Raw genomic sequence first — 57,143 nt, 5'->3', positions numbered from 1 at the left:
ACAGTTTAGGCCTTAAACTAGATTGACCCTAACAGGGGGGCGGGGGGGATAAATGTGTTCCCGGCAAAATTCCCAGCTCATTATAGACCGGAAGGAGGTGGAGGGAGATTTCTAAGAATAAGCACTAGACCAGAACAATGTGTCCATGGAGCTGTCTGTCAGGACTATGACGTACTGTACTCGGGGCATTGTTTATTTTAGTTAATTTTCTTATTTTACTGCAGATGACAAACATGATGTTAAAAAAATAATCACACTCGTGTGAAGTGTGGGGCGCTCTTATCATACATCATCACATCCATGCTCAGCCAATCAAATCATCACATTCTATGTGATGATTTTATGGATACACACAAAGCTGTGCATAGGAGGGCTAGTGCCCATCAAAAATGCCACTTAGAGTAGATCAGAGCTGCTAATTTGTTGCAGCAGTGTACATAGCCCCGATACGTTCCCTCAGTCCCTATATACGCTCATTCTGTAGCTCAGAGATGAGGTCACAAATTCACGCCCTCCCATTACATTTCAGAAACGGCGCATGGTTTCCACAACTGACGCTGCTTACCCTTTTCTGCAGTTTGTATCCAAAAAGTGAAGGTCCGATAACGAGCGAAACTAAATTTCGCTTTGGAGCGGCCAAGAAAATTGCGGCATGAAACAAGCGTTTAAATCGGTTGTTTAGTCAGCCGCTTCCATGTTTTTTAAGGAAGTTGGGCGTGTGCGTGTCGACTGAACTGAAGACAGTTGGAAAATCGAATTCCACATTCGACCAGGGGAGGCGCCGGGGAGACACTAAAGCTTTTCAACTTCTTTGAAAAACATGGAAGCGGCTGACTAAACAACCGATTTAAACGCTTGTTTCATGCAATGCATGCAACTTGGAATTTATTGGCCACTCCTAAATGAAATTTAGTTTAGCTCGTTATCGGACCTTCACTTTTTGGATACAAACTGCAGAAAAGGGTAAGCAGCATAAGTTGTGGAAACCATGCGCCGTTTCTGAAACGCAATGGGAGGGCTTGAATTCGTGACCTCATCTCCGAGCTACAGAATGAGCGTAGGGACTGAGCGAACGTATCGGGGCTACAGTGTACAATAACAGACACAGTATATTTAACATGATCTTTCATTCTATGAGCAAGGAAACTGTTTATCCATCGATAATATGAATGAATACACACGGAACAGGTATCTGGGAAGGTATGGTAAAGCATTAACTAACAAACAAGCAAACCAGGCTCCTCAAGGCTACCATCAGCCGCTGCGAGAGGCTACCACCAGGCCCCCACAAGGCTACCAGCACCCTGGGAGAGGCTACCATCAGACCCGCACAAGGATACCAGCACCCCCTGGGAGAGGCTACCATCAGGCCACCACAAGGCTACCAGCAGCACCTGGGAGAGGCTACCATCAGGCCCGCACAAGGCTATCAGCAGCACCTGGTAGAGGCTACCATCAGGCCCGCACAAGGCTACCAGCACCCCCTGGGAGAGGCTACCATCAGGCCACCACAAGGCTACCAGCACCCCCTGGGAGAGGCTACCATCAGGCCCGCACAAGGCTACCAGCACCCCCTGGGAGAGGCCACCATCAGGCCACCACAAGGCTACCAGCAGCACCTGGGAGAGGCTACCATCAGGCCCGCACAAGGCTACCAGCACCCCCTGGGAGAGGATACCATCAGGCCACCACAAGTCTACCAGCAGCACCTGGTAGAGGCTACCATCAGGCCCCCACCAGGCTACCAGCAGCCCTGAGACGACCAGGCTAACACCAGGCTCCCCCACCAAGCTACGTAGCAGCAGCCTCCGGGAGAGGCTATCAACAGGTTCTAGCAGCCTAACAGCAGCCCATGAGAGATGACCAGGTTACCTCCATGCTCCACAAGGCCAGCAGTATCCAGCCACAAACCACACTCCAGCAGGCGAGGCCAGGTACCAACAAGTATCTAGTACAGGCCCAGGCTTAACTGATATCAAAGTAACAGGGGTGCAGACGTTTATCCGACATACCAATAGTCTGACATGCGCAAATCACCCTTTGCTCTTGACATGCGTTCCGTCCGTGTGCGGTTAGGGTTAGGTTAGTGTTTGGGTAGGGTGTCGGACTAATGACTGTCGGACTCTTGGTATGTCAGAACAAATGCATGCACAGACAGTGGTTCGCTTTTAACCTAGATCTGCATAGGCTTGTTGAAGTCTTTGTTATGTTGAAAGGTCAAAAGGGTCACAAAGGAAATGAATATGGATAAAATAATGTGATGATATTATGTATTGTTTTCATACAGTAGTGAGTAGTACATACACCTGAAAGACAATGTACTATTTATGGAATTATGAAACCGTAAAACTGTGTAAGTAGGTCGCCCACTTCCTTTTAAGTGCTTGTCCAAACATGATGAACTCATATGAACTGTGACAGAAAACATTAGTAATTTTACCCCCTGTGTTGTGTTTGCAGAGACATTGTAGCTGTGACCCCATTGGGTGTGTGCTTTCTCTTTTCCATTGACTTCTGGTATCTCTGGGTCAGATTTTAACAGGCCTGGGCTTGTTTGGCCTGAAAGCACCAAGGTGTGATGTTGTTATGTCTGGAAAAATCATCAGGTCAGGTGGGTGTGGGAATCAAATGGCCAGAGTCAGTTAACCCCTCACCTTTTGTTTGAGTGTTTGCAGACCAGTGAGGCATTGTATCCAACCAATGGAGGACTGTTGAGTCTGTGGCCTCCAACATTCTCTGCCGCAAACTGGATCTTACCAGGCCTAAACCATCCAACACAACTGAATGGAGGGCATTATGGTTACAAAAACAACAACAGTGCTGTCCAAATCAGCTGTAAATGTGCTAATTTGAGGAAGCTTAGCATGTGGTCGACGCATAATTCATATGGCCACCCTTCTTTTAGCTATGGCAAATGTGGCATCATATCTCTTTGTATCACATGTTTATTACTGTGACCCAATATGAATAGCAGAATGTGTTGCAATCCTTTTTCTGACTCGAGAACAAAGGATGATGACTTGATGAGCCAATATGTCCAAGAGGTGACATCATAATCAGCTCCACCATCAATGTCACCCTCTCTTATTTAGGGGTATCTAGCCTGCTGGTGGAGGAGAGTGAAACTTCTGAAGACATTTCAGAGCCTGTGTTAGTGAAATGTAATGCAATCAAACATTTCAAATTAAATATAATGTTTGCAGTGGTCGCATACAATACAGGAGTTCAGCTCAGAACAGCAGGAGCCACCCCCAAAAAATGTTGGTGCACACAAGCCACCCAAAACATTTTGTCTGGTCCCAACCCTGATGGTCTGGGCTCAGCCCTGGTCTTTATCAACGACTAGGCCTTCCCTGACAATTGACATAGTCTTGTGTTAGCCCTGACAGAACTCACCTAATCTGATGACTTCATTGGTGAGCAATTTGCTATCCCGACTGCCCAGTGTATTTTAGACATTATCCAATCCATGCGCATTCTATGCAAATCTGCGAATTGCATAGAATGCTGCTGTCCTGAGTGTCCTCAGTAATTGGCTTTGGATTTAGATGCACATCCCAAGTAGGAGTGTGAAAAACAGGTATCCAGAAAGTTTGTACAGCAAATATAAGGCTTAAATTCCGGTTTCGTTTGAGATATGTATATCCACAGAACACGGGAAGCAGTAGTTTTTTGGAGTGCCACAAAATAGATCGTTATAATCGTTATAATAATCTTATATTACTACTTGTAGTTTGGAAATAGCATAAAATGACTTTGGAAACGATTTTGAAAACAGTATGGCGTCATGCCAGCGAGACTCCAGCCCATTAGTTGTGGTGATTTACACAAAAAACCTTACCTCCAACAAAAAACAACAACAAACTGATCAATTCATGGTGCATTTGAATGATGAATCTCACAAAGCTTTGATCAGTCTCTAGTACCACTTGGTGCAGTGGATGCACATTTTGTCAATCCAGCTTCAATAGCAGTAGCATGTAAGGAAGTTACATGCATCTAAGGAAGTAGTTTACTAGCTTTAAATCATTCTGTGGCTGTTACCCGTATTATAATGGAATGGACATGCAGTTGCAGTGCTATATAATAGGAGAGCTATTGGGGGCTTTATTTAGAGCCAATTCAGCACCTAATATTGCCATACCGATACCTCTTCAGCAGTGGTAGTTCACTTAGATGACCTACTGTACTGAGTCAGGAGGGTTGCGTGCTGACTTATAAATATTTGAAAAGCACACAAACTGTAGGAATTTGCTTGTCTCAGCATGTGTTCTCCCCTGTTGCGTGTTCTTAAGTGGATCTTACACTCTGAAAAAAAAGAAGGAAAAAAAAACATAATTAGGGTCTCCTCTATATGCTTTGCTATTGTTTTGTCTCTCAAGGTCTATATGTGAATTTGGGTCAGGGCTGAAGTCTTTCATCCTCCCCCATAGATGAGACGGGGATTACGACACAGTCAAAATAAGTGCTTAGCTGATATGGCCTGCACAAAGGGCCATGCCAGCCCCAGTCTGTCCTTTCCATAAAGGGGCTCAGGTGGTATAGCAGCCGTTTAGGAATTGATGATCTCTGGCTCTCCCTGGGTTAAGTGACCGTGAGCAAGAAAGACACTTATACCCTAACAACTGCTTCCGATAAGATGTGAACATGTGTGTGGAACATGGTGAATCTAATGCACATTGTAAAGCCCCCTTGGATAAGGATTTAGGAATTATAATTTATATTTGGGGGTGTGCATGCCCCAACTATGTATAGCTTAACCTCTTACATTTCTCAAAGCAAATTCTGAATCATTCCCTCATCTCAATGCCAATAACTTGTAACAAATAAGCATTCTCCACTGTCTAATAAGAACATAGCCACCATGTAACAATATCCCCACCAGTGTGCATTGATCTGCACCAAAGCATGATAAATAAAACCACAATACAATTTGCCATTTAATCTCCCCCTCCTGGTTTCAGAGATCCTGATTGGTCCAGATGTCTCCCTTACCAACAACAACAACCAATATCCCTCACCAACCTTAATCCAGTCGGACCAATTAATGCTATGTCTAACCAATGCTATGTCTAACCAAAGTATGCCTCCCAATAAAACCATGGCATTTCTGTTCATCCAGGGTAATGGACCACAACCTTTCCAGGGGGGAAATATAGGGTATGCACGTGACATCATCATCATATGCGGAAGTTATGTGGGTATGAGTGGCAAAAAGTCCAGTTTTGGCCCTACAAAAGCCAATGAGTGTCCATCAACAGTAAAGCATCGTTGAGCAGAACACTGGTTCTCAATTTCTCTGACACTCTATACCAACTCTTAGTAGTCTATTCTAATGAAGTTTGCTTCGTTTTTGCTTTACTAGAACATGGAACATGCTGCTTTCACGTGAGGAAATAAGAAGGCTTATCTGCCTAATCGGGAAGAGTAAACAGATTAGGGGAATACATTCCTGTGCATAGTTTGTGAGTTTATTATGTTCAACAGTATTCTAGTGGGATTGCTGATGTCATCATTATATACCCATATATGGAGATTGCTCCTGTCATTTTATATGCCCATTTCACTAGTAAGAGACCACACCTTCTGCTTAAAGTTTTAACGTTTTTGAGTGGTGAAAACCACTCCAACAACCAGCTTTGTCTGTATCTATGTTTGTGTCTATGTATGTGTGTACCTGTACGTGTGTGTACCTGTACGTGGGACCCAAAAAAATGAGCATGGTTACTATGGTCACTGACATTACGTCAGACCACAGCTGATCAGGCTATATAAGACCTTGCACCACTCAGTTCACACGGGTGTGATTTTTTTATTGAAGAAAAAGGGATGGATGAGTATTGAATGGAGAACCCAGGTAGGGTGAGACTCAGGGTGGGGGAGTAGTCTCGGATCGATGCTCGCTTGGGGATCGGTCATCTCCCTCCGATACTGCCCCGGGTTCCTGGAAGAGATAGAGAAAAGAGTAGGAAGGGGAGAAAGAGGAGCGAAGGAGGTGGTAAGGGTTGATGGGGGGGATTGTTCAAGACCACATAAGTAGTAAGAACAAATACTGTAAGTGACAGCTCGCCGGTGTATTTATACTGTGGTGGTTGTAACGGGGATTGGCCAAACAATGAGAGAAGGCAGGTGATGTTGATAAGGAGATAGTGAGCGGCTGTGATAAGCAGAAGGAGGTCTCTACTCCTGAGTACAATACAATACTCCTGCATACTTACAACTTCCCATACTGAAGAAGTAGGTCAGGAGTTGCTTATTGTTGGTATCAGCCGGTAACACGCGGGAGTCTGTCCCCGTAACAATGCGCTAGACACCTGGGAGATGGATTGCTGAGGTGGAGTGCCACACCTACCATCCCAGTACTTCCCGCACGACTTTCCGCACCCAAGCCGTGCTACTCATACGCTGAGTTGGCGGTGCCCAGGATCGAACTCATGAACTTGTGGTCCAAAGGCGAGAGCTCTACCGACTGAGCTACCCGGACATACTGGCCTGGGCATATATTAATTATACGGTATACTTGTTTGTCTACAGTTTGACCTAGCATGCCTGATGATGTGGTATAATCAAAAGGAGGTGAACAGTTTGTTTCCCTTACCCTAAAGCCTTAAAGGCTCAGCTGATCTCCTGCATGTGATGCCAGGTTACGAAGAAGAATATTAAAATAGATGCATTCACCCATGTGAATATGTCACCTGATCTGAATGTGTTTGTGAAGGTTTTCGCATAATTATGTGTATATTTGCTCATCTTAAACAGTGAGCTATATGCTGTAAGGCATGCTCAAACACGTGATATGTATTTTACTGAAGGGTGATCCACATGTACTGCCCTTAAATGAAGCTTTACCATCTCAAATGTCTTTCATAATTATTAACAGGAACGGAAGTCGTAAATAAACTGTATTCACTGCTTCCTTTATTCAGCACCATCTGCAAGTCCTATACACACAGGCAGTTTTGTCATCAACATACCCCGTTTTCCCCAGAAGGCACAGAAATAATTTGAGGAAAAAGACAAACAAACATCTCATGACTGCATGAGTTCAGGAAATAGATGTGTCACTGACACCCTGTTTAGCCCAAGGATACAGGAAGAGGATCATCCCTCCACTGAGTTGGCCTATTTAAACCTTTATGAACAGATCAAGCATTCAGAGCATGAAGACTCCGGAAGCAATATCCAATAGCTTTCTATGTGATAATAATGATGGGTTTTCAAAGCATAAACATTGAAATTAAATTTCCCTTTGAATATGATACAATGTGAATATGATTGCTATTGCTGATTTATTTTTTATTCCTACTTCTACAAGTCAATACAAAAACTGCTACTTTGAGGACGACACCGAAAAGCACGACTTGTTTACATCAGGGTCCTCCATTTTCAATTCATCAGAACATTTAAAGACGTACAGATATACACTTCTATGAAAAACAGGAAATTATCATCAATTCAAAAAGGGAAAAACATGTACAGTATGGGGAAAAGGGGGGGGGGACTCTGACTTTATTTTTTGCAGGGGCCAGTTTCGAAATGCAGCCGTCCGTAGGTGCTCCTTGAGAGCGGTTTTGAAGGAGTCAAGGGATTCACATTCACATGGCTGTTGGTAGGGCGTTCCACATTTTAGTGGCATAGGAGCGAAATTAATTTAATCCCTTGTTTGAGCCGAATCTGGGTTGGATGTAGTTTGTTGAACTTCCTCTGATGTTGTGAGAACCTGTCAAAGAGAACCTAAAAAAAGATCAAGATACAGTATCTATACAGACCGTTATACACTTAGCATAAAGGATAATACCAGTGTTGTTGTTTTCCACATTTGTATAGATAGGAAGAAAATCTATCTATGCCATGGTCCAGAATACACAGTATACTGCTGTTTACAACACAGTTTTCACCTGAGGTCATGTGTAGTTTCGGGGAGCAGTGTGGCCTATAGCCAGGCGGCAGGCCCATTACTAGAGGGGTCATATGTTGCACCAGGTATGTGTTCTGTGCTGTCCTAGGACCTACAGTATGCACATTTTGCAGGGGAGTTCTGGTTGGAGTCAGTCATCAATATGTTCAGAGCTCATCTTTGTCCACGTGAATGGCACTTACACTTACTTATGATATTAACATCGTGATGACATTAGCCCACCTTCTTTTGATAACAGTGCCAGCAATGTGTCAGCAGATGTGTTGTAGCCTCTGGAACACAGACTAGAGTCAATGATTTCCCTGGAGCAATCAGACCAACTGATGTGTGCAGAGTCCATGCTTCAAGGCATGTACTAATTTAACCCATGCAGTTAAAGCTACAGTCCAGGACCCATGGTCTTTAGCCATTTTATTTTAACCAATCTGTATGGTAGAGCAGTGATTCTCAAACCTCTTCATGTCAAGGACCCCCAAATTTATATGTATTTGGCCACGGACTCCCATTTGAAAAGGTTTTGTCCCCCCCGTCCCCGTCCCCCCCCAAAACAAGCTCACAGCGCGGCACAAAGTGACGTGCTCTGAGCTTGCATATGGGCTATTTCTGAATAGCCAACGTATAAGATGGATACAGTGGTTAAAACGATTGTGATGCTTTACATTGAAGGCTTATTTCCAATGTCAATAAAGCTGTGACAGGATTGTGCAGTAAATGCGCCGCTGTTGCAGAGAGAGAGACAGATAATAACGTACGGCTTGTAAGCTTTTTAAAACCATACCAGTTCATTTTGGTGTGCAACTCGTCGTGCTACAAAGTAGCCTATAGCTATAGATACATAAAATGGTTTCCTAATTAAGGGAAGAGTAAAGCCTACTTAATTAGGAAACCATTGAATTACAGCTGGAAATAACAGCACCACCAAAACCATATCAGATTCCCTTGTGGATACTGGCAGAAAACACTCACACGTGGCGATGACATAGAACGACATAGACTCTCATTAATAATAGAGATGGAATCCCTAGACCAATAGCCTCAAAGACACCCATTCAAGGTCAAGTAAGGAACACTCCCAGCGATCTGGTGGCTCAACCAGTTGTCGTGTTTACCACATAATCTTCAACATCCTGGGTGGAATGTGGTTCAAGAACTGTGTTGATCTTCCCTGTCTCTCTCCAGTCTCCACAGTAAACAATACAGGAATTCCTGTGTAGACAAATTCCAAAATCAAGGCCCCTATATGCAGCTGAAGGACTGATGATTATAACTGGTAGGCAGCTCACCTTGAATCATATGTCTCTTTTCCGGATAACACATTGCTTGTCTTTTTTTTTAATCTTTCTTGATTTTTCTTCTTTTTCATCCTGATGTACTGTACCGTATATTCATTATCTCTGCCACTAGGCTGGAATGGTGGGAGAGAGGTGGGAGATTATACGTCTCTCTCTCTCTCTCTCTCTCTGTGTGAGTGTGTGTGTGTGTGTGTGTGTGTGTGTGTGCGTGTGTGTGTGCGTGCGTGCGTGCGTGCGTGCGTGCGTGTCGGTGAGCAAACACACATGGTGTCGTTAATGCTGCCAGTTGGCCAAGGAAGACACTCCACCCCAAATGTTCAAAATTGGCCTCATGGTGGTGTTTAACAAACAAGCTCCCAAGGCTTTTTTGTTATCATTTTAGCATACCTTGTTAGTTAAATTGTAGTTAACTTACCATTAACGTGTTAAAGTATTCAATCAATCAGAAACCAAGCCACTTACATTTTGACCTATTATATAACTCTTATCTATTGTAGCCTACAATGTTGTAAAATTAAAATTAATTTCCCCTGCATTCCGTGGATCATGATGCAACTTCACATGTACTGTACACCATGCCCATTCCCACCTAACTATTAAATAATAATACACTTTATTTATATAGCACCTTTCAAAAGCAAGTTTTCAAAGTGCTTCACAACACAAATTACAACAAATCACAAAAGCAAAAAACACAACAGAGTATAAAAAAACAAACAGAGCACAACCAATTTCAATTAAAACAAAAGCAATCAAATGAGCACAAGCATTTAGCCAGAGGCTCTAACAAAAATCCATCCTATAAAAATGATTCTTTAGGAGAGTTTTAAAAATGCCCAGTGAGGTAGCCTGTCTAACTTCCAATGGAAGTTGATTCCACAGGTGAGGGGGCGGGGCACTTATAACAAAAGCTCTATCACCTTCTATTCTGAGTCTAGCCGTGGTGGTCACTTTGAGGAGCAGCTGATCTGCCGATCTGAGGTTGCGCATATGGGGGCACGAGGTCAGCAATATAAGCAGATGCAAGGCCATTCCGTGCTTTAAAAACAAATAATAATATTTTAAAATCTGATCTAAGGGCCACAGGTAGCCAATGGAGTAAGGCCACGACCGGGGTAATATGGTCATATTTTTTGGTTCTCGTAAGAACCCTAGCTGCAGTATTTTGGACCAGTTGGAGGCGATTTATTGCGTTTTGAGGAAGGCCTGAAAATAGGGAATTGCAGTAATCCAGGTGGTTAGTAACGAAGGCGTGGATAACGGTCTGGGCATCGGAAAAAGAGAGAAATTATCTGATTTTAGAGATACTTAGTTGGAAGATGGTGCATTTGGTGATGTTGGAGAAGTGTTTACTGAAGTTTAAGTCTGAGTCAAAAATTACACCAAGGTTTCTGGCCTCCTTGGAGCACTGCAGGCTTCTAACATTTCGGAAACATTGTTTCTATTATTTTTCGGTCCAAACAAAATTACCTCTGTTTTGTAAATTAAATTTGAGTGTCATCGGCATAGAAATGGAAAGAGATGTCAAAGTTCCGGATGATTTGACCTAATTGGAGCATATAAATAGAAAATAATAGAGGACCCAAAATGGAACCTTGCGGAACGCCACAGGTTATGTCTGCCTGGTTGGAGGACACATTCCCAGCGGCAACCGTGAAGGTTCTGTCACTCAGATTTAAACCACTCAAGTGCTGGGCCAGTCACACCCACCCAATTTTCTAATCTGTCAATTAGTATGTTGTGGTCGATTGTGTCAAATGCGTCCAAAATATCTAATAGTACTAATACCGTGTTCAAGCCAGCATCCAAATTCATCCTAATATCATTTAAAACTGTAAGAAGTGCCGTTTCTGTACTGTGCTCTAAAACCTGATTCATACCTCTTAAAAAGTGAGTGCTCATTTATAAAAGTTAAAAGTTGGGAGTATTGTACATTATCTTATCATACATGAATCCTGACATGTTAGTTCAAAGATGCAGCACACTGTTAAGTCTTATGCAGGGACCAAGTAACCAGACCAATAAAACTTTGATACATATATGTGTCTCCTCGTGCCGAACAACATTCGTGTTCTGACTTTTGACCTCTGACCTTTAGATTGACTTTGAACAGGTATAACTCATACCTTGTCTGTCTGTCTGTCTGTCTTACCGTCTGTCCGTCCGTCCGTCCGTCCGTATTTGTCACTGTTGTCCTGCTTTTTGCCATGAACATAATTGTGTGTAACTGTTGTTGCTGTTTTGTTGTTACTGTTGTTATGAGACCGAAGACAAATTTCCACATTGTGGACAATAAATGAAACTAACTAACTAACTATAACTGCAGCCAGCCAGCGGTGTTGTTGAGCAGCCTGCACCGCTCAATTCACACGGGTGTGATTTGTCTTGTTGCTTGGTCCCATCTTATCACTGCTTGCAGCTATATTTTATACTTTGTTTAATGACCACTCTTTTCTGTGAGCGATAGGCATACAATAAAGTACAAAATAGGCTTCAGTACAGCCTTGTTTTTCAGAGTGTGTAAAAACATGAGCGTAGAAGGAATGCAGAGAGCCCTTCACCAGCCCCTCAAATGGCTCCACAGCAAATAAAATGCCTTGAATAAGACCAGGCTTGAGTGTTGTGGTTCACAATGACAGGAAAAACACTGAAGTGAAGCAAATGTTTCAGCATGTCCTGTTTGCCTTGGGTGTCTGAAAGTAGATCTTCTCTCCCTTGAATTGGACTGTGTTTTGTCTTTCAGGTGATGTTTGTGGGTTTTCTACCAGGGAGTTGAACTCATTGCAATTTGCAACACAAGGCACAAGTTTTGAATATATTCAAAACTCCTATCAGCATTTGCTGATCAAGTTGTCTTACAGGTTCTCCATAAATGAGAAATGTTTTTCTTTTTAGAAAACATGATTATTCCACACTATCAAGCCTCCAAAACAAATCCCTTGTTCACCTGTTTGAAAACCCTCTGTGTATCTCTTACCTCTGACTTTTTTCTTCCTCCCACACACATTTTCTTTGATTAAAGGCCACGGTACTGGAGTCTGTGGACGGGGAAATACATGTCTGCATTTACAGAAATCTGTTGGCTCGTTCTCCACATTCTTTGAGCGCCCACGCACCATCTCTTAAAGAAACGGTACTTGAATTTCAAAACTTCAATGCTTCAGATAACCACTCAACTCCTACGCAGGTTTCAGCTATCCCACTGATAAGTGAGACACTGTGTGTCAAGGTCACGCTTTTGTGATTCACCCTTTAGGGCCTTTAATTCTATCAGGGTTTAGGACGATCATGATGACAGGATGTGATCTTTGTCCTTTTACTGCCCCCTACGGCACTTCCACTAGTAAAAATGCATGAATCATTTGCTGTGGTACGTGGAGCTATTCTACCATAAAATAAAGACAAACTCAACGAAACCAAACAAGTTGAATGTTTCTTTTGCATTAGCATATCAGCACACCCTGTTAAAATGCAGCATGATTCCCCTGTTGAGTCAGGGTCTTATGCATTCCATATCTCTTTTTTGCAAGGTTGGGATAAGAAATTCTCCCCATTATTGTCCCTGTATCAATGTTTACTTCCTGTTTACTAACCTCTACTCTACAATGTCACCATGTGCATTCCCGTGACTCGCCAGACCAGTGACTGCCAGTCTTGTGAATCTTATTGACCCCTGTTCACCCTTGTTTCATCGCTTCACTGCTTCATTGCTATTTGCCTTGTCATGGTTCCTTCTCATCTCTCTCAGTTATCCTGTAAATTATATCATTCTTGACTTGTTGATGTCTCTCTCTCTCTCTCTCTCTCTCTCTCTCTCTCTCTCTCTCTCTCTCTCTCAGACTCTCTCTCTCTCTCTCTCTCTCTCTCTCTCTCTCTCTCTCTCTCTCTCTCTCTCTCTCTCTGTGTTATCCTGTAGATTCTATATTTTTAATGTCTCTCTCTTTGACTCAGTCAAATGTTTCTCTTTCTCTCAACCTCTCTCTAATGGGTGTCCTCTTGTTTATTCTGTCTCCATCTCTTTCTCGGCCCTCCTATCAGCTGACTGTGTTTGCTTCCTCCTAAAGCAAATTTACTCTGCTGCATTTACCAACCCAGTTCACAAGAGCAGGCTTGTCTCCAGCAAAGCCATATACCTGTAAACGTGTGTTAGCACACAACTTCCTCTCTCCCCTCATATATCCAGTCAGTGTACAGCTTACAAGTCATGAAACAACAACATCTTTATTTTCGTTGACTGGCCAGACAGACTTAAAATACCATGTTAACTCTGACCAAAAACAAAGTAGACCTTAGGGCTGTCGGATAACTTTGTTTGCTCTGTCTGAGTAATGCTTGGAATGGCAGAAAGCTGCATTCTAATCCGGGAATTTGTCCACGGCCAGGCCACGCAGCCGGGAAAAGACTCCGGAACATTTAGTTCTGAACATGATGTTTACTTATTTGTCAATGGGCTACTGTATCTTTCTGGTTGCTTTATCATGTCATAAAGTCAAATGAGTTGGCATGCATGGCATTGGTTGCTTCAAGGTACTCGGTTAAACCAGAGTGTCAACTCAGTGTGAAAATATATACCAAATCAACCTGTATAAGGACACTGAGGATTTTAATAGACAGATGACTCCCTCAGATCTTTTCAACATGGGCCTTTCTCTTTCTTTTGAAGTGATAGCCAGCAGAGAGGATCTGTCCAGCAGCTGGCAATGCATTACCGTTGTTGGATCTGTCAAGATCCAGCATGCTCTGCTCATTGTAATTACCTGTATTTTGGTTTTTCCAGTTTCCTTTTTGTTTTGGGTACAGAGGAAAGTAGGCGGCACCTTCTGAACAGTATTCCCCACAGGCAGGTAGCAGCTTGAGTGCAATGTGAAGTAAATATGAGGTCACCACAAGCCGGTTACAGCTGCCCCTGCACCAATAATGTTCCCACGTATTTTCCGGGTAATCTAGCCTTGTAAGCATTCAGCACTGCAAAGAAAAACAGGATCAGCTGACAATGAGGGTAAACAGAGCCATGAGTAAAATATACGAGCCTGTGTGTGCACCATGCACATCACTTAACATTTTTGAGAGCTGTTGACATGAATGAAACTGAACTTAACGTTGCCAATAAACAAAGTGCTTAAAGTATGCTTGCGTACATGACATATATAGGCCTATATCTATATTAGTTTTTGTGTACATTGCATACTGTACATGTTTGTGCATGCAGGAGCATATACAAGTATTTGTTTACCAAACACATTCTATGGTGAGAACGCAGTAGAATGGAATGTTCCCATGCAGTTTGTTTCCCACAGCCATCTCATTATCCATGACAGTATCAAATAACTGATCAAGTTTCAGGAAGCGACTCCCAAGTCTTTACAAGCAGAAGATGAGAAGAGTTTTATTTGAGCTCTACCGTATTACTATATTAAGACTGTAAGACAATATAACATATGAGATTAGGCATTTACAAACAACAGGTATGTTAATATGCACATGCATATAACCCATGCATATAACCCATGCATATAACCCATGCACATGCATATAACCCATGCACATGCATACTGTATAGCCCATGTATATAACCCATGCACATGCATATAACCCATGCATATAACCCATGCACATGCATATAACCCATGTATATAACCCATGCACATGCATACTGTATAGCCCATGTATATAACCCATGCACATGCATATAACCCAAACAGAGTTTCTTATGCATGTACAAACTTATTATTATTCACAAACAAGTTAAAAGTCTCAAAATAATCTTAAATTAACGTACGTTAAAATGTTAAAATAACAATAATAGTAATCACAATTTAGACAAGATCATGGTCACAAAGGGACTGAAATCAAAATAATCCAGAAATACATAGTAGACAGACTGGTAATAAAGTAGATGAGCAATGTGAAAGACTATAGGGGCTGTTTCAAGTGCTTTTTAATGCAGTTCCACACAAACAAAACACACAACTACAACATTGGGGTGGAGTACATGAGCAAGCCAGTGACCCATATCAAATTGTGCTTTTTCTTGAAGAGGAAAGTACCTAGATGTTGCCAGCGGTTAAAAGCCTTACACCGAAGATCGACTAACACAAAACAAACTTGCTGACATACACCCTTGGCGGATCCCTAACTGACTCTATCAGAACCTGCCATTAAAGGGGGGTGTGTGTGTGTGTGTGTGTGTGTGTGTGTGTGTGTGTGTGTGTGTGTGTGTGTGTGTGTGTGTGTGTGTGTGTGTGTGTGTGTGTGTGTGTATGTATACATGTATGTATGTACGCGTCAAGGCACGGAAAGCTGCACCACGATAACTCCATAATTTCTCGACCGTTTCGGACGCGGGAAGGCTCGCCGGAACCGGGCCGCCCCCCTGGGCACGTGGGGAACACACGGTACAGTTGCACCGCTCACTTCACACAGGTGTGATTTTGTTTTTATTTTGTATTTTAAGATTTGAGGATTGTCACTCATTCTCATTCACACAGGTGCAAGCTGTGGAATGTTTGTGTGACATGTTCTGCACGCCTACAATAACAACAATGCAGTATATAACAACATGGTAATAATGGTGATACTTTGATGCATCTTTTTTGCCCATGGATAGAAGCAAATCACATTGATAAATTCTACTCTCAAGTAGAAGTCTGTTACTTACTTACTTATTACATATAGGCCTTTAAATCTTCCTTTAAAACGTCCTCAAACCTCTCTTGTCTGGGTTTATCCGAGGTGTTTTTGTTTCAAGTGAATAGCCGTTCTCTATTTACTTGTACATGTACATTTAGTTATGGACCACCTGGAACTCCCCCAGACCCCCTTGGGGTCCCCAGACCCCATGTTGAGAACCACTGAACTATTTCATATCTCACAGTCTCAGTCATATATATAGTATATACTCATATTTATACTAAAGTAACAGCTGGCACTGATCAACTCCAAGCAAAAGGGGGAGGGTTTGTATTGTGCATTGAAAGCTGCTAAGGATATTGTTATATGGTTTATTTTGGAATAGTGTTTATAGTTAAATTGTTATATTTATTTACCTGTGTAGTTGATATAGATTTACTGTTATGTGATGTGGGTTATGTTAGTTTTAGAATTGTTTCAGGTTTCAAGGTTACCTGTAACATGATAGAGTCCACACTGATTGGCTCAGCTGAGTATAAATGGCTGCCAGGAACAGTTTGTATTCAGTGATAGCCTAGGACATCGTGGTGCTGCATGCCACCATGCCACCTTTTGCTGCTGATGTCTTTAGCCATTTGTACAATTTTGGTGAATAAAGACTTTTTGGTTGCGCTTCTCAGGCCAACGCTAGCACTCTGCCAGGAGGCATGCCCTGATAATAGTGAATAATGTATGCAGTGAAATGTCTACCTACCTACAGTCATGAAGAAAGGTAATGGTATAGTGTGGCATGTGATTACCAGTTCTGCCTCCCTGTCTCTTTCAATGTTTCATACACAAAACAGTCATTATCTATACCTCTCTTCATTTTCCTCCAAAGATTTCTGCCATTCAAATTTCTCTTTCTCTGCTGTTTTTATCACTTGCGAACCTTAAAGGTCATCCATGCTTCCATTTCATCATGCCTAGATTATGGTATCTCTGGGCTCAGAGAGGTTATCTCCCATCTTCAACTGGTGCAAAATTCTGCAGCTAGACTAAAAGAACCATTTTACACCAATCTTGGCTTCCTTCCACGCAACAGTTTCAAGATTGATTGAAAGGTTTTTCCCAGTTACATTTGAAACATGCTGGTCCCATATGAGCCTGTGCTCAGCCTTAGATCCTCAGTTATAGGGCTCTGGTTGTTCCCCAAACTTGCCTCGTTACCTTGGGTGAGCCCTAGAACCCATAGGCTGGAGGGACATGAGCATTGCAATTGGCTAGTTAGTAGTATAGATCCCATAAACGGGATGAACTAATCCTTGTCCATAGCCACGTGTATCTCATAACTGGAGGGATGATTGCTCTGTGATTACTAATTCACAAATGTCATAGTTGTCCATGATTTGAAAAATATTCAAGAATTGAAGTCCTTGACTGCTGTCAGCATGCACAAGAAATATGATGGACAGACAGACACAAACAGGTGCATCTCCTATACGGCAAACATAGTGTGTGTGTGTGTGTGTGTGTGTGTGTGTGTGTGTGTGTGTGTGTGTGTGTGTGTGTGTGTGTGTGTGCGCTGTGTGTGTGTGCGCTGTGTGTGTGTGTGTGTGTGTGTGTGTGTGTGTGTGTGTGTGTGTGTGTGTGTGTGTGTGTGTGTGAGATATAAAAAGCGTTTCAGTTTTTTTCCCACGCTACAAGTCCATCCACCGTTTGTTTAAAAACCCGGAAGAGACGCCTGGACTAGGTGTTTTCTTGCCGCCTCTTGACGTGAAAGTGTGCCTGCATGCAACCTTTGCATGCCTTCTTTTGGGTGGGTCCTGAACTTAAGCTGGCACTCCACCCTGCTGTGTTCTTTCCTGGGTACACTGTGTTACCAGTGCAGTGATACTGTGATACACAAAGTCACCTCTGTGCACACCTGACACCCTATAGGTGAAGCTAAAAATGTTTGAAGTGCATTTCATCTCCACAAACAGCAACAGCCTGGCTGCAGATGGATTAAACAGAGCAGTGTACTGTACACTTTAGTCATGTGGCTACAGCTCGTCCATTGCTCCAATGACAAAAGCACATTATGATGGTTGTTGTCATTGCTTCATACCAGTATGTTTACCAGTTGTCTAAAGGCAGAGTTAAACCTGGCAATGTTTTGGGCAACAATGTTTGAGTCATATTTAATCGTCTTGAATGGATTTTCTTTATTCCTATATTTTGTTGCATGTTACTGCCATTATTACCTAAACAAAATCACATCACAGTGCCTAAATCAAACAAAGCAAAAAAAGCAACAAATAATAAGTGTTTGCACATCCAATGTAGATGAGCCAGATGTTCTGACCTTTCTTGCCACCTTCTACCATGCACCACCCTTCACCACTCTCTGACTTGTCCCCAGCTGGTTGGGTGTAGTCCTCTCTCCAGCAGTTGCACAACTGTCTGTGAATCTTCTCTGAGGGGTGATTATTAGGCAAGTAAAAGATGTGTCCAGATCCGCGTCCCCATGAATTGAATGGTGTGGACTTTGCTCCCCATTATTTGCATGAATGAAGAGCCAAGAATAAAGAACAAAATTACATTATAGCAGTAAATCAGTGATTCTGGGGTTCAAGCCTACACTGACTATAGGTCTTTAAAAGTTTCAAACACGTGTATTAAAGTTAACTAAAGGTTTTATGAGGATTGATCAGCTGATGATAGATGTTCATTGATATATATATATTCAGCAAATTTCATGTAAATCAGAAATGGCAGGGGTTATGACAAAGTTCACCTCTATTTATACTTTAGTGTCCTCATCAGGCCAACTGGGGTCATAGCCCTGTGACATGACCTGTGCTGTGCAAAAGGGGATACGACATAGCAAGCTAGTCTTCACTGTTACATGCATACACACACACACACACTTGCAGTATATTACTTTATATACTATGCCGTCTACACTTTATAATGGTTCCAATGTATGTGGAAAGAAGCTACAGAGAAAAAAATGTCTACAGGTTTCATTCTAAAACCATTTTTGGATGTTTAAAAACCCCTTCTTTTAATATGTTACTGTTTTGTAAGTAACGGCAATAAAATCGCAACAAAATAATAAACATTCATAACTCTTCGTGAATGGAGCATCGGCAACATGCAGCTTGACCCAAATTCACCAATACAAATGCAAATGAATGTGGTTCTTATTATGTTTTGATAGCCTCTCTGTTGTGCATCATACAAGACGATCACTGCTTTAAATCCCAGTGGTACATCCCACATCCAACGTCATGGAAGCAGATATGTTACCAAAATGCATAAGGTATTGCCTCAAATGGTTTCAATGGAGCCAAAAGGCTGTGGGCGGAGATCCTTTTACTGCAGAGTTGTTGAATGTCTCTGGGGCGTCTCGTGGATTATGAGGGGATTTCTGTAGGATTTTGGTGAAATAAAGAGAGCTGTTTTTTGCAATAAAGGCGAAGAGAATGTGCTGCCTTTGGGTTGCATCAACCAGTCACAAAGCCTTCGGGTCATATAGGTGTTTATTTGCTGTTTTAACACTATCGTTTACATTATGGCTTACTGTTCAGCACTTGGGCAGAGGCTGTTTATTTCATCAGTGAAATGGAACCAGAATGTCTGGATGTCTGGATGTCACTTGAAATGACAGTATATTTGACCCACTTTCTTATCTAAATTAGTAATGCTGTTAAACAAGTTACACTGATACCCTGCTCTGTGCCCTCAAATTGGCATCAATAATGTCCCATGCGTGCAAGCATGAGAAAACATAACGGAACTAGAAAATCAGACCTGTCTGAACTGAGCGGTGTGTGTGTGTGTGTGTGTGTGTGTGTGTGTGTGTGTGTGTGTGTGTGTGTGTGTGTGTGTGTGTGTGTGTGTGTGTGTGTGTGTGTGTGTGTGTGTGTGTGTGTGTGTGTGTGTGTGTGATGAGCGTAGGGACTGAGGAAACGTATCGGGGCTAAGTAGGAATGTGCGTGCAAAGTTTCACACTCGGGACGCGCTGTGTTCATGATTTGAGGCCTTTTTTTCAAACGGGCCACGCCTGCAAATTTTAGATGCAAATTTTATTTAATCAGGATGGAATATGAAAAATCGGACCGATCCGTCTTGATCACATGACTATAAAGAGCCGGTGTACTGATTGAAAACAGGCCACTCCTGCAAACTTTGGAAACCAATCTAGGCCAATCAGGATAGCATATGAAACAACCGACAGACCAGTTACGATGAATAACTCTAGAGATGCTATGTAGCCTACTGATTTGCGTGATGTTTGGTAAAAATCGGAGGAGTAATATAAAAAGATGTTTTGCTAAAATCGGCCTCCTGGTGGCACTGTAACGGGCCCATGCGAACAAATCTGGCATCCAGGGAGTGTGTGTGCACTGTTTCACCCAAGAGGAAAATTAGCAAGAGGCCAACTTTGCTTTACTTCCCATATCTGTGTGAGTTGGGCGGTAACATTATTAGGAGACGGGAAGAATGTTGGAGTCTATTCATTTCCAATGGGAGAGTGAACATGAACACAGCTTCTGAACCATTCCTTAACTCCATGGTCACTGCACTAAATACTGGACCCAATCATCACAAGGCACACAATATTTGCAAGATATTCATAGTAAAATGGCTTCTTTTAGCGAGACAAATCAGGAGAAAATCTACTTTGTTAATGACATTTCTTTATCCCAGCAACAAACTCTCGCGAGATTTGAGATGAGTCCGGAAGCCTCTCTCTGTCCATCTGCAATTTGACGGACAACACATAGGGGGCTCTGGCCCCATATTTAAGATGACAATATGTGAATATTATAACGTGAAATGAATGGACATATTAAAAGTGAAATAAAATGTGTGTTCCAATGCTTAATAATATAATTTTCCTAGACTCTTGGTTGATGGGGGCTGATTTTGACATTTGACATATATAATGCTCTCAATGCTCATCCACATGACGTTGTCAGTGTTATTGTCAGCCTGGGAGAGGGGGGGGGGGGGGGGGGGGATGGGGAGGTCGGGGAGAAGCAAACCATGCCTACTATATTTAGGAGACCATTTGTAGGCTCTGTGTACCATTTCGCCTATAGTGGCTCCAATGAAGTTGGCCCATCTTCATAAATAGACCATCTTTGGTTTCACTTCGATCGGGCCAGGAGTGGCGGAGATTGGCTGTTCACACAGACAGAGAGACACACAGACGGATGGACAGACGGGGTGCAAAATATAGTCTCTGCCGTGCCTTCAGCCTGGCGGAGACAATAATGTTTAAAAATACAAGCAAATGCAGCCGGGAAAGAACAGGTACTATCAAAGTGATTTCAAAGAATTCACAGACTACTATCAGCCATGCCATTTTAGTGTCAAAGAGCACTGGAGGCGAATGTCACACTGTAGTGTAGAGTATAAAGAGTCTTCTTCTTTTCAGGCTTCTTCTGAGCCCTACTTGGCATGGATATGTCTGTTTTTTAAGTTGTCATGATATTGTCCTACTGAAAAACTGCTGCATCATTTTGTTTAGAACATTATGTTGTGACCTGAAGTTGTTAGGAATCTTGCACTGGACTGGACGCGTTATAGAAGCATGTCTGGACCTGTTCAGGAAAACCTTACATAAGAAGAAGATGTAATCTCCTCAGACATGACTGAATGTGCCTTACAATAACATGGGTGTTTCATCTGGCTGGAAAGCGGCATGACTCCTGTCCTGTCCAAGGCGTAGACCGATGACATACCACAGAAACAGACCACTATTAATGCTTCATAACACTCACTGCTTCAGACCAATCCAATGCATCTGTTTTACAAACACAAAAAATGATGTGTTCTGTTGATATCTATAGTTTATACGGATTATTTGAAAAAACATTCTTCTTGACAATGCAGTTGTCAATGTGCAAATGCTGAAGTGGTCACTGTGTGTCCGATGAGTAGGTCATGTAAATGGAAACATCTTGTCCCAGACAAAGGATGATGTAGGGCCTACATTGTAGGCTATCCGTGTCTGATAAGATGACAGAGCAACGACACATCGAAAGAGAATTAGGTCATGAGAACTGGAGGGAGGAGACAGCACCCTTTATTTTGATGACGTTATTTGTCTCTATGGGCCATTAGCATTCACTAAACACCACCCCATCAAGGGTCTCATTTGCTCTGTTATCATGCAGTTGTACTTATTATAATATTACAATACCAGTGTTTATCTTATGTTGTTGACTTATTTTGTTGTGTGATATGATCTCTTTTTCTAAATGTAGGTTATGTGTCACCCGCTTATGTCGCCAGACAATGGAATTTCCAGTTTCATTCTCATTCTCATTCTCATTCTCATTCTCTCTCTCTCTCTCTCTCTCTCTCTCTCTCTCTCTCTCTCTCTCGATCTGACCCACCCAAAACAAATCTTTTGCTTTCACCAGTCCTCTGCAATCCCCTCCTGGATTTTTTGTTTTTGGTACTTTACTTGATAAGACTTTCCAAATCCAAACTCCCTCACTGTAGATTGCTGGGTTTTCCTGTTGGCCCGATTGTCACAATAACTATGCTTTCAATTCACTTTTATCCTCTTCCTCTTTCTCTTTCCTTTCCAATCATTCGGCGTCATTCAGTTTCTCATTTCTCATTTCATTTGTTTCCTCTCTGGCATAGTATTTCATTTACTTCTCTTAATCGTTTGGTATCAATTGAATTGCCTCTCTTTCCCCCTCAAACTACTTCAAGTTTCCAGTAAATCCCCCCCAGCTCTGTCAGACTGTGTGTGTGTGTGTGGTATGGGGGGGGGGGGGGGGGGGGGGGGGTGGCGGCATGTGGTTTGGATTCCAGCCCAAGAACTATTCACTCGGGGAGAACAAGGCCCCCAATCCTCTCTGTTTTCTGCATTCCACAGCCCTGACATCAGCCTGGATGGAGGAAGGATGCTGGTTGGGAGTAGCATAGAGGGTGGGCTCTTGTTGTGTTCCTCAATACTGGGGCTGTGCGCGGGAAGAGGCCCCGTGACCCCAGCAGTCTGGCTGGCGGACCGTCGCAGAGTAGGGGCCTCCACCAGCGCTGAAAGCAGAATCCCCCTCAACAATAGAATCAAAGGGATGCTTTACATACCACATGTTGTTTTGCGGTATAAATTAGATGAAGATGCTGTGTGATCGTTAAGATGGATTATCCTCATAGACGGGGCATATGGAAATTTAGGTCACATGTTGAACGTAAATATTATGCTTTGCAAAATTGCCAAAAAAAGGAAAAGGGAGCCACATGTAAAGAAAAAGACAAGTAATTTATTTTGGTATAACTATAAGTGTCGCAAATAATATTGGCATTAAAGAAAAACTATGTAGATATACTTACAATCTGTTTTGCCCGAAAACAATCGCAACATTTCCCCTCATCAGCTTCTGAGCTTCTTTGGTTTGAGTCTATGATGGAGCCCACACCTCTGGTTAAGACCTCCAGCAGATGCAGTCTTATATCAAGTTTCCTTCAACAGAGGGCAAAGCTGAGAGGGGGTACAAGGGGATGGAGAGAGGAGGGGTGGAGCGTGGGAGGAGGAGACATCAAACGTGGAGGGGAAATCGGATCCCCATCTCAGAGACAAAGCAGCCTGTTGGGTTCAGGGACAAAGGAAATGTGATCGGCCATGTGACCATGGACGTTGCAGCTTCACTCACACATAGCACATGCTTCCCTGTCTGGCTCCATTCAGCTTTTACCCCCATTCATCTTTATCTAGCATAGGGGGCAACACAAGGACTTAGGACATAAAGAGTTTTTTTTACTAATAGTTGATTGGTTTTAGGTTCACATTTGTACTATTGTTGATCAACACGTTAAGTATGGATGTCAAAGTTGGAATGTGGGTTTGTTTTTGATTGCTTGTCACTGGTATATAATATCCAAGACAATTCAAAATGGCTTGAGAATCCAGTTTGGCTGTCGTTGACATGTAATCGATACATAAAATGAGTCCACTCAATTGATGTTAACCATTGTAAGTATCTTGGCAACATAATGTTCCATCATCCTCCTACCAGGTGTTGCTTTCAAGTTTCCCCATGCATGCAGGTATCCAGTAGACACTCATTAAAAAGAAGGTATGAAATGATTGGACATCATTCCACATAAGAAAGATGAAATATTATCATTCTCATTCATACTTATTCAGGGAGTGGCATGTTCAAAGGTATATGATCCTGTCATTTAAAAACCTTTGACTTCTATTTGTTCAAGCCACACCTAGATTTGATACAGTATCTTATGATTTGATAAGGCTTGACATGCTTTTTTAGCCTTGTCAAGATTAATCTTTTTCACATCAACTATTCAAGTCTTGGCTATTAACTGTTTATAGGTAAATAGTGGAGTAGTTGCCCTACTTACTACATTATTTTCACAAGTAAAACTAATTGTGGTTTCCTGAGCCCCTTGATTTCTGTAGATGAGCTGGAAATAAATAGTAGGGATATTTCTTCACATTTTGTACACAAAATGTGTACAATCTTGCCATGAGTTGTTTTAGTTTTGATAAACAGAGAGCAGAACTGACGCCTTGCAAGACATCGTAATCATACCATACATACTTTAAAAGGCATGTCAGATAGTTTGGGGCTGACTTTGTGTCTGTTTGAATGGAATGTTCTGGTGGTTTGTTTTACCCACTGTTGCTAGCAGGGGAAATAAAGGGCCTGCAGAGTCTGAGACATCACAAACATGTCAGAGTAGTGAAGTAAGCTAAGGACAGAGCTTGCTTGTGTTTTTGCTGTAAACACTCCCTCATGTACAGTACTCCTACTCTGATCACACGTACAGTCTGTCTGTACACAGACAAGTAAGTTCCAGGAGAATGGACTTCATTCTTTTCTTAACAAAGGCGTTTTGTCTCTCTACTTTAAACCCTACAAGGAGCCACCAAGTGGCCAGGCAGAGAAGACACCAAGAATGCCATAAATTTACATTTCTCACAAAAAGTACCTACACCATCTGTCTCCTATATCAAAAATGAGGAAGCAGTTATACATCCTAGACACAGCTCAGTCTTTACACTTCTCTATTTTATTGAAGTTTGTAAAAAGAAGTTGAATGGTAAATAGTTTGTGTGTGTGTGTGTGTGTGTGTGTGTGTGTGTGTGTGTGTGTGTGTGTGTGTGTGTGTGTGTGTGTGTGTGTGTGTGTGTGTGTGTGTGTGTGTGTGTGTGCGCGCGCGCAATGGAGATTGACCACTTCCCCCACTCCTTATTTGGCCACAGAATCTTTATCAGCATGCACATGCAGCACAAATGTTTCCTATTGCAACATTCCAAGGGCCCACATAATGATGGTTTGTAGGCTATATCAAAGTCAAACGAATGATCAAAATACATCACATATTCATGTAGGGAAACGGAAAGAGAGCAGAACTTGACCTTGGAATAAACAAACTCATATCACTTTAGTAGACCTATCAGACTGAAACAGCCTGACTTGACTTAACTTAACTAAAGAAGTTAACTGATCTCTCACCTTTAAAGGTTAGAAGCAATGCAATATCACAACAGAGACGAGAACAGGTTGAAGGTATGCAGTCATAGGCGTATCTGGTAGCCTATAGTAGGCCTACATTCGAGAAACTGAGTGCCGAGAGCGAGAGTCGTGATAAAATGAACAGAATGCAGTCAGGCTGCTGCATGGTTTCTTCTGTGTATGAACAATATGCAAGGTATGCAACCTTGCTGAGGTGGGGTGTATTTGCAATAGGTAACTGCAAGTATGTTTGATTCCAATTACATATTGTTTGCACAAGGTGTTATATTGTTGCACACAGGGGACCAATAACTGTGATGATGTGCTGTAGCCTACATCTATCGATAATAGGCCTTTACATATATTTTAAAACACACACGCACACAATAGTTGATTTTGTATGTTGTTTATCTCTTCCAGCATGTTTAGCTCATCTCTGCCTATGGTGCCAAATTCTGGAGGGCACAATACATTAAAAAAAACACACAGAATTGCTTATTACTGAGCAATGATTTCATAAGTGCAGTAAGTTCAGGCCTCCCTATTTATGCCAGTTTGCTGCCATCGTGTGGTAGCAGTTGTCTAAACTCCACAATTTTCTCACTTCTGCTGTAGAAGAGCACATTTCAGAATCCGATATCATGTAAGAATGGTTGATGTGATGTTATTATTGTAATTATTGAAAAGTAAAAGTACACATTCATTTAATAAAAACTTAAGCATTGGGTATGGTCTGAGGTCCATAGGCTGATGGGGAAATCCCAATATAAACAGGGATATTCTTCTATATGGGATAATCCACGCATCTCGATAGGTAAACATTCATTCTGCTGGGAGCCTTGGCAAAGAAATGGCATAGGTGTAATTGATGATTTATATATGGATGCAACTTTTAAGTCATATCAGGAGTTGGGGAATCAATTTAACCTGATGGGTAGGGGTGAATTTTGGAAATATCTTCAACCAAGAAGTAGTGTTGGAAGTGTGTTCAACCTTAACAGGGGTATAGAGGAATCTAATATGTTGAAAACTATTTTTGACTGGCCACCAACAATGCATAGGGCCTCAATAATTTACAAAAATATAATGGAATTACAAAGTGCAAAGACTGAAAATCTTAGATTAATATGGCAAAGGGATTTAGGATGTGAAATAAGTGAAGAGAAATGGTCAAATATAATTTCCAAAGTTGGGTGGGCCACTAGGGATATTAAAAGCAAATTTATACATTACAAAATTATACATAGATTCTACTATACCCCTGTGAAACTGTTTAGGATGGGCTTGGTGGAAGACAAACGGTGTTGGAAATGTAAAGGGGAAAATGGTACATTTTTACATGCTTTTTGGGAATGTCCTGTGGTTATACCATTCTGGAAAGAGGTACTGGGGAAACTTGGAGACTGGATGGGGCTAATACTACCAGAATGCCTGAGGTTATGTCTCTTGGGTGATCGCACAGTGCTGCCACAGGGGGTCACCAAGGCACAACATGCATTAGTGACTGCAGGTCTTATTACTGCAGCCAGGTTGATTTTGAGAAACTGGAAGAGCTCTGTTATGCCAGAGATCACAGACTGGACCCAATTTATGACGGAAACTGCATCCTTCGAATACTCAATTGCCAGGAGGAACAATGTCAAAGGGAAGTTCCATGAAATATGGGACTACTTTTATTTGTATATTAAAGGATGGTTGCATTAACAATTTGTAATTGGTAATACATTACGGATATAATCACTATTGTCAACAACAGAATGTGGAGGGGTGTTGTCCATTGGGGGTTTTCTTTTTTGACTGCTAGTTGTTTTGTTTTGTTTTTTGTTTGTTTTTCTTGTCTCTTTCTTTCTTTCGCCCACCCCCTTTTTTTCCCTCACCGTATATGTTTCTTTTCCCTTTTTACCTCCTTTATGATGAATTCCTGTTCTGTCTATAGAAGTGTCTATTTGTACGTCTCTAAATGTTTTGATGATTTGAACATGGTGGACCCTATTGGAAACAAGTGTAATGCTTAATTGGGTCGTCCACTCACAGTTAACAGCCTTTGTATTGAGTTTGTGCTTGAAATGTACTGTAATTCTGCAAACTGTTAATAAATTCTTCAATCAATCAATCAATGTGTAAGTCATGTGTATTTTGTATGCTTTATTGTAAAATCATTAAAAAACTTTGATGACAAAAATAAAAACTTGCTCTGCAACTCCTTGAGGAAGACTAAAATTGTCTGCAGCCCACACCCTCCACCTCTCTCCCTGAGGGAGGTTATAGGTGGAAAGATGGCAAAATAGCTGATATTGGGAAAGATATACAGTACATGAGAAATGTTAAAAGTTGATCACCCAAAGGCCAAAGCCAAACCTTGGGTGATTAGAAAGTAAAACATTACAGGAGATTAAATGAGGAAATAATTCAGGATAAGACTGAGATAAAAAGGAAAACAAAACCTTTGAAAGTGAAAGTAGCAAAAACAAAAACAAATCAGTGTAACTGAGGTTAAACAACACCGGTTTACATAGTAAGTTTATAGAATGGAAGTACAATGAAAGGAAATTAAATTCAAACAAATAAGAATGGGATATTTTCTAGAGATTGGTGCCCTACCCTGGCTGGTCAGTCTCCCCCGCCGGTCATCAGATTATTGGCTCAGGAAGAAATCTCCATGAATTCAACACTGCATGGGGTGTGTAATTGATAGAAAATAAACATTTTTTTGGGGTGAACTACTCCTTTATCCTTCACCATGAATCTTATAGCCAATATTAATAATTGTCTCCACCAGGCCAGCCAGGCTGTCTTCTTCACCTTTTTGTGTGTGTCACATTGACATCAATGTGAAAACGAAAATGTTGTGCATGGTCCCTGGTAAATAAATACATCTGGATCAATCAGTGACCAACTATGGTATTTTATATTTATGCCCAAAATTCCCCAGAGTACAATATAAAACGTGCTGTCCCTTTTTATATGCAGGTGGTGCCATCATTACACTTGGTGCCCATCTGGTAGCTTGTCTATAAAAGATATGTATAGTCTCCCTCTGTTTTTTGCGATTGTATTAATCATTTCCCCAAAACTGGTCCAATTAATTTCATTAAATGTCATTAAATGAATACAGAGGATTTCTGGTCGCTATAAATACACCAAAAGTGAATACTACGCCTGTGTCTCCAGTCTCAGACACCATCAGGAGCACAAATTCCATCCAGATGGGTTGTCACTTTAACAGATTGGGTTACATTTTATGGGAACTACTGGGGTCACAGATTCCAATATAGGCCATACGGCTACAGTATGTAAGTAACACACTGGTGTTACTATACATGGCTTTCAAAACAAGGTCCTGTCACGCTGAGGCCCTTTCATTTGTGATACATTGACAGATCAGCTGGTTGATGTGCTTTGGCTTCATCATAACCTATTTCCTAGTATTTATATAAACTAGACAGCCTACCAGGCCAGTAACGATGTAAATCAGGAACAATGTAAGGTTGGAATCTATGCCCCAATCGGTTTTACTATAGGCTACCCATTGGTACTCGCTGAGTCGATGCACTCATCAGAGTACCAACGCCAGTATGGTACCTGTGTGGTTACCACAATTATAAACTGGCCCTGACCAACTCAGGAATGATGCAAGTCGGGAACAATGCAAGTTGGGAATGCATGCCTGCACCGTTTATACAATACCTATTTTACTGGTTGTACTTGCCAGATTATAGTAAACCGTTGTAACCGTTCCCACAGTACCCAGTGCGGTAACCACTACCATACGACCAATCAACTAAATATGTCTGGACTATCAATTGGACTTTAGGTTTGTCCTAGTGATGACAACATGCCACACTAGTTCTCAATGTGTTCATTGTCCAAAGATGTATCTCCATATAGCCTGCCACTGTGGCTACACCATAATCCCATCACGACAGTCCTTTTCTATCACTGTTATGACCCTTAATTTGAATTTCCCTGTGTGGGGTTGCCCTGTGCATTTCTTTCTTCCCTTATTGGTTTGGCACCCAACACCCCACAACATTGTCATCAGCTCATCACATGATCCAGATAGACGGAAGGAGGTACCACATGTCCCTTAAGGAGGAGATCTTCTCTACTGAGTGCATGCTTTAGTTTGCATGTTCAGCAAAGTACATGATTTGCATGATTTACACCAGTAGATGGCACTGCCTACTGCTCCTGACTTACTCCAGTTTTAATTGTATGACTGATAAAGACTCTCTCTGTGTGTGTGTGACTGTGTGTGTGTGTGTGTGTGTGTGTGTGTGTGTGTGTGTGTGTGTGTGTGTGTGTGTGTGTGTGTGTGTGTGTGTGTGTGTGTGCGTGCGTGCGTGCGTGCGTGCGTGCGTGCGTGCGTGCGTGCGTGCGTGCGTGCGTGCGTGCGTGTGTGTGTGTGTGTGCGTGCAAATGCGTATGCAACTATGCATACATCACACAGTCATACAAGCAAAGGCAAAATAATAAAATGCTGACATACCAGCGTGCCACCAGTATCCCTGTTTCAGCAGCATGGCTGCCCTGAAGCCTGACACTCCATAGACAGAGAGAGGGGGTAAGGGGAGGGAGAGGAGTGGGAGAGAGAAAGCAAGCAGATGGGGTGGGCATTCTCTCATTCTAACTGCAGGATCTGCCTTGCTGAGGGGCTCCAGTACTGCAACTCTGTGAAGGTAAGTGGGAGGCTGTTTCTCTCTCGCTTAGTTTAGAGTGATACAACTTATAGAGGATGACCTATTCTTTAATCTCTCCCCCAGGGTTATATGTTTGGGGAGGCAATTGCTTTGCCAAATGCACCCCTGTGAGAGTGTGAGTTTGTATGTGGGGAGGGTGAGCTTGCCCTGGACAACGTGTTTGGTTAAATGAGAAGTCTGTGAACTTTTGTCTTCAACTCTTTACTTGACCAAATTACTTTATTATTCAGCTGATGTTGATTTCATGTAGAATTGTTGCCGGGTTGTGTGTAGACATTGGTGCCTGTGGATCAAATATCATGGTTTGGGTCTGACAGCTGTCAGGTTAAATTACTACTATACTTCTATAAATGACTTTATAGTGGGGTCTTGAATTACAAGAATTTCAATGCCTTTGTTGCTGTAGCTGTATTATACAGTGTGACAATAACCACTGAACCTTCTCCCAATGGTAGATCCACATGGTCGCTTACCGTAGTCTAAACTGAAATATTGTCATTCAAATGGAGCTATTTAGTTGGTATGCATAGGGTTAAGTCATCTCACCACTGCTTTGCAGTTGATTCGTCACATGGGGCTTTAGTGATGTTGTCAGGGGTAATATTTTCACTCTAAATTAAGATACTGGACCACCTGGCATTTGTATAGTTATGCTGTGGGATCAAGTCCAATTTTGCAGGCATTTAAGGCTAATTTATACTTTGTCACACAGGCTGTATCACCAAATGATATTTTCTGCAAGATAATAGTTGGATTTACTATAGTGTGGCTATAAGGTGGAGTGAATGAAGTTTGTGAGAATAAAATTACTCTTTCCTTATTATACGCACTCTGTGAACATTTCCAGTATGGTCTGTGCTTCCATTTCTTGTCAATTATATTTCTGACAACAATTAATTGCACACCATTGTAAAAGTAGCACCATCACAAAAGCCTCAAACACTTCAAATCGATATCATGCAATCCTTGTCAATTTGCTGAAATTAATTTCTCTTTTTGAAGCTTTGTGTCGTTTTTCCATGGGGGTAACCATCTGAACTCAAGTTGTTCTTAGGCTTCAAATGGTGTTCCAATGCATGGTGGAGGGTGTGCAACCCAAGCCAAAATGATTTACACCACTGAAAGTAGCTGACTTGTGAAGCTAAAATTAAGCTGGGAGGGAATTTTTCACTCAGGCGGTAAGACCCAGAGATGGCGACCTGCAAATGGCGTGAAAACTTCTGACATGTCAAGTGGTTCAGGGGTGACTCACTGTTTGGACACTTTGGTCTCCTTCTTTTATAGAACTGATCTTCAGATGTGATTTGAAACTAAAATAATTATTCTTAGGTTCTTTCTTTTTAAGTTAATTAAGTCCAGTATAGTGTCATATCATAGAATGACTTGCATCACGAGTCACGACTGCATTGTGTGTGTCATTAAAGGCATAAAAGATAATAGGCAAGAAAGTGAAAAGGCTTAAATACCTGGGTACCCTGTGTAACACCCGAGATTCGAACTCGGGCCTCCCATGTTAAAGTCCAACATCTTAACCACTAGACCGAAGGGATATCCCTCTGGACCAGTGGAGATATTAGACTTTTGAGGCCATCAGGCAGAGGTTCTGAGCCATTCTGCTACACCTGCATGGGTCAACTTGATGATGTGCTGTGTATATAATCACTACACTCTGTCTTTGATTTGAATCTGGCTTAAGACCAGTGTATCTTTGAATAGTTTTTATATAGGCCCTCCTTCACCCGAGATATGATCCCACAATGGAATTTATAGGAACAGCACACACTTGCCAGTTAAGGTTTTGAATACTTTGGTGAGTGTGACTATGACAAAACCCCATGCCCACATATATTTTCCCAGTGTATTGCTATATGCACCTGCTCAAGGAATTCAACAAAAGGGGAGAAATAACATTTAGTTAAAAGGAGGGCGGTTAGATAAGATGACACCTAAAGGTTCTGACCTTTAGATACATTTCTCTTGATTCACATACAGTAATTATTCTAATTACTGATAACACTGCATGGCTAAATTTCACACCACACAAACAAAACTCTAATTCTACTATCACAACGGTGTTAATGAAAGTAACTATGGCAAACTCCACATTCACAAATAAGTTTGAAATTGTAGGCCCTCAGATTCCCAGAAAAGTGTTAAGCACTAAGTTGCTTCTAGTCATTATAATGTATTACTTTATTTGTGCTTCATTCTTCAAAACCTGCTTATGAGATCAATAAGAACAATACATTAAATCAATAAGAAAAAATATATCTCTGCTGTTTGGAAGAAACCACCTAACTCCAAAATGTTCATTTTTCAGGAAATGAAAAAACATCCAGCTCAAGACAAGTGGAGTTGTTTTTTGTCGAAGCGCTTTTTAATACTTTTCATTGGTTCAATATTTCTTTAACCAACACACAGACCTGAAAAAAAGCTGGAGTTAGGAGGTTTTCACCAAAGCACTTTTTAATACTTTCCATTCATTCAATATTTTTTAACCAACACACAGACGTAAAGGGTGTTCAATAGCATTGATTTATGGAAAAATGGAGTTAGGTGGTTTCTTCCGGACAGCATTATAAATGATGAAAAATACACAAAATACACTGTTAATGTCTTAACTGTATGTTAGTATTAGTATTTGTATTCTGAATGGTGAGACGTCTGTCAATCCCCAGACATTACAGTGAGATTGAAAATCCGCCTGGAAACAAATGGCATGGGCCAGCTGGCGGTGGCAGGTGGCAGTCACCCTGCTCCTGCTCTCCCATTTTGTTTGGTTTCACACAGAAACCCAGTAGGGAGTTGTATACATTAATACATTCACCAACTTCACCCACTGTAAAATCTTGAACCTTAATGTAACTCAGAGAGTGTACTCTTTGTCCAATTCATTACATTTGTACACTGTTTGTACTCTGTTTTACAAATAGGTAAAGTAACACTGCTGGTTTTACAGTGCATCCAGTTCAGATTGGGGCATGAAAATAAAATGTGACATTTTGCTTTTCAGCCACTGAAACCACTCTTTGAATTGATTGATTGACTGAATAATGTAATAGTAACAAAATGTAAACAACACAGTTACAGTAAAACACTTAGGCTAAAATGATAACACAAAAGGTATTGGGGACTTGTTTCCATTGTGGTCCTCTTTTAATAAAGATTTGTTTATAAAGTTTAGTTGATATTTATAAATTAAATAGTATTGTCTTCTAAGTTGTAGTCAGGCCACAACACTGTCAGGCCACAATGGACAGCAGAGTGGCCTAGCTCCTACATGTTAAAGAGAGATAAATGGACACATTTGACGCTGCACAATGTCAACCCACTAACCCAGTCACGTGTCCTGTTGATGTGTCATTACGAAGGACTCTGGATGACATGAAAATGTAATTCTTTTATTATTATATTTGCATTGTATGTTCACTGGTTTGTCTTTAACTGACAAGCCATTGGTACATATTGTCTCAACATGTATTCTCAGGTAGTAAGTCATAAAACCGTCTTAGTCAGTGTACTTATATAAACAACAGCCTCAGCTCAAAGGCTCATAAGGCTCAAGTCAAAGGCTTGCAAGGCGGTGCTGTCAAATTACAGGATCCGTGTTTGGATGAGGCCTCAGGGGGCAACTACATCTTAAATCAGGTCTTACTATTCTGCACTTCACATCATTTTATGATCCTTAAAGTAATTAAAAAGTCATTGTATGGTCAACATCCTACACTATCAAAACAAATATTGGAATAGGCCTAATATTATTTCAGCTTTGGGGTTTTTTTTCTTGGACATGCAATCTAGATTTATAGACACGTTTTGATGAAAGGCAGCATTGGGTCAGGAGGTAGCGTGGCCGTGTTGGAATTGGATGCTTCCCGGTTCGATCCTGGCTCCTCCCAGCTGCGTGTCGAAGTGTCCTTATAAAACCATTGTAATCCCTAACTGCTCCCAATGAGCAAGATTGTGCCTGGCATGGTTTCAGCCGCTGTTGGTGTATGCATCTAATGCCCATTGTAAAGCACTTTGGAGAAAGGTGCTTTATAAATGCATAATGCATTTACCATTTATAATATTTTGTTGCACTGTAGTGATCCATTTTCTAGTTTAGATTGGTACCTACTATTAAGATGTTTAGTACAACATACTGTATAGTAGTATATCATATCTATATATGTATGTATGTACTCCATCTTACTCAACACTCAGCTGTTAGATCCAATGTTTAGTTTGAGTCATTAACATTACACCGTTGAGAGGTCGATAATTTTAATTATAGATCATGCACACATGCAGTAACTGCAGACATTTTTTATGTCTTTTGAATGAGAATGTGAGTATGAATAAAATCACCTGATCATCCTTCATGTCTTTGCTCAGTGTAGCTATAGGCTTTGCATACATAAAATATCATGCTAAAGATAATTTGGCATAGACGTTCTGTGTTTTAGATACATTTCTCTTGATTCACAGACTTCTATTACAGTATTATCAGTTTATGTAACATGAATGGTGAAAGGTCTGTCAATCACCAGACATGTGTATTGTGTACAGTGAGACTGGAAGCTAAGTGCAGAAAATATTTGAAAAGACATGGAAAACTAGAAAAAGTGCCCCTCGGGGCACAGGTCTCCACCAGGGCAGGTCAGGTTGTGGCCTCCTGGTGGCGCTATAATAGGCCAATGTGAAAAGGGTGCCATTTCTTCATACACCTTTGATGGCAATTGGATGATTTGAGGCATTTTGTTCCAAAAAGGTGTTTTGCAAAAATCAACCTGTTGGTGGTGCTATAACAGGCCAATGTGAAAAAGGTGGGATATATTCCTCAGCCTAGTAAGAAAATGTGTGAAAGATTTCACGTAAATTGCACGCTGCGTTCATGATTTGAGGCTTTTGTTCAAAACGGGGCAATCTTGCAAACTGTGAAAGCCAATTATAGCCAATTAGGATGGAATATGAAATATCGGACAGATCCGACTTGCGCACATGACCATAGAGATACTGTGTAATGATTTGTGAGATTTTTGGACAGAATCTGGAGGAGTAATATCAAAAAATGTGTTTTACAAAAGTCGGCCTCCTGGTGGCGCTATAAAAGGCAGATGCGGAAAATGCATGTCAAAGGTTTGTCCTTGGCCTCTAGGGAGTGTGCATGCAACATTTCACGCAGATCGGTGCAGTTTTAGGTAAAACATGTGAAAAGCTGCCTCATGGTGGCGCTATAACAGGCCGTTCTGGAAAATGTGGGGCAGAGGTTCATCGTTGGCATCCAGGGAGTGTGTGTGCAAAGTTTGGCATCGACCGGTTATTTAACGGTGCCGGAGATTAGCTGGTAACAGACGGACGGACGGACACACACACACACAAGGACGGACACACACGCACGGACGGAGTGCAAAACATACTCTCTCCCCATGCCTTCGGCCTGGTGGAGACAAAAATGTCATTGGCCAGCTGGAGGTGGCAGGTGGCGGTCACCCTGCTCCTGCTCTCCCATTTTGTTTGGGTTCACACAGAAACCCAGCAGGGAGTTGTATGGACAGATATACATTCACCAACTTCACATGCCCTATTATTCCAGAGCAGGCTGTGGCAATGTGTGGCATTGTAAATTCAACATAATTATTAAATGTGATTTTCTTTTTGCTTGTCGGACAATTGAATACCACAGACGAATAACAGTCTAAGTCCACACTATTGATCCATAATATATAAATGATAGATAAGGGTTCAGGACAACGAGGCCTTTTCGTGGAGGGGTCAGTCTGAAATTTGGACTTAGACTGTTTTTCGTCTGTGGTACTCAATTATGTTTCACTCTTTAATAAGGATTTGTTTTTAGTTTATAATTAGCCTAGAGGAATTTGTACAGTATCTTAGTCTTCAGATTTGTCAGGCCTCAATGCTGCCTACTGTATATGGACAGCAGAGTAGCCTACATTTGAAAGAGACATGACCACGCATTAGTCACGCAGCGCTGATGCGTTCTTTAGTAAGAAACTGGATCCCATCCTACTCATAAAACCATGGCAAAACCTGTCAACTTAAAATATATATGAATTGGCACAATATGAAACTCACTGTCACTGGGTACAGTCTGTGTGCTGTCACATGAAAACTAACGTAGCCTAATTCCAGATTTGTGCTGTAAAACTAAATGTTTGCTCATGGTACACATAACACATTGTCTCAGCTTGTGCTCTCAGGTAGCCGGTGATAAAACAGCCTTAGTCAACGTATTAACACAAACAATAGCCTCAGCTCAAAGGCTCAAAGGCTTGCAAGGTGGTGCTGTCAAATTATAGGATAGTGTTTCGATGAGGCACCACCGCACCACACCAGGGTGTCTAACTATGTCTTAATCAGGCATTTTCTCCATTATTCTGCACTTCATTTACGATTTTTAAAGTAATTAAAAAGATTAATAAATTGTTATAAGGAGGCAATCATTGTAAGGTAACATCCACTATCAAAACACAAATGCCGGAATAGATTTTCTTTCTTGAATTTCATGTCTATTACCCATACATACACATTTTGAAGATTGATAATTCAAATGGGGGGGTCCACGACAATTGTGATTTCGTTTGACCAACCATACATGTGGTCCCTTAAGAGTCTCCATCTAAGTGGTGAGTGGTGTCTCAGTGAGTCGCGTGCATGCAGAACAAGATGGCACCAGGCAGTATCACACGACAGGTTCTGAAGTTTAATACACACATAGATAATATATGTATGGACACATGACGTGACCAGAAGATATGAGACAAGTTCCAAGGACAAGAAGTAAGAACAGAGTTGAATACCGGTAGGAATAGAATATATCTTGTATCATTGTGCACAGACGTCAGTCTATCTGATAAAGTCATTGATAGTCATTGTATCACAGGTATACATTATGCTTACATAGATGAGTGATTCACCATGATGTGTGTACTGGGGCAAGCAGATAAAGGTCTTCATAACAACGACCAAATACACATGAATAGAGGGTATGCGCGTGACATCATCATCAAACCAGGAAGTTATGCGGGAACGCCTACTGAGTGCCAAAAAACTACTTTCTGGCCTTGACAGCCCATACATCCAAACAGAAAAGTCCAATATGATTGCATTAAACTACATTAAATGATGTTAAACTCACTTTGCCACTCGATTTGCCACTCACTTTATGCATGTGCATACCCTCTATTCAGGGGTCCTTCACATGAAAATGTTTGACCGCTTTCACCTCTCTAAATTCTCTGTACTTCTTGGTTCAAATACTCTCCATCTTGCTTGACAATTGGCTGTTTGCTACTGTGTTTGTGTCATACCTTTACACATCAGAACAGCGTTCCCCAAACAGTGGGTTGGTAGTACATGTTTGGGACCCCCACATGGTAACTCAGCCATTTCTAAAAGATGTTTTCCAAAATTAATCAAAGTACAGTACAGCGCACACTCAGCACAGTACACTACAATACAGTACAAAGCACAGTACAGTAACTATACTACTTTTATTTATCTGCTGACTATGCATGTTTTATTTTGTTTTCATAATTAATGCCAAGATGACTGATGGTCAGAATAACATGGGCTGTGATTTTAATGATAGATAAATAGATACAGACAGAAAGCTCGTTTTCCATGGGAGACGACAATATTTGTACCAACATGCATTGTAATCACAATGGTAATCACAACATAAGCAACAATGTGTGTGTGTGTGTGTGTGTGTGTGTGTGTGTGTGTGTGTGTGTGTGTGTGTGTGTGTGTGTGTGTGTGTGTGTGTGTGTGTGTGTGTGTGTGTGTGTGTGTGTGTGTGTGTGTGTGTGTGTGTCTCTTCAAATAAAGTTTGACCGTGTAATATGATCAGGGGATTCAAAACACACAAGTGTTACCTTGACAGGAACAAGGTTAGGTATGTAATGCATTGCATTACAGAAGCATTCAACACACTGAAGTTGTATTGTTATAGACAATGCAATACAACTAAAATAAAACAAAATCACATTTTACTTCCATCCATCAGACACAATACAATAAAACCATTGATGTTGAGTTGATGAGGTGGGTTACCATGGCAGTCCTTGATGACATCATACCACTAGATTAGCCAAATGAAAGAATGTTCCATGACTTTAACCTAAATGGATTCTCTTCATTTGCCAAGTTTGAATGGAATTTGGACTGAACATGAAAATGCGTGAGCCTAAACCTGATAGGTCTATTATTCATACAGCCTGTCTCCCTGTCATCAGTTTTGCCCTGAGGTATACGAATGCTATTGTTGTGGTATTTCCTGTTCTGAGCAGACCAGGCTTTGCATAGAAAAGTGTCCTGAGTATTCTTGTTTCTCGTCTCGTCTCCTCTCCTCTCGTCTCCTCTCCTCTCTCTATTTGTAATTCTAAACCCCTAGCTCACCATACTTCAACTAAGAATAGCAAAGAACTTATGCTCTCTGTAGCTCTCATTTGCTTTCTTCAATTCTTCCCCTCCATCTACAGTACATCTTTCTTTGCATGTCCCCTTTAATGACATCAGTGGGTGGCTATTCATTTTCATTCTCAGATTTTAAGTTCAAAATAGTACTTATTACAACCTGGAATATATTGATATGGGCTCTGCTCTCTCTTTATCAGTGGAAAAGCAGCTATTATCATTGGATTATTCTAGTAACTCTGTATGGGGGAAGTGAACTACATGAAATAAGGTGGCCTGTGGCCACCACATCATTTGCATAATTTTGAATGACTAAGAATGTGTTACATTATTGCACTTTAGAAGACCAGTATAAAACAGAAGTCAATATAGAGCCTGCCTCCTTGCTCGAGATAAATTGTCCGTCAGGTCAAAATTCGTGTCAGATCCTGTGTCTAGGTTGAAAATGAAAAGAAAGAAAAAGCACATTTAATGTTGTTGGAGTCATACCATCCTAAGTAACAAACCCTTTCCCTTTCCTTCCCTTCCACAGTGCCCTCCCCCCAGGATTGAGTGGTGTGCGTGTGAGTGAGTGTGTGCATGTGAGACAGACCCCCAGCAGCCATGTCAGACCCCAGGGACATCGATGAGGATGCCATCCTCAAGGGCCTCAGCGCTGCAGAGTTGGATCAGCTGGAGTATGATCTCCAGGAGCTGGACCCCGAGGTATTGAGAACACGGCTTTATTTTATTTTCCATGGGATTTTGTTTTAATATTATGTGTGTGCACACAATGAGTTTGAATTCCTACAGTACATCTCTAGTGCTACAAGCTGCCAAATCAAATCAGTGTGAGGGTCAAAAACGTACCGAAGAAATATGATTCTGCAAAATTATATTATACAAATCCAACTTCATGTACAATGATGTACATTCTTACTGAATTGTGTTTACTCAACCACTTTAAAATAACGATTCACCTCTCTGCTCTCTTAAGGATGTGTACAGTACTTTTGTTATTGTGGTTTTTGGTGATGATGATAATTAAGATGATGATGATGCATAATAGAGGGTATGCGCATGACAACATCATCATCTCCGGAAGTTATGCAGAAACACATACTGAGTGGCAAAAAACTACTTTCTGGCCTTGACAGCCCATACATCCAAAACAGAAATTATTGCATTAAACGACTTTAAACAACATTATATTCACTTTGCCACTCGATTTGCCATTCACTTTATGCATGCGCATACCCTCTATTTATTTTCTGACCCCCTCTTCTCCCAGAATGATATGCTGCCAGCTGGTTATCGACAGCGTGACCAGACCAAGAAGGGTGCCACCGGACCGTATGACCGTGATGCCCTGATGGATCACCTGGAGAAAACAGCCATGGAGATTGCAGACAAAGAGGAGCTGGTGCCTTTCACTGGGGAAAAGAAAGGTAAGGCTGCAGCACATGAAACTATCTTGAAAGACCTTTTACGCAAGGCGGATGATTTGTTGCCATCCAGTGTATAAAAAGTGTGCAGAGGATGTCACTCACAAGGGGCTCCCTCTGTGGAGCTACCTGAGATTTGCATCTCTGGGGGCAAGTTGTATAGTGGATCAATGTATCTATAAAGTCAAATTATATTTTGAGAACAGCCATGTTTTAGGTAAGATTTCAATCTGGTTGGGTAATTCAAATTGAGGAGTTTCATGTCTGTTGGTAGGGCATTACACATTTGTGTGGCAGTAGGCTATAATAATGCATTTTCCCTTGTTTGTGCAGAATTTAGGGGGACAAGGTCCGGGGAGCTCCCTCTGGCTCTGCCGGTTATGGGCGTCTTTCACACTAAAGACGCACCATTTGTCCGAGACCTGTAGCGCAGGGGTTCACAAGGTTGTGGTCCCCACATGGGGGTCGCGGGACACTGACTTGTTAAAAAATTACAAACCCCTATAGGCTTAATACAATACATGTGCGGACAAATGAGCACCAAACATGCATGTTTATGTGCATAAAATGATCTCCAGGATATGGTTGGGGTCTCGAGTCAATATGGCAGCATTATTTTGGGGATGTGGGCTGAAAAGTTTGGGAACCCATGCTGTAACTCCGAGTCATACGTGAACAGGAACAAATTGCAGTTACATGCATGCTGATGTCGTCATTAACATAATATTAAGAAAAGTAACTGATAATGGCTATCCATTGTTTTGATGCATATACTTGCTTACAGCTTGAAAGAACAGAGGTTTGTGTTAGCGAGCCTTTAAGCTCGTCTTTTCCTCCTTACTATTCTGTACTATTCGAGTTACAACTCGAACAGCGCAACGTTCGGCACAGCAACTCGGTCGCTTTAGTTCGCTCTGTATCTCTCATGGCTTAAGTTCGCTTGAGACAGCGCACCTCCGTCGTGGACTCTAACTAACTATAGGGCGAACGTCCCGCCCCCCCCCCCCCCCCCCTGGGGAGTAAAAGGTAGTTTGCGTCTTTTCCAGGCTTTGGTGTACTTTGGTACTTTCAAAAAGAACAAAAAGATTAAAGACAAAACCCAATTGAAGTCTATTAGAGATATACAGTAGATTACAAATATTTTGTGGAAAACTCCAATGGAACTACAAGCAAATAAGCACATCGTATGCACACTGACTTCACAGTTTTAACAATAGTTAGACTTAGACTTTTCAACTTCTCATTCAAGCTTGTTGGGATTTGGAGCCAATACAAGCCAAGTGTAGCATAGCATATCCTCAGATGTATTTATTTATTATAATGACATTATGGATCACATTCATAATCACATCCATAATTTTACCCCTAGTATCTTATGTGCTTGATTCATGCATAGACTGATCTCCTTTACACCAGTAAAGTTTGCTCCCCAGATCTCGCTGAAGATCGGACATACTTTATGCTCTTTAAGCATGCTAGCTCAGCCTTGTTAAATGACTGGAAAGACTCTAGGCAGCTCCAAGGTACATAATAGTACTCTGTAATGCACCACTGCACAGCAGTGCTTACTTTTAGTTACAGGTCTGTGTGGGGTTTCTGCGGCTCATTACTTCTTCTGGGTTCTGCAGGTGCCATTTCCATTTCCATTGCATTTGCGTGGGTAGACATGTTCAGACACCTAAGTAGCCTATTTCAAGAGAAGCATTGGCTTAAGATGTGTTTGGTTGTTTTAAAAGTCAGTTTGTGTTTCTGGTGAGTTATGCATTAATGATGAATATTAAAATGTAAATGAATAATAAAAGAACAGTGGAAAGTGGACTTTATATGTTTATATGTTAGCTCACATCCCTCAAAAGCCCAGTTTAGTGTTTTAGGAAACATGATCTGTCTTTTTTACAAAACAAAAAAAAGGCCTGGCTTTGGAACATGTTTTTTGATCGATCAATTATTTAATTCTTATATAAACCAAACGCTGAAAACTCAAATTTGTCTTAACAGTCTTATTGAGCAATTACCTTCCACCTCTTGATTATCTCCCCCCCCCCCCCCCCCCCCCCTCTCTCTCTCTCTGTTTCCACCCTCTTCATGTTGTTAACTTTCTCTCAAACATGTATTTCTATTGGTCTCCAGGTAAGGCCTTTAAACCCAAGGCTGGAGCAGGCCAGATCCCCCAGAGTGAGCAGATCACCTTGGAGCCTGAGCTGGAGGAGGCTCTGAAGAATGCCACCGATGCTGAGATGTGTGATATTGCAGGTTAGAGCTCAATACATCCACATTTTATACACACTTGGATTCCATACATGCATACAGTGTTACCCATTAAGACCTGAGGCCGTTTCTACAAATACCTTCTAAATCAGTTGTTCTCACAAAGATTTTTCTAAAATGTTCAAAAATACTAGCTGTACAAGCTCGCAGCACTGCTTGAAGTGAGGCGCTATGAGCTTGTATATCTGTTATTTTTGAGTAAGGCTTGATAACAAAAGTCATTGTGATGTAAACCAATTTCCATTGTGATGCAACACTATATTTCCTATTATGTCAGTTGTAGTGTCCTCATTCTGTCACTGATCATGTGTCACTAGTAGCAGCTGGTCCTATTGTCACAACATGACATGCCATAGTGCAGTGAGGTCTATGTGTTTAATTATTGTGGCTCTGACCCACATGGTTCTATTATGTAGCTTTAATTTGTGTTACTGCTGCATTGTGTCATCTAACTGGCACCTCAAGACATGCTAACAGACATGGACAGATTTCAAATATAGAGCATGGCATAGTTGGGGTCTAATTCTCCATGCTCAGCAACACAAAAATAAATATGCTTGGCCACGAGCCATTGAAGCTAAGGAGTGGAATGGGCGGGGGCCTGCACAGTCTTATCTTTTTAAGCCAAACTAGAGGAAGTTACAGGAAGTCTACAGATAAACGAGTCATTCAATTTTCATTACACATTGAATCTTTGTTTAATTTTCTGTCCGCTCGTAGTGTTGACATTATAACTATAAATAAGTGCCACGAAAAGAAGAAACTGATTATTATTCATACTGTGGAAACCAGAAAGGCAAAATTTTGGCTTCATTTATATTCATAGGAACTGATAAATAATGTGATCTAAACATGATCTATTTATAGCTGACTGTCAAATATCTAATTCAGAAATGGGCTACAATAGATCACATAATAATAAATTACCATTTAATTTTGTCTGTAGTCTCACCATTTATAGTATCAACATTCTCCAATATCTCATATCTCCAATTTATATTGATTTTCATTCATCCACTACAGTCTAACTCTAAGCCAATGGTTCCCAAACTGGGGGTCAGGGCCTCCAGGGGGCCCCCAAATTATTTTGGGAGGTCCCCAGATGATTTGTTTAATTTGTTTTTTAAAGATTTGTTTATTGACAATTAATGTACACATTATCACATTTCTCTCTCTTTTTTGAAACAAGGCATAGGCCTACTGAAAATCAAAACAATCAGACAAGCCAAAAAACAAAAACAAAACATGCAACATTGTTTTCTCACTCAAAAATAAACAAACCAACATACAGTATAAGTGTACAGTATACAGGGTATCTGCACATTTTGAAAGTTACAATGTAATGACTTTTAACCAAATTCAACAAATTGTCAAATATGTATTAGGTAAGAAAGATGCAAAGATCAATCTACAAGCTCACAACGGCATTGTGAGCTAGTAGTTATTATGCTATTGTAGTAGCTAGTAGGCTGTAGTTTGGCTATATTTATCTGTGGAACCGTGTCAAACGGAATGTAATTCCTACAATTCCACATGCTTGTCAGGGTGGGGGTGTCCCCAGTTCAGATATGTGGGGGACACGGCCAGGACAGTTTGGGAACCCTTGGTCTTAGCATTGTGTCTCTTAATGGTGAGCTTCAGGGACTCCCTCAGATTCTTTTAGGATTTCCAGGTGTTTCCCAGGAAATACACATTTTTAATTAGTGGGCATATGAAAAACATAACGGCATTATTATTATTATTTCACTGTCAATCCTTTGCATGAAAGAGATGTGCTTGTAAAGTAAACCTGAATATTGACATTTTGTTCATGCAAGCAATGTACATAACGGGAAAACAAACTTCCTTTAACGTCCAAGTGGGGTAAGCAGACATCTGAAAAGGGAGAAGAGGAAAGTCGGGTAGCCAGTGCATCAAGCTAGCTAGATTATCCTGTCAGTGGACTCTCATGGAGGCCACCGTTTTAACCCTGGAGAGAGTCCAGTGGAGGATTAAACCGCAGCTAGCTTCTGTCTGTCTGTCTTTTGTTTGGGCTCTTTGGCAAAGGGACTAAGTGGGGATGGGATCACAATAGCCTGACTAGTCAGCTCCGTGGAGGCCAGAGAGACGGTCACCATGGAGACCTAATTGGCTCTTTTTATTCATGGTATTAATACTTAAAAGTATTTTGTGTATTTTAGCTATCAGGGGTCTAGTTTGCACTGTGTAGCTACCAAAGGTTATTCTCAGGGTGGAGCTGGATGATGTGACGCACACGTCCGTTCCCCCCCCCCCCCCCCCCCCCCCCCCCCCCCCCCAGCAGGCAGCTGTCTCCCCTGTGTCACTCTCCTCACAAGGCCCTTCCCTGCTCCAGGTCACAGGGCCCGGGGTTGGGGGGGGTGCTGTCACAGCAGGTGGTCTGTGACACAGTTTGGTTTTGAATGGCTGGAACAGAGGCATTTAACATTGTGCCTCCTGCTGGCTGTAAAGAGTACTGCCAAATAAGTGTGAACTGTCAATAATATGAACTCAGTAATATACTGTATATATATTGACAAGTCATATTTGCCTTTTGTTAACAAATATATTCATGTATTATTATTATTATTATTATTATTATTATTATTATTATTATTGTTGTTGTTGTTGTTGTTGTTATTATTATTATTATTATTATTATTATTATTATTATCCCTATTCCCTGCAAGTCGTAAATTATGCAGGCTCATATATGGTGATCTCTGTATCAGTCTGTACCTTTTATGCTCATATATGGATATATCCCTTGCCATCATATGTCCATATATATGCATGGGCATGCCCATAGACTCATAGAGTTTAACTTTACAATACAGAGGGACATTGTTTCTTGATTTTTCTGAAGATTAAGAAATTATGCATATAGTACAAATGCTGTCGCTTGCTTGAAACATAAACGAATTAGTTAACTGCACTGAAAACAAGGGGATCTATCCAAACTGTATTCAAGACTAAATTATTGGTTGAGATTATTTTGTGAGATATATTGTGTTGGCCTTTGGCCAGTGAGTGTGGTTTATTCAGGCCATGGAGGAAGAGCGAGGTGACTGACCACTCATTAAAGGAGAATGTCACACAGATTAGTCCACATATCCTTATGGCAGCCCACTCAAAATCATACATGTCTGTGTAAATGGTATGGTAACTGAGTTTGAGAGAGACATACATGGACACAAATGGATTGGACTCATAAAAAGTAATTTATGAATTCTTGGACTTAGAGGTGTTCCCTTTTGTATTATCATTTTTTTAAACATTTCACCCAGGCCACACCCACATGAATGCATGGCATTATGACGTCCTTGGGGACCCTGGACTATGAGTGATTAGGGCCAGTGACTGAGTGATATTCTGTCTCTAGGAGACTGCGTAGTCAACAATATCCTTATCTGGTCAAGCAGACATAGTAGTAGAACTATATAAAGGGGGAGGGTGTCTATTGTTCAAACAAACTCATAATGCCAGTGAATGTAGTTAACGGCTGAGCTACACCAGGCTTTTCAAAGCGTGTGTGCGCTTATACGCACAAATGCACACAGGCACTTTTAGATCCAGGCCTATTTTAAAGTCTGTGTGTATGCGAGGCTCGCAAGTCTGCGTATTACGCATACACACGCTTGGTGTAGCTCGGCCATCAGTCAAAATCAATGAATTGACTAAGTACAAATTGTCAAGATGCCGTTAGTGAGGAAATATGTCTTAAATTCACATAGTGATTCTGTATACTGACATGCATGTTGGCTCCAATTCCAGACAATATGGAATTTAACAAAGATATTGGAGATTGTGTTTGCTTAAATTGTCCTAAGAATTGTTTTCCTGTGCTTGCAGCTATCCTGGGAATGTATACCCTGATGAGCAACAAGCAGTACTACGATGCTCTGGGTTCCACTGGTGTGATCGCGAACACAGAAGGGATCAACAGTATGTAACCAATATTCACCCACTCTGCATAAATAAAACACCATTATCTTTATATGGGAACCAACTTTATTAGATAAACGTATGAAACATTTGACATGTTGTGGTTTTTCCAGGTGTAGTAAAACAAGATCCATTCAAAATCTTCCCAGAGGAGCCACCTAACACCACCAATGTGGAGGACACCCTCGATAGGATTCACAATAATGACAGCAAGCTGACAGAGGTCAACCTTAACAACATCAAGGTCAGCTCACTGGGCATGCAATCAAGCACCATATCAGTATTATACCGCCGTTGTCAGCGGTATAGGCTACTATGTACCGCACACTAGTACGTGTTATCAGAGTACTGTTGGAGGCCAGCCTATAACGTCAGTCACGCACCAATGTGGGAGAATCGAAATCTCTGGCGTAAAGGGACAGGCAGACAGACAGGACACACACACGCACACGCACACGCACACGCACACACACACACACACGCACGCACACACACACACACACACACACACACACACACACACACACACACACACACACACACACACACACACACACACACACACACACACACACACACACAGATTTAGAGATAGATAACACTTGCCATATAGCTACTGTAGTTTTGGGAAGAGGAGAGAAATCTCTGCTAAACCTTTTTGTCTTTTTAGTTTTACCCAGGGGGCACGGCCGTGTTAGTCAACACGTGGCCAATTAAGACTCACCCGTGGCTTTGGTTATGGTACACACAATGCACCCTATGTGATATCAACAACGTCTAACACATTGATTAATGTCCCTTACTTCTGTAGGACATTCCCATCCCAACATTGAAAGAGATCTTTGAGGGGATGAAGGGGAACTCTCATGTAGAGTCTCTAAGCATTGCTGCAACCCGTAGCAATGACCCTGTGGCCTATGTGAGTGTAATCTCTAAATAATATAATATCTTTGAATAGGTTTATTATGTTTCTGTTTGAGCAAGCTTGGTGCAATTCTCTTCATGTTTGGAATACAGTATATCAAGATTATATATACGGAACATGTGTATGTAGTCATAGCACTTCATAGTATATATGTACAGCATAGTATAGTATATATGTATAGTTTATATGTATAGTGTCATTATATAGATATGTTCTAGTTACGTTCTTAGCTTACGCATGTTTCTTGATAAATGCATTTTATATATGTGATGTATTCCCATGCTTTTTTGTTCTTGCTTAATGTAAATCGCTCTGGATTAAGAGCGTCTGCTAAATGCCTAAATTGTAAATTGTAAATTGTGCATGCGTGCTCGCCAGGCCTGTGCTGAGATGCTGCAGGAGAACACTTGCCTGCAGAGTCTTAACATTGAGTCCAACTTCATGACCTCTGGGGGCGTTATGGCCATCATCAAAGCCGTGGCCAAAAATGCTACACTGGTGGAGCTCAAGATCGATAACCAGGTCAGAAACCATACCGTACTAAAAATGTGGTTCTGTTGTACTGTACTATTCAAAGACATAATTAACACAGGTACAACATTGTTAGTATAAATGGATGCAGGTAGTATTTGTTGGGGGATGCCAAGGGTGTTACTCACATTTTTACTTTGTAGCCTAATCCTTAACAAATTACAAAGGGTGCTTACAGATTGATTTGACAAACTTAATGGTTGCAGTTAATAAATGTAGTAAAAGTAAAAGTATTTGGGTTTGGAAGGTATAGCCATCCTCAAATATAAAATCGCTGATATGTTTTTCCAAAGTGTGTTTATTTATTATTATAATAATAATATAATTATGATTATTATTTTCTTAGAACGCTATACAAATGGTAGAGATTTGAGGATGTCTAGATTAATTACCTCATGATTTGCTTCCTCTTACAGAGTCAAAAGCTGGGAGACGCAGTAGAGATGGAGATCGCATCCATGTTGGAGAACAATTCCAGCATTCTTAAGTTTGGCTACCACTTCACCCAACAGGGTCCTCGTGCCAGGGCCGCCATGGCCATCACTAGAAACAATGACATGAGTAAGTATCAGGAGGAGCTACTCAACCACAAGGGGCTATGTATGAATGTCTGGCTGCCTTTCACAGCCCATTTACGGGATTATTCAGACACAATTTACAATACATATATTTCCTGTGCCAACACGCTGATGTAAACATTTTTCAGCGTATTTACACTATGTTGGAAACGATTTGCGTTGTCTGTCCTGTTTTGTAATACTTAAAACCTGTTGTCAGGGGGGCACGGTGGCACAGTTGGTAGCGCTGTCGCCTCACAGCTAGAAGGTCCTGGGTTCGATTCCTGCTGGGCGCTGGGGGTGTGCTCCCTCCTGCGCGTCATCAGTGCCCATACCCGAGGCGGGGTTGGCGAAAGGGCCCCTCTGTGTGGAGTTTGCATGTTCTCCCCGTGTCTCCTAGGGTACCCTCACAAAAACATGCAGTAATCCTGGTCTCTAAACTACCTCCCCCTGGCCAGCCGGGGCGCCTGATGGAGGGAAAAGGAAATGGTCGCAATAACGTGTTCCTTCCACGCGCTAGGTCCGGCCAGGGAAATTCCCCCCTGTCAGGTGAAAAGAAGCAGCTTGGACTCCTCATGCATAGAAGGAAGCATGAGGTCAGTCCGCTGCCCCCCCCCCCAGGTTGGCAGAGGTGTAGCGCCCAGGATTACATTAGATAATTGACACTGGGTGAAAAAAATGGGTTGCAAAATTGTGGGATAATTTTTTTTTTTTTTTAAATAACCTGTTGTCAGAGTTAGTACCTACTACCTAGTGCAGTAACCATTATCATAGCACTTGGAGGCCAGTCTTTGAAGTCAGGTCTACGATGTCTACTGACATCAGGGTTAGGGAGGGCCATATGCCCATAACACTTAATAATGTTGTTCTGAATTATTCAATAAAACATATACCACAGCTAATGGATGATAACATTCTCTATATGGCCTCTTTCTTTCCCCCTCATCCAGTTCGCCAGCAGAGAATAAGATGAGAGGAATAAAGAGCAACCAGACCATTCTCTCCTCTCAGTTCATCACCCTTGGAGCTTATGTCAGCAAAGGACCACCATTGACGGCCTCATGCTATCTTTTCAAAGGGGCGCAACAAATGTTTCCTCACAAGACTGGGTTGTCAATGCATGCTACAATGTGTAGCATGCATTGTAGCCTACAAACCATAATGTATAATGTCCATGTCAAAGCATTTCATTTCATTAACCACAGCCAGCTTTTGTAGGCTGATGAATTATTCATAAAGGCATGTATTAGGTCACAAGCAAAAACAAAATGTGAAGTGTCTTTTTTTGTGCTTCTAGTGTGCACAATGGCAACATCCACCCCAACAAGTGATCGATTCATTCATGCAAGTTTTTCAATGTGGTGCTATACACAGAATGTTTAAAAAAAAGAACTGTAAATACTTTAAATAAATATAAATATATATATGCTGTATATATATTTGTTGTTTTAAATGGGTGGCAATTTCAAGTTTGTCATTTCCACAGCTCACGTGAACATGAGGATTTTATAACACAAATGCGGATATTTATTTACAAATGATGGTGCTACATGTACCTATACAGTTACAGTACCAGCATTATTGCACCAAAGGGGGTCGTGCTTATGTTATTGGTGTTAGTGTTGGATTAGTGTTAGTTTTCAGGGAACGTAGGGCTGAGGGTAACATAGGCACGCTCCTGCACCAAAGTATTACATTCATGTATTTCGTCGATTAGAGCAAATCCTGATACTGTAGATCTGTTTTGTTAAAGCTTCAACACACTTCCTAATTGATATATCCCGCTATCCCCTATGAAGAAAAGGGAGGGAAAAAAAGATATGTTATCGTATGATAGTATTAGTAGACATGATGTCCTTTTTATGGAGGATCCTGTCTCGTTCATAAATACTGAATGATGCAGGTTCAGGTAATTATTTGTTTATACAGAATTAAAGAAATAAAGAAACTACACAACCCCGTGAGTCTCCTGATCCTCAAACTTCCTACAAGCATTTGCCCTAGTTCCTAGTTCTACCACGCTATAGTCTCCACCCACACAAACCATGTATCCCATTCTGGCCACACTCTCCACCCACTCAGCCATGATGTATCCCATTCTGGCCATGCAAATGTAACCTAGTCTTCAAAGCTTCAGTTACTCTGCTCCAAATATATTTACCAACTTTTATAGGGTTAGAAGGGGGAGGGGCGGTGGGCATTCAATGTGCAGCAAAGGAGATTTATGAGCCTTTATAGAAGCAGCTGCTAACCTCGTAGGAGTTCCAACAGGCAAGGGTGTGTGACTGCACTCCTTTTCAACAGACATTTAATACATTTCTTGGTTTCTCTAAACTAAAGTGTTCAAATCAAGTGCATGGTTTAATCTCACTATAGCATGTCAACTTTGACAAAAGCACTGGTAATAAACACATATTTCCCAAAGGTCACATTTATCAAACATGTTGGCTGTGATGCTCACCATGGTGACATTTGGCACTGGAAGGCATGTTCTAATGATATAAGGTCAGTTTTACTGTAGCAAATCCTTTCCCCTTTGATCTTTGTTCCAGTTATATACTGTAGGCCTGCCCTACAGGTATATTTTTGCACTGTAATGCTGGGTGCAATATGTGATGCGTTGTGTGATTGACATGTTGCATATTAGCAACCCAATGGTAAGAGCAGTATAATGTACTACTATAATACTTGCGTAATGTAGGCTACTATGGGAGGGGATGCATTATGTTAATCAGACCTTAACAAAGTAAAAGTATGACACATGATAAAAACCTTTTTATTGCTTTTTTTTTTTTAATTGCCTGTTCACAACTATTCGTCTCCACAAAACAAAATACACTTCCAGATATGGCACCATCAAAAAACGTAATTTCGGTGTCATGTACCCTCAAATGGACCCTTTTTTTCCAGACATTTTGACAGATAAAACACTGCTGAATGTAATAATGTTAAGATGTGGATGTTTAATAGCTTCTATTCGCTATGAAGTTAACTGCTCAGGAGCTGCCTATGCTAGCATGCAGTGCCAGTAATGTAAAAGAAACAACAGTACAAACAGTTTACCTGTCAAAATGTGCTGTGAAAATGATCTATAGGCCTAATAGTGTCAGGGAGACACTTTTTTCTAATGTCTTCAATACTAACCATGACAAGTCTTTACCCAGAGTCTATACCACCAGTGACAGTGTTATCCAATTCATACCAACTGCTGAATTCATACTCACTAATAAACAAATGCATTAGATCAGCAGTGCATTCCGATCATCCCATGCATAGCCAGCAATGTCCAGATACAGCATTTCCATAGTTTTCCCGACACAAGTCAACATGGAAACATATGCATTTACATTATCCAATGGCCAGCAATCTGCAAGTATCTCATTTTACTGTGTGAGTTCTTAAAAGAGTAATGGCCCATTGAGTACAGGACAGAAAGTGGCAGAGATTGAACAGCACACCAAATATAGGCATATAGAGCAGGGCTCTGGGGTGCAGCCATTGACATTCAGTGGTGTCAGTAATATGTTAGATTATCCCCCTTTGTCTGCCCTCATGTCTCCACACCTCTACAGGTATATTAAACTAAATAATCAGTCACAATGTCTCTTGCACTGTTTTATGCAGTATGTACAATTGTACGGTAACGGTATACTCACAGGTCTCATTCAGATGCGTAGGTATGACACTCATCACTTATTAGGACCACGTGATTGGCAAGTTACAAGTAGTGAATTGCATACTGTGCATCATGCATACATTATCCAATCTGCCACATACAAATAATCTAATTTAAGTGGGGGTATTTCAGTCAAACAGTGAATTTACGTTAAGTGCTATGAAATAGGATACAAACTATTTCACACAGACGTTGTGCTACCGGCAAGGTAAAACAAAGCGATATTCCAGAAACAATAACAAAACATATTATTTTAATGTTGCTACTGTTCCTCTGTAGTTGTCAGTCACTGGGGAAGAGGAGGTGGTTCCTCCTCATCTGAATCAAATTCCACATTTTCATCTTTAATCCACTGGCCACTCTTGTCTTGTATCCACCCATCACTAAGAAAAGCACAATGCAGGATAGAGTTAAGAAGGAATCATAATGTGAATAAACTCAAAGATATTGTTCTGACATCTAGTGGGTTCAGTAGACAACTGCAGCATCATTCCTAATCAAGGGGCAGTTCAAGTAACACACACCAGAAATCAAGACATGGCTTTATGATAATCCACATACCTTGTTCTGTTCAAATAGAGAACTGTTTTCTACAAAGGAAATTGCAAGTACTCATTGACAAGTCATCTATGATTAGAGACATCGCCAAACCTCAGTAAATCACACCCAAACTATGTGTGGATGGACAGACTAGGTTTTGTATTTTGAGTTGAACTGCCTCTGTAAACTTCTTCATTACATATCTACCAAATACCTTTTCAGTTTGAGGTAGTGCTCCAACTCTTGTCTCCTCTGAGCTGTTAGAGGTTCTGCGTCTTGTACCACTCCTGGCTGAGATCCGTTTTTATGTTTGGATGGGTGTAACTGCTTATTTGCTGGTGAAGACAAAACATGTAACACTATATAACATAAGGAGGGCTTGATTGGTTTCAAATCAAGCATAAAAAGGCAACATCGCTAGACAATGCAGCCTCAATAAATACCTGGTGGTAATGTGTCTGCCTCTGTGGTTGTATGCTGTTCAGTTGCCATCAAGTTGGGACTGCTTCCTTTGGAGCCTGAGCCATTACTCACTGATCCTCTTTCAAACATTGCGCTTGAAATGTATAAGGAATATATGTTAAAAGCTGTTTAACAGTTGAAAAATCACACCTGTGTGAAGTGAGGGGCACTCTTATCATCATGACGTAAAATAGACACTATGCCGAATGCACTATGACGTAAAATTCTCCATTCATTGTCAATGGGAATTTAATGTTTGTGTAGGACCGAAATCTACACTAATAGCTGAATATATAGGAGGGGCCCCTCAAAAATCAGCAGTGGAAATCATTCAAAACTGTTCAAGCAGCGGAATATATCCAATTTTACCATCAGTACCTGGGCTTTCTGTGACAACTGTTATATGGTACAGTCTTCAATAAAGCATGATGTGTAAGCTTCTTCGTCTGTGTTAATAAAGGGGATGAACTGGATGGTTCCTGAAAACACATTAAAGACCTTTAAGAACTTTATGAAGATCTTGTTGCAGCAACAATTAAATAACACATTGACTCTTAGACTATACGTCTAAGAGTCATTGTGATAGAGTTTACCAACCTGTCTGCTATCTTCCTCTTGGACATATTGTTCATGTTGCCTTTTTGTCATTTCATTCTTCAGGTCTGTTTTCTTGCCATAAAACCATTTTAATCCTGAAAAAATACATTATTAGGAAGCGTAGTGGTTTTCTTCCAAGTTATACTCCTTTAATGGACCATTTGCAGACTTGAGATATTAGTTAGGTAAGTTTAATGTAGCAGGTAGAAAGCATTACTTTTACATTTATCCTTTTTCACCACAGGCTAATATTACATTGAACAAGGCCAGTGCAAAGTGGAAGAAACAATTGTAGAGCTACAATTGTAGTAGTTTTGATAAACAAACACAACAGTTGGTGTTGTAGCCTAAAATTTAGACTCTCGTAGTCGTAGATGTGTTTTATCGATTTTGACATTTTCAATTTTCGTGTTCATTTCCCTGAGGGAGAATGGCACCAGCTGCCCCGCAGAGCTCAGATTCGAACATGTACAAATGCCAAATATAAAGTTTGGGCTGTTGCCCAAATGTTAGAGACGCATACGGGGTTGTATACTAATGTATTGGTCTGTAGTTTCAATAAAGAAGTGTTTTAATCGAGTTTGTGGCTGATTCTTTCGAAAGTTCCCAATGGCCATAAATGGCAGTAGTGAGGGAGCGCATCCGGTGAAGGCCGGAATTACGCTAAATGTATACGGGAAGTTAACGAAGGGGGGAAATGGCGTTCGGCCACAGACGTTTAAATCTACGGACTAATACAGTGGGCCTCTTGGAGGGTAAGAACCTTATATTTTGTATATTAGGCTACAGTTGGTGCATTTCTGTTGACACTTTCCTGGCCACTCACTCTTCCTGGAAGATGGATGTTACAGTAGCCTACCTTCTAGGTGCCGTTTCCCTTTCCTGTGTACTGTCAGCATATCTACTGTATCAAACACGGGCCGGTAGGAGCACACGAGACAAGTGTACCTGGAAGTAAATAAACATTGCTTTAAATGCGTAGCTAATAATAATACGATTACGTGGCTTTAACAATATGGACTGGAGACTATTTGTGTGTGGTGGGGCACTGCACCTTCCATTTTTCAACAGCGCAGCCTCGTCCTCTGGTATAAAATGAGACAGGAGATCCGCTACCCGTCGTTTCTAGAATCGATCAAAACACAACATTTGTTTGATTGGTGAGTTCTTAGTTAAGAGCTACTTGGCTAAAAGCTAACAAAGGACTCAGCTGAATAAAACAACCAACTTGAACCAAGTAAAAGGTGTACCTTCAGTATATTTAGCTGACTCTGGTCATCACCTTCCCTTTTAAAGGACATCACTCGTACTATAATAGGCCTACTGCTAGTCTAGAGTACTGTTATAATAAACTACACGTGATGATAAAACTGCAAACAATAACAGCCAGTGCCACTGTCCCAGTGCTGTAAGTAAACAAACATATTCTTCCTCTTTTTCATGTTTCATGGCGGATGTCACCTTTATTTTGTGCATTACCGCCACCTACTGATCTGTTTCGTCAACCCGTTTGTCTCCATAAAAAAATCACACCCGTGTGAAGTGAGGGGCGCTAATATATTAAAGTCTAACTCATGTTGCTATGATTAGGTGTAATGGGGATGTAAAACAAACGGTGACAAAACAAACATTACATTTTCTTTATTGTTAATGGCATTAGATTTAATGTTTGTTAGGGACAAGATGACGTACATTTTCCATTCATTGTCAATGGCGTTTTTAAAACAAACATTGAACTAGACTACAGTGGTAATATGACATTACTGGCTAATACAAGACAACTTCAAGCATACATTCAGTCAACAGGCAGTGGCAAATGTACAGCTTTAATAGTACACTGTCCACACATACACTGTACATAGCCTTATGTGGCCAATAGCAGGAACCCAGCTCGTTTCTGTAGCAGATGTGACTTATATGCCTTGGAATGTGTTCTGAGGGCAGCATTCAATTGGTACCAGGAGGCAACTTAATGTACATGGCCCCATAGACATGAGTCATGATTGACACTAGTGTGTCAAACTTTAAAACCGTTGATGCTAAGTGCCAAGCAGGGATAGCCTGGCTAATAAGCCAGACGTGAATCAGCCATTGGCAAAATAAAATGGCTTAGCCAGGCTAAAGCAGGGAGACATTGGGTAACATTTGTATAGTCTTTGGTATCACTCAGCGAGTCAGCCCGTGACTGAACCTAGACCTCCTAGTCTCAGGGCGGACACTAACCACAAGGCCACTGAGCAACCACAAAAAAAACTTTAAAAAAAATCTTTGGTGGTTACAAAAGGAGTCAACAAGTAACTGAAATAATCAAGGATTGAAAACAAAAACCTAGACTGCAGTCTACTGAGTTACAGCATGAAATGTGAACAAGCTACGTTGGCATAGGGCAGCGGCAGGGCAGCGGTGGCCGAACGGTTTGCGGAGCGGTCTTGATACCGGAAGGTCGCCAGTTCGAATCCCCGGACCGGCACGTTAAAATTACCACCGCTGAAGTGCCCTTGAGCAAGGCATTGAACCCCTACCATGAAATGTTCTATGAGCAGGGTGTGGCTGTAAACAAGCATCTCGAGCTTAGTCCACTTCCCTGGGTAAACAAAGAACTTTGCTTTGCTTTGCAACTGATTTCATTCAAAGTGAAAGAAGGAAGGCTTGTGTTTTCTTATCCCCCCCAAAACATTTTAATTTTACCAATATTATTAGTGCTTAGTATAGTATCCCAGATCAATGGAAAGCTGAGTGTACATTAGCCGCAATTTGCAACTCTAGATTTTTTTATAATGGGATGAATCTAGAGTTGCAATACCCTCCATTGACTCCCCACTCATCATTTTGCGTTTGCGATCTGCTTGTCTTAAACGACGTTAAACTCACCAACATTGCAGCTGTAGTCCAAGCTTGAATTATTCTCTTTCAATCTGCAAAGCCTGTTTTTCATAAAAATCCCCCGTAGACATGTTATGAGCTACTTTCTGTCAAGAAATTCTGTGCAAGTGATTCTTTTTCTAAGTGCTGGAGTTTGGAAGCGCTCGTCGTAAGTCACTGAACGTCCCTGCATTAATCTGTTTCGCATTTGCACATAATGCAGGAGGCAGCAGCGCGACCCCTTAATACAAACGAGCGCTTCCAAACTCCAACATTTCTTCTTCTTGACAGAAAGTAGCTCATAACATGTCTACGGGGGATTTTTATGAAAAACAAGCTTTGCAGATTGAAAGAGAATAATTCAAGCTTGGACTACAGCTGCAATGTTGGTGAGTTTAACGTCGTTTAAGACAAGCAGATCGCAAACGCAAAATGATGAGTGGGGAGTCAATGGAGGGTATTGCAACTCTAGATTCATCCCATTATAAAAAAATCTAGAGTTGCAAATTGCGGCTAAGTGTACATGCAGTAATTGTCTTGATATCAGCGGTGTTGAGTCTGGGAGTGCTTGAGGGCTGAAGCACCCACTGACACAATAGGTAGCCAAATAGCAAATAGCACCCACTGACTTGGGCCACTGGGGGGTGGGCGAACAGGAAAAAATGCTTGAAAAAATGCTTGAAAAAAAAAATGATGTCACTGGTGGTAGGTGTTTTTTTTTAAGTGACCACAGCCCTCCTGAGACACAAAGTAGACAGAAATGGACATGAGCATTGTTGAGGATCAATTATATGAAGATTGAAAAGGTTAAAAATGGGTGAAGACATCCTTTAATAAAGAAACTTCTGGGACAAAATACTTTTGGCTACCAGGGTTAATCAACAACCCTCATGCACCATTTGGACTATTAAGTCTTGTGCATTCT

General features: G+C 41.2%; 2 protein-coding genes across 2 annotated transcripts; one reads left to right on the top strand and one right to left on the bottom strand.

Moving 5' to 3' along the window:
* Window positions 1–29,857: 29,857 nt before the first annotated feature.
* On the top strand, window positions 29,858–50,045 carry tmod4 (tropomodulin 4 (muscle)). The gene is made up of 10 exons (XM_079502616.1): window positions 29,858–29,992; window positions 38,967–39,139; window positions 39,705–39,861; window positions 41,989–42,111; window positions 45,976–46,068; window positions 46,182–46,312; window positions 46,880–46,987; window positions 47,372–47,515; window positions 47,941–48,085; window positions 49,032–50,045. Exons 2-10 carry the CDS (start codon window positions 39,038–39,040, stop codon window positions 49,052–49,054), a joined length of 1,026 nt encoding a protein of 341 aa, XP_079358742.1. The 5' UTR covers window positions 29,858–29,992; window positions 38,967–39,037; the 3' UTR covers window positions 49,055–50,045.
* A 1,943-nt stretch (window positions 50,046–51,988) lies between these two features.
* On the bottom strand, window positions 51,989–54,781 carry scnm1 (sodium channel modifier 1). Its single transcript, XM_079502617.1, has 8 exons — window positions 54,607–54,781; window positions 54,411–54,481; window positions 54,216–54,304; window positions 53,357–53,451; window positions 53,138–53,238; window positions 52,741–52,853; window positions 52,512–52,632; window positions 51,989–52,140 (listed from the first exon to the last, which is right to left on the bottom strand). The coding sequence occupies exons 1-8, from the start codon at window positions 54,655–54,657 to the stop codon at window positions 52,044–52,046; spliced, it is 738 nt and encodes a 245-aa protein (XP_079358743.1). The 5' UTR covers window positions 54,658–54,781; the 3' UTR covers window positions 51,989–52,043.
* Between the last annotated feature and the right edge of the window lie 2,362 nt (window positions 54,782–57,143).

Source organism: Electrona antarctica (genome assembly GCF_951216825.1).
Source record: "Electrona antarctica genome assembly, chromosome: 6".
Classification (NCBI taxonomy): domain Eukaryota; kingdom Metazoa; phylum Chordata; class Actinopteri; order Myctophiformes; family Myctophidae; genus Electrona; species Electrona antarctica.
The sequence above is the reverse complement of the archived record's forward strand: the minus strand, read 5'-3'. Positions and strand labels throughout refer to the sequence as shown.

Coding starts and splice junctions, on each gene's coding strand:
- tmod4 (XM_079502616.1), top strand. CDS start 39,038: ATGTCAGACCCCAGGGACATCGATGAGGATGCCATCCTCAAGGGCCTC. Junction 39,140..39,704: donor TCCAGGAGCTGGACCCCGAG/GTATTGAGAACA, acceptor CTCTTCTCCCAG/AATGATATGCTGCCAGCTGG. Junction 47,516..47,940: donor AGCTCAAGATCGATAACCAG/GTCAGAAACCAT, acceptor TTCCTCTTACAG/AGTCAAAAGCTGGGAGACGC.
- scnm1 (XM_079502617.1), bottom strand. CDS start 54,657: ATGTCCTTTAAAAGGGAAGGTGATGACCAGAGTCAGCTAAATATACTG. Junction 54,482..54,606: donor GTCAGCTAAATATACTGAAG/GTACACCTTTTA, acceptor GATCGATTCTAG/AAACGACGGGTAGCGGATCT. Junction 54,305..54,410: donor GCGCTGTTGAAAAATGGAAG/GTGCAGTGCCCC, acceptor ATTTACTTCCAG/GTACACTTGTCTCGTGTGCT.